At 31.2% G+C, this 69,035-nt stretch overlaps 1 protein-coding gene across 1 annotated transcript; it reads right to left on the minus strand.

Moving 5' to 3' along the window:
- Positions 1-37,640: 37,640 nt before the first annotated feature.
- LOC127240959 (SNF2 domain-containing protein CLASSY 3-like) lies at positions 37,641-59,278 on the minus strand (the record flags this gene model as incomplete). The annotated part of the gene is made up of 13 exons (XM_051259834.1): positions 37,641-37,649; positions 38,063-38,163; positions 39,009-39,090; positions 39,222-39,284; positions 39,375-39,584; positions 40,210-40,272; positions 40,455-40,580; positions 41,180-41,245; positions 41,352-41,438; positions 41,642-41,694; positions 41,920-41,985; positions 42,383-42,677; positions 57,776-59,278. Coding segments are annotated over 13 exons (2,724 nt in total), but the record flags the coding sequence as incomplete, so codon positions are not given.
- Positions 59,279-69,035: the final 9,757 nt, after the last annotated feature.

The raw sequence follows: 69,035 nt of genomic DNA on the forward strand, positions 1-69,035 counted from the left end.
TGATATCCAAAATAAGTAAATGTTTTGTTGCCTACATAATTTGCAAGAAGATTTTAATTTGTTGCAAAATACAATTGCATATGGGTGGGTATTACACCAATAATTTGTCATATTTTACAAGTAGATTACAAGTAGATTTTAATTTGTTGCAAAATACGATTGCATGCATATGGGTGGGTATTACACAATAATGTGTAATAAATTACAAGCAGAAATTTATCAAATAAATAATTCTTGATTAATGCAATTTTGTAATCTCACTCGCATAACCTTATTCAGAAGTAGGTAAGTTTGAAGTATAAATAATAACACAAGACATACTCCATCATGCACAACAGATATATAACTAACGACATATACAATAACCACAACATAATTCATTTACCTAATTAAGTGGCTATGGCAAAGAACACGATGTTTGGTGTGCTTTTACTCATTTTCACAGGTGCATACATACATTTTGCAAAATCTTTAAACATTAATAATGTTGTGGGGATCTGTTACCGTAGTTATTTTATGCCAATCTGTTAGGAGTTTAGCAATATTTCAAATCATGGAATCTTCTAAAATGTATATATATCCCTTCAAAAAAAAATTATCATCTTAATAATTGATTCAAAATTATCTTTTTTCAAATTGGTTCATGTGAGGACCGGAAAAAATCATTTTATAAAGATGATTAATTAATTGACTGTTATGATAATGATGCAATATACTGCAGTGATGGCCGGGAGCGTAATCGAGGAAGTGAGTGGGCAGAAGAAATGCACAGTGGTGCTGAACCATGGTCAGACTGGCTGTGTTATGGGGACATGCCAGGCACAATGCCAAAAACAGTACAACGGCAATGGCTTCTGCACCGTTAACCCCTCCGGTTCTATCTGCACCTGCGTCTACAATTGTTAATTATTATTGTATACATGTTTACGTATTATGCTAGAGCAGATAAGATGCGATCACACACAATAAGTAATAATACCACAACCGTTCATGGTTAATTACAAAATTAAAAATAAAATAAATGTGATTGAAACATAAATTTAGAAATATATATTGTCGGTAAGATACTTGTACTAGAAACTAAGAAAACAATCATTCCATGACACATATATAATCGTACAACTAAGAGGTATTTGTTTATGATGACTTAAAAAACAATCACTCCTTGAAACATATATAAATCATACAACTAAGGTGTATTTGCGTATGATGAATTAAAATTTTTGATAAAAAATTGAATTGCTTGAATTTACAAAATGTTACATAGTTACTTTTATATAACGGAAAATTTAGTCATATTCGTAATCACTCCTACTTATATTTTAAAATTAATATTATTAATTTTCTTGTCATTGTGATTGTACTTAATTGAACTTGTTGTATGGAAAAATATATAATTTTATATTGCAATGAGTGTCCCATGTGTATTATTTGTGGAGAATGACACAAATTGCTTTTTGTGATTAAGGTAGCGACACACAAATAACAATAATATCCACAATATTTTTATTTTATACTTTTTGTTTCAATTAAATGATGGTAAATTTAATTTGTTACAGTAATATTGTTATGAAATTTTTCCGTGCATAATTTAAATTGAGGGACAAATAATAAAAAGTTCTAAAATTTTTAAAATTAGTAGAAACATTACTAATGTATACAATTTTTCTGACTCTTAGAGTTACCAAATAAGTAATAGTAACATTTACAATTTTTTCACTGCCATAGGATCCAATTCACAATTATATAAAGTAACAATAAAAATAATGAAAACATCTATTTTTTACTTTTTAGAAATATTTTAATTGAATGTTTTTAATGTTTAAAATCACGTCAAGAATACTAAATATATGCAACATCTTGATTGCTACTTATATTTCTATGAAACTTTTCAATAACTATTTAACGTCACATTATAAATAATATAATTTTGATTTTATTTTATTTAATTAATGCCTTCTAGTTTAATTTATTGCAAATATTGTGACAAAATATTATTCATTACTATCAGCAGTTCTCATATAAACAAAAGATTTACATATTGTTAGCTCTGAGATTTTCTATGTATTTGTTTAATAAAGGAAAAGATTAAGTTGAAAGATAAAAAATAAACTTGTTGATGGTAATTAAAGAAATCCACAAATTCCATGTGCAATATTGAAAATTGTTAAAATATTAAGAAGCGACTATTATTGTTCTGAATTTATTAATTTAGTATACCATTGACAACACGCCGTTGGCTAATAGTCAACAAACGGTATAGCTATGCACAACACATTATTTATATTAATACAATATAATGTCACACGTGAATTAGAAATACATAACAAAGTCTCAAAGAACATACGATACTATTTATTTGACCACACAGTATATATTCATGAAGCATATCTACAAATATAATTAAAACACACTTGTTTTATGTAATACATTTTTGTTAAAAAAAAAAAAAAGTGGTGTTCTCTCTATTTGTTTTACATTTGCATATTGGTGATATCAATATCATGTTGATTCTTCCATACAGTAACCATTCCGTATTAACAAGATAATCTTTATAATATTTTAAATAAAATGTATCAAATTACACTAATTGGTTGAATGAATTAGCAATACATTTATAGTCTCACAGAACACACCATACTATTTATTTGAACACAGAGTATATATTCATTCAAGATATCTATAACTATCAACAAATAAGCACATACTTTTATATAATACAATATGTGTTGTGTTAAATTTAAATGTGTAATTTCTATTTTTTTGCATTTCCTGACTCGAGGAATCAGTACCATGTTGATTACCCCATTCAGTAATCATTCCCTGTTAAGAAAGATAATCTTGATAGTCTTTTAAATAAAAAAGGATAAAATTAAATCAAGTGATCAAATTTCTTGCTAAATATCATAACCAACATATCTTGTTGGATATATATATATATTATTATTATATTACAGTAGAGATAATAAATAAATTAATGGTTGTCAATATTCATGTAGTTAATATATATATATATATATAATGCTTGATAATGGTGGCTAAGTAATAGTAAGGATTATGGTAAGTATTGTGTGATGCAACAGGGGAAGAGGTTCTTAATGAATCACAATGTTCATACATTTGTTCTTAATGAAGAAGGTTTTGTCCGGGGAGCCTCTGATGTAATCTCTGTTGAACAAGAGGTTCAAAACCTTTTTTCATCCCAAGCTCGAAAAATTTGTTTCAAAACATATAATGTCTTCCGTAATATTCAAACATGGTTCAAATGGAAACTGATAGTCAGAAATAGCCTGCGTTAAATGTTTATATTATTTGTAATATTTGGTTGATTTTAATCGAATTTTACCTGATTTGTGTATATATTGTTTATTTATGATTTGTAGGAGAAAAATAATAAAATTAGTATAATTAGAAAAAAAAGAGAACAAAAAGGCCCAATGCGTTGAGAAATTAATTAAAAGGCTCAAAGCCTAATTGTTACAAAATAATGGCAACAATAAAAGAAAATTAAAGGGTGGAGGTGCCATTTTTTCATGCCGCAAAGGAGGAGAATATAGTGCAAAACAGTCCCAAGGAGAAGTCACGCAACGAAAAGAAGTAGAAAGATTCTCTTAATGAGATTTCAAGCTATTCCCTGTCAATCCGATCAATCTCAGGCGATGTTTATTTTAGTTATCTTTGTTCCCATGAATAGCGAGTAGATTACTTTTCTAATTTAGACGTGAAAGAAACAACTTGGTATAAATTTGTGAAATTAGACTTTGTTTTGATTTTATGAGTTTATGCTAACCTAATGAGGATAGTATATATATATATATATATTTTTTTAATCAACAACAAAACAAACTATGTAATACATTTTAATACTTAATAATATAAACAAAAATGTAATATTAGGTGGCATAGGAGAGAGCAAAACCAAAATTGAAAAATCAATTTTCTTCTGCAGACTTTGCAAACCCCACTCTTATGGCTAAGTGAACCGGAGCCGTTATGGGGTAGAGGGATTACATATATAACCCAATTGTTGTTACTTTTGTAAGGCTGTATTTGTATGACACAAGCAACAATAAAGCTTTCATTAATGAATTAAAACACAACATAAAATTTTGAATAGTATGATAAAAAATAACACGTGTTGATAGTTATATATGAAGCAACACAATAACAAAAAAATAAAATTAGATGAATAGAATGCTCATTGATACAACAAAAACGATTTTCCTCATAATAACTATTTAACTAGTTTTAAAGTGGCATGACAACTAAATTATTATAAAAACATATTGAAAACTTTTCAGTGAAAAATAATATTAACTCAATCAAACACCTTCAGTATCTGAACTACTACAAATGCAAAACCACAAATGTAAATCTAACAGTAAAATTTATCGTACTTTAATTTTTAAGCAATCAATTAAAGCCTTTAGCTCACGTAAAGGAACAACTTCTTGATGCAAATGTTTATGCACCTTGAGTATTGTATTGCCATTGTAGTGGCCAGTTTTCACACGATATCTTCACGTTACCGGTTCACATGTTAGGCAATATATGTTCAAATAAATCTCATGGGTTGGACACAGTATAAAAAAATTCCTTTTCAAAAAGCGAGTGACTCACTCCCAATCTATACCTTGAATTTCATCGTCAACCTACGATATCAACTCATCAGAAAATCTTTAGAGCTAAAAAAGTTGTATTATTAAAACAAATATACATTTTTCATTATCCTTACACTAACAATGTATGTTGCTTCTGATGTAAATGAAGAATACATATATATAGCTATGTTATACCTTCTCCACAATATCGAATGACGAAGAACTCATCTTTTAAGCACTATGGTGGATTTTCTTTGAAATGTGCTGCTTTGAATAAACTGAATGGTCATTATAGGTATTTATAATAATGAGATGAAAAAACTCATAAATATCTACAGATTTACTTTTATTAAGAGTAATCAGTAAGTCTTATATAAAATGAGTAAACAATTTAAATAGCGGTCATCTTTTTCAAATCATACATAATGAAAATACTGTATAATAGAATTAAATAATTTTAATTCTATTTTCAGAAGAATTTGGAATTTTAATTTTTTTTCCTTTTAATAAATTGCAATTGTTTGCAAAATTTGACATTCAAAATAAACACCTTATTTAATTGTCATTGACAATTAAGTAGTCATTAAAATATTGGAGATTTGACGTTCGCATCATTCCCACCTTCTTGAAAAGCTTTCTTGTTCTCCCGAACAAGATATTCACTAGCTGCATAAAATAGACTTAAGTCATAAATGTTAAAGGTAGCATGAACTTGGTACTTATTTGAGAGTTCAAGTTTATAGGTATTGTCATTAATGCATTCCAATACTGAAAATGGTCCATCAAGGGAGTAAGTTTTGACTTTTGAAATTCTGAAAATCTTTTATTCCTTAAGTGTAGCCAAACCCAATCTCTTGTCTTGAATACAATCTTCTTGCGCCCATGGTTAGCTTGTTTTGCATAACTGTCAGCTGCCTTTTCAAGGTTATCCCGAACTTGCTAGTGGAGTTGTTGGAAAAATTCAACATTTTTCTTGCAATCAAAACTAGAATGCTCATTGCGTGAAAATGACATAAGATTAAGAATAATTCGTAGAGATATGAATCATATGATTATAAATTCAGCATAAGGTAAACATGCTTCCTAACTTCAAATTCTCATTAACTACGGTACGTAACAAGCTACCCAAAGTTCTATTAAAAACTTCAGTATTCTCCAAAACTAGCTTATAAAATCGAGAATTCCTATAAGAAAAAATGGATCACGGAACACAATGCAATTTAAGAACCACTTTGAAAAATAATGAAATGACATATGGAGCATTTGTGGTTTTTATGAATAGAATAAAATGTGCCAATTTTTAAAATCAGTCAACCACAACAAATATTGAATCTTTGCCAGACCTACTCCTACGCATACCTAATGTGAAATCTATAGATATATTAACCAAAGGGGATTCAAGAATAGGTAGAGCACTATACAAACAAAGTGGATGAACAATAAACTTCGAAGGGAGGAATGTTGTACACGACGAATAGGAGCTTCAACTTCAGCTTTTGTTCGTGGCAAGAAAAAAAAAACGTTCCTGCAGGTGTTCCATAAAAACCCAAAATGACTTTTCCAAATCAATGATTCACCGAAGGAACATTTAGGCATGCATAATTTATTTTCTCGCAAAAATACCCATCATGTACATGATACTTTTCAAATACATGTGAATTAAATTTAGCAAATATATCGAAGAAATCAAGGTCAGTTTCATATAATTCTTTCAAATAAGAAAAACCGAGTATTAAGCAATCGTAATTTATGAATTTGAAGTATTAAAATTTGAAATTAAAATATGAAATATCAAAAATAAATTTGAAAGTGAAAGTAAATTGATATCATTAAATGGTGTAAATAAAAAAAATATTATATTATAATAAAACATATGAGTTATTTATTATTAACTCTATCTTTGTAACGGTGGGCCTTGAAAATTGATATTTTTAATGGTTAATATTGAAAAATGTATTTTAAAAATAATATCTCTTTAATTACTATATAAATTACAATATATGTGATCTTTTAGAAATTTAAGATGAGACCTATTTATATTAGTTATATAATAATAATAATATATGTATCTTATATTACAACAAAAAATATATAAAAAACGACAATGTTTACATTGGGCTCTGGACGAGCTTCTCTCTCTCCCGAGCCAAGGCCGGCCGTGCCCATAACATAAATAGCTTAAAATATGTTATACAATTGGATATAATAGCTTAAAAAATAAATATGCATACGTTTGTTTGTTATAATAAAATTTTGTAGGATTTCATATTTCTTAAAGAAATATTGGTCCATCTTCGATTTGTGGGATACCATCGTCAAAATGCTTCAAAACTATAACATATTTATTAATCATGATTAACTTTGTTAATTTAAGTTATAACCATATTCAAATAAATTCACAATCTCCTGTATATAATATTACCAGTTATATATATACTTGATTCATTATGATCGTCGCAGTAGTAACCTAGATTCTGAGTATAAGATATATTCAATAGACTGTGTGGTAGGAGATCAAGAGGATGCCGGTGGGTTGCTTGTTGGTGTTGATTATAGCTATGCATGGGTGCATGCGTTCATCATTGCTTTCAAATAAAAATGTATTGGAGACATGACAATCTTATTAGAATTGATATATATATATATATATCATTACAGTGAATGGAACATGTTATTATTGTAATACTTTTTGTTGATTGAGCAATTATCAATTAGTTTACTATTTATTTTAAGTAATTAGTTAACAATAACAGTGACAATAGTGATTAGGAGGAGGGTGATTAAAAACTTTGCAGAAACCTCCTTTGCCACAAGAACTGTCCAAACACATCTGGTTGCATTTCGGATTATCTTCTGATGGGTCGCAACGATCGCTATGATTGTCATTACAGCATTGCAGCTTCCCATTCACCATATTAGTATCATTATTACATAACGTCGTCACCATTATGAAAACAATATAACATAATAATACAATAAAATACAACAATACAATGCAAAGCATTAGTCTAACCGTGACAATTAACATATGTTTATATTGAAAAATTACAATATTAAATTAAACACAAATTAACCTGTAGAGAACACGAAAAGTAGTGCAGCTGCAAGCTAGAACAAAGCCATAATCTTAGCCATGCTCCTTAATTATCTAATCAATTGATGTTTTTCTTATTCCACTACAAAAAAATATTATATTTGTAACGGAATTCCGTTCCTAAAGTTCACGTAGCTAACGTAATTCCATCTCAAATTCCGTCTCTAATATCATTAGTAACGGAAAAAGTAGATTTAACAACGAAAAAATCTTGTTACAAAATTGTTATTTTGTTTAGTGTTCTTGCAACGATTTTGATGAGATGATGGAATAAATTGCTCTATTTATAAAAACATAGGTAATGCTTTCTTTTAGTAATCTGATGAAATCCTTTATATTTTTATATGCCAAAAAATAGCATTACATAAATATATATTTCAATTCAATTCATGTATAATAGCATGGCGTTACACCTTAGTTAATAATATTACCCAAACCAAATTTGCATTTATATCTTTTATTTTCATTCTCTTTTGGTTATACCATAATATAATAATCACTACAAAAAAATAGTATATTTGTATCGGAATTCCGTCCCTAAAGATCACGTAGCTAACGTAATTCCATCATTAATTCCGTCTCTAATATCATTAGTAACGGAAAAAGTAGATTTAAAGACAAAAAAATCTCGTTACAAAAATGATATTTTCTTGTAGAACTACTTCATTGTATTTCATGACATATTAATAGAATTTTATCAATAACTTGTTGGCTCATGCTTTATCTGAACCTTCAAATGTGATTAGCAATATCCCAAGCAGCTTTGAGAAATGATTACAAAAAATTATGGATTTACTACAATTTTCTTTTTTGCTACAAAATATTATAGAATAACAAAAACTTGTCATTTAACTATGAAATATAAGTTTGTAGCTAAAAATAACTTATTTTATACGTCTTATAATTTCGTAGCAAATTTCCACTTAATGACAACATCTAAGAAAAATTTTGCAGGTAAAACTCAGATTAACAATTTTAATTTACAGTTTTTTTATTATATATTGTCATCAATCACTTTTAGAATTCGAATTAGTTTAACATGATAAACTCAATAAAAACTAAAATAATATATATTGTTACTAAAAACTAATAAATTAATTGTAACAATATATTCATAAGAAATAATAATATTAGTTATAATATATAATTATATTAATTATAATATTAGTTACTAATATGCTTGCTTGAGTTATATAGAGATATATATATATATATATATTATTGTTGTTCACAGCTTTAGGGTATATGTACGGAACTCTTTAATATCCATTTCATTATATAATTATTTACAGCAATACCAAAACTATCACGACCTATTAATTAGAGATAATATTTATTATACTTTGTGCAAAAAGTAATGTATACCTTCTATGTGGATAAGAAAGTATTAGTTTGAAACTTAATCATAATCTTTACTGATACACCCACATAGCAATACATTATTGTTGTTGTTGTTTATTAATATGATTTTTTAAAAGTTTAAAATAATTTATTTTTAAAAAATTAAGATTGGTTGAATAAATAAATAATATATTAGGTTGTAACTGTAATAATTTTTTATTGTTGACTTTATATGATTGGCTGGTAATCTTACTAATATACATTGATTTTATGTATTTGTAGAGAGAATGTATGATTTTGATCCACAGTGTGTGTATTATGTAATACGAAAGTGCACACTGGTTAAACTCTCGGCCGAACCTAATACCTTGCAAACCAGGTCTGATGGGAACGTCACACTAAGCGAACCATGTGTGGCAGGTGACCTGAGGCGTCGGGGGTTTGAATCCATGGCCTCACGGTCACAAGTCCAAACCGTACACCACCAGGCCATCCCTTACGGGACAACTTTTTTAATCCTACGGATTAGAGCTAACGAAAGGGCATTGTAGGAGTTCTATGTTAGTGTCACGAACAACTTGATTTCGAATTTTAAAACACTATTGTGTGAAAAATGAATAAAATAAGAAAAAAAGTTAAAAGAGAAAAAGTTAAATATACATACCTTTTGTTTGTTATAATACAATTTTGTAGGATTTCATATTCCAAAAAGAAATATTGATCCATCTTTGGTTTGTAGGATAACATTGTCAAATTGCTTCAAAAGTATCTTAACATATTTATTAATCATAATTAAGTTTTTTAGTTTATGTTATAACCATATTCAAATGAATTCAAAATATCCATTATATATAATTACCATTTATATATATACTTGTTGATCCATTATGGTCATTGTATTAGTAACCTAGATTATGAGAATAAATGATGCTTGGGTCATTTGTTGATAATCTTTAGGATGTAGAACTCCGTAGTGTCGACTCAAGTAGGATTTATTTGATAGACTTTTGTGCGGTATGAGATCAAGAGGATGTCCGTAAGTTGCTTGTTTGTGATGATTATACTTTTGCATGGATGCATGTGCATCATCGCTTTCAAATAAAAATGTATCGGAGGCGAAGACAATCTTATTAAAATTGATACATATATATATCATTACAGTGAATGGTATGTTATTACTATAATACTTACTGTTGATTGAGCAATTATAAATTAGTTAACTATGTATTTTAAGTAATTAGTTAACAGTAACAGTGACAATAGTGATTTGGAGGAGGGCGATTAAAAACTTTGCAGAAACCTCCTTTGCCACAAGAACTATCCAAACACATCTGGTTGCATTTCGGATCATCTTGTGACGGGTCGCAACGATCGATATGATTGTCATTACAGCATTGCAGCTTCCCATTCACCATATTAGTATAATTATTACCTGAAATCGTCACCATTGTGAACACAATATAACATAATAATACAATAAAGTACAACAATACAATGCAATCGTGACAATTATACATATATTTACATTGAAAACTACTAAATTAAAGTAAACACAAATTAACCTGTAGAGTACACGAAAAGTAGTGCAGCCGCAAGCAAGAACAAAGCCCTAATCTTAGCCATACTCCTTAATTATCTAATCAATTGATGTTTTTCTTCTTTGTCTTGCAACGATTTTGATGAGATGACGCAATAAATTGGTCTATTTATAACAGCATAGGTAATGCTTTCTTTTGGTAACTTGATGAAATCCTTTATATTTTTATATACCAAATAATAGCATTACATAAATATATATTTCAATTGCGATGCTCTCTTTTAGTAACTTGATGAAATCTTTAATATTTTTATATGCCAAATAACAGTATTACATAAATATATATTTCAATTGCAATGCTCTCTTTTAGTAACTTGATGAAATTTTTAATATTTTTATATGCCAAATAATAGCATTACATAAATATATATTTCAATTGCCATGCTTTCTTTTAGTAACTTGACGAAATCTTTAATATTTTTATATGCCAACTAATAGCATTACATAAATATATATTTCAATTGCGATGCTTTCTTTTAGTAACTTGACGAAATCTTTAATATTTTTATATGCCAAATAATAGCATTACATAAATATATATTTCAATTGTGATACTTTCTTTTACTAACTTGACGAAATCTTTAATATTTTTATATGACAAATAACAGCATTACATAAATATATATTTCAATTGCGATGCTTTCTTTTAGTAACTTGACGAAATCTTTAATATTTTTATATACCAAATAATAGCATTACATAAATATATATTTCAATTGTGATGCTTTCTTTTAGTAACTTGATGAAATCTTTAATCTTTTTTTGTTCATTCGAGGTAATTTAAGGCCCCAAAAATCATACACACTAAAACAATATACACTCATTTCCGGACTCTGGAATTACACAAAACTTACACCGTTAATTCGAAACGACCAAACAAACGAACTAATGATATTTTTTTATCCATCCAAAATTGTTTAGAGCCTTACAAACCGTAAAGGCTAAAAAAATGTAAAATTATTTTGAGTTTGAATTGGAAATAAATTAAACGTTTACCAAACAGTGATATTGTTTTGATCATCGGAGGTCGTTTAGCCCCCTAAAAATTGTAAACACAAAAAAATGTAAATTTACTTTTAGAAGTTAAATTGAACGGAACTTTCACGATGTATCTGAAATGATCAAACAAAACATAAACTCGTTTTTGGACTAGTTATTAGAAGTATTTGTGCGATTCATCAGAAACAACCAAATAGTTCTAGCAATATTTTTTTGTCAATCCGAGGTCATTTTTGGGCCTAAGAATTGTAAATGCTTAAAAAAATATAAATTAGTTTTTAGAAACGAAATTGAACAAAATTCGCTTTGCAACGAGCATATGAACCAATCAGAAAATTTTTTTATTAGTTCCAACTTCATTAGAGCCCAAAAACTGATTTTTTTACTCAAAATTAGATAATTATCAGTCTTACATTTTTGTCGCTATAGCAATATATATTTTTCATGTATACTTTATTTTTTTTTAATTGTCCTCCAGCCAAGTGTAAGTTCATTACAGTGTTGGTGTGAGTGGAATTGGTCATAGGTACGAGATCTTTATTGTAATTTACGGCTAGTTTGGGCAACAATATGAGAATATTAAATTTGATGTATTATTTTAGTTAGAATATGACTCAATCACGTAATTATAACTAGTTCATCTGCTATGAGATAAAACTGATAGAATGGGTTGAGTTCTTGCCATTGAAAATGATTGAATTGGAATTTTTTAAAACCAACTAAAATAATAGGGGCCAAAGGAACCAGTGGATTGCAAAGTATACTGATTTTTGTGGGTCAACCGAATGAGATTGAATGGTTTGTTCGCCAATTAATTATAATCATAATTATTATTATTATATTATAATACTACTATATTTTTGGTATAGTGTATATATTATGTTTTTAATATTATAATATGTAATAATATCTTGTACTCCCTCCGTCCCAAATACCATGTCCACGTTGCCGTTTTTGTCCGTCCCACATACCATGTCACTTTCCTTTTTTTTTTTTAAAAAAAATGATTACACACTTTAATATCATTTTAAATTTTAAATTTTTTTTTAAATTTTAATTAAACTAATTAGTTATCTTAATCTTAATTTATAATTATTTATATTATAGGATAATTATTTTCACTGATACATTCTTAATTACTTACTAATTACACTCCTCCAACAAAAATACAGTGCCTGCTGCACTATGGACACGGTATCTGGGACGGAGGGAGTAATATTTTATATTAGGTTAAACCAATTAATTAGTTTATCAAAATATTTTACATTAGGTTGAACGAATTAACAAACACCGCCGGTGCCAGTAGAGGCGCGGATCCTCCGGGTAACTAGTGGGATCACAGGACTTCACTTTAATATTTTATAAGTAAATATATATATTAGTATTTTTTTATTTTTTTTCAATGTAAATTCCTAAATACTGAATTTTACCCACAAATCTGTTTTTATAATTACTTCAAGGACAATTTTATTTAGATTTATAAAAATAATTATTTATATAGTATATTACTTTGATATTCTATCTAAACCTAATTCATTTTACTCTATTTTCATTTTCGATTTTTTGTATTCAAAAACATAAATTTGGTGACTTATTCATTTTTCTTTATTTGGATTGTAATTCTGCAACTCACCCTTCTTCCTTTGGATTGTAAATATAAATAAAATGTAGGGAAATCCCAACATTACATCCAATGTGGGATACTTAACACTCTCCTCTCAAGATGATAATCTTGAAAATTCTTACAGGATCCAAACCCAATACGGACACCATGGCTCTGATACCATGTTAAAACGGAGATCCGGGTTCAAACTTAAAACCAATTGGTTATAAGTGGAGTAGCCCTTGACCTCTTATAAAGTAGGGGAATCCCAACATTACATCCAATGTGGGATACTTAACAGTCTGAAACATTAGAGTTTGAGCATAATTGTCACACATAAGATACCATTGTACTTTTCTTTTTTTTTTTTTTTTAATATATTGTTATTTTAATTGAATAAATTGTGCAGCCACTTAAGAAAGTAGTTGGATCCGCCACCCTAGCCGTGCCAGGGCACTTTATCACTCTCTCTCACTCTCTCATTGTGGTTGTCATATTTGCTCTGGTCTCTCGTCGTGTTTCTCATTCAGCTTTCATTTCTCATTGTATAATACTTTTCTTTCTTGTACAAATTTTCAGAGCTTTGTAAGTTCAATTTTTTTATTTATTTGAGAAATATTTTATTTCATCAATTTTGTTAAATAATCATAGATGATATTTAGAAAATATTATTGTGTGAATTTTACTATACAACTATTTCTTAAATATTCTGTAGACATTAAATATTAAAATACTTATAATTTTTAATATTGCCAAAAAAACCTCTTTTACTAGGTGGGAAGGAAAAATTGTTGAGAAGAAGGTGCTACATTTGGTAAAGATGAAACAAAGTTAAAAGGTCTACAAACATCCTACATCAATTTTGCAAGAGTGAAATTAATGGAAATGAATGTTTTGGTAGACATGTTCGTGCTTAATCCTTGAAGTGTAATTTTCATTCTCCCATAAACATTTTGTTTCAAATTTTATCAAGATTATCTTCTTAATAGGGAATGGTGCTGTATGTATGAAAGAAGCAAAACATGATATTGATTTCCCTAATATGCGAATGTAAAACAAATAGAAAGAAACATTTTTTTTTTAACAAAAAAATCTTGTATTACATAAAAGCATGTGTATTTTAATTATAGTTGTAGACATGCTTAATGAATATATACTTGTGGTCAAGTAAATAGGTATCATGTGTTCTTTGAGACTTTGTCATGTATAGCTAATTCACTTGTGACATTGTATTGTATTACAATAAATATTGTGTTGATAGTCATAAATCGCATGTTTTGAATATTTATATTATTTGCGATATTTGGTTGATTTTGATTAGATTTTGTCTGATTTGGGTATATATCATTTATTTATAATTTGCAGGAGAAAAATAATAAAATTGATAGAATTAGAGGAAAAAGAGAAAAAAAATGTCCAAAATCCTATTGTTAAAAAATTAGGGCAAATATAAAGGAAACAAAGAAGGGGGACCACCACTTTTGCCACTTTACATGCCAAGGAGGAGAACGCAATGCAGAACAGTCCGCAGGAGAAATCGCGCAAGGGCAAGTAGGAGAAAGATTCATCCAAGAAGATTTCGAATTCTACCCCTACCAACATCATTCTCAGGCGATGTTTATCTTTGTTTTCTTTGTTCTTCCTCCTATGGTTAGCGAGTGGTTTACTTTTCTACTTTAGGAGTGAAAGAAACAACTTGGTATGGATTTGAGACATTAGACTTGTTTTGATTTATGATATTTTTTGGGTTCCTAAGTATTTCTGTGGTTTCTAATTTCTTTGATTTATAATGTTTTATTTGGCTGGGTATTGTTGCCAAGTATTTCAATTGGATTAAGAATTAATTGCTAAACTAAATTAGGCGTCCGTAATTGCATTTTAATTTGGTTCAAGTAGCAAATAGTGGCAGACACCAATGACGGAACCCTTGCCCCACCCCAACCCTACTTTTATCATATTTTATTAAATCTTTTTATTTTTAAAAGAATACTATATATATATATTATGTATAGAAAATATTTAAAATAAATAAAAATAATAATAAAAACATCAAAGTGTTGATTTTTTTTAATAAGAAAGTGCATTAATTTTTTTTTTTTTTTTCCAAACTATAAGATATCAATATTTACTAATAAAAAAGATTTTTTTTTTGGACTATATTTGATGTAATAATTAATATTTAATATTAGTATGCAAAAAATAAATATAAAATTATTAAGTGGATGATAATAGTATTATTTCACAAATAAAAAATTTATCTTGTAAATTTAAAAATTTTGCCCCCCCCTATTAATATTCTAGTTCCGCCACTGGCAAACACCATTAGGAAATCATAGAATCAATTTTAAACAATTTTGCACATATAATTGTTAAATTGAAATAGGCTCTTCTACATCTAGGCTAGTAAATTCTTTGTGGCGTCACTAGGGTTCTAGTCTAACTAGGGAAGCAGTTAACAGGCGTACCTAGAATGTCGAGAAATTAAGGAAGAATTGGTTATTAGGCGCGTGTCGGTAACTAGAACTAATTTATTTAGAATTAGAAACTAAAAAAATTAAATATTTATCGATGATCAAATCCACTACCCAACTTGTCAATTTTATTCCTATATTGGAAAATTATTTTTATTGAATTTATCTTTTAGTCGTAGAGTTTTTAGTTTGTTGTTTTACTTTTATTTCCTACTTTAAAAATCCCGCATTTTATTATATTTATAAATTAAACAATCGAAAATAAAACCTTTTTAATTCCTTGATGAGACGACCCTACTTGATCTATACTACGTTATTTTTATTACAGAAGTAGGTTTATTTTATTTAAATTTTGTAGCGTGTGACGAACGCCTGTCAAATTTTGGCGCCGTTGCCGGGGAATTCTTATTGGTTTATTTATCTTTGGTTGTTAACTATCATCTAAAAAAAATCTGATTTTTTTCTGGTTTATGTCGAGGTCTGATCGCACAGAAATCTTGAGTTTCGATCCCAAAATTGAGAAAGACTGCGCGTCAATTGAGGAAAAAAACTAGGGAGCACCGCCAAAAAGATTTAGCTTCAGAATCATCTAGCGATTTTAGTTATTACGAGATCTAGCTGGAAGAAGAGATGGATCAAAGGACATTAAGGGAGCTGGCAACTCCTAACTTGACCCAGCAACATATCTTCATAACATACCCAACGGTAGACGGTAACAATGCTTTTGAATTAAAATCAGGACTAATACACTTGTTGTCTTCTTTTCATGGGCTGTTAGGAAAAGAGCCACATAAGCATCTACAAGAATTTGACGTCATATGCATAAGTACATAAGTATGAGGCCACAGGAGTAGTGGAGGGGCCTTGATGAACAAAACTCCTAGAGAGGCGTGGGACTTACTGAACAATATGGCCATGAACTCACAACATTTCATACCAAGAGAAGCAGTAGCAATTAAAGAAGCAAGGGAGGTGAGTTCTATTCAACAACAATTGACTCAACTGACTTCATTTGTTCGACAATTTGTTATAGGGATGGCACAAGCTAAGGCTTGCGGAATCTGCAAAAGTTCAGAATATCCTATGGATATTTGTCCTACTTTGAGTCAAGAAATAGATGTCAGTGCTGCAGGATTCATCCCAAGACCATACAACCACTACTCGAATACCTACAATCCAGGATGAAAAGATCAGGCGAACTTAAAGTATATGGAGATCATTCAAGAGGATTCCCTGCACCTAACCACCCTCCACAACCCCCTCAAACGGTTTTGAGTAATTCCTTAAAGGATATGATGAAAATTATGGCGTCTAACATGTTGCAATTTTAACAGGATACTCGGAATAGCATAAGGAATTTGGAAGAACAAGTAAGTCATATAGCGAATGAGATGTGCGAGATGCCAATCCGAGGAATGTGAGCTCGATTTTTATATAAAATGGAAAAGATTCAGAAGTATCAAAGATTGAAGTTCCAAAAGACAAGAATGAGGAAGACATTGAGAAAGAAATAGAGAAAGCCGCCAATGAAATATCGGACAAGGTAACTTCTGAAACACCTACTAATACTAAAACTAATGTTGCACTGTTTCCTTGCAGGTTGGCAAAACCAATGAAGGATGGCAAAAATAAAGAGATGATGATGATGTTTCGAAAGGTGGAATTGAACATACCCCTAATGGATGCGATCAAGCAAGTGCTAAAGCATGCAAAATTTTTGAAAGATCTTAGTGCGAACAAAAAGAGATTACGAGGAGACGAATGCATTATTGCTGGCGAGAGCGTATATGCCATTTTACAACGTAAGCTTCCTTCTAAATGTGGAGATCCAGGTATGTTCTCGGTTCCTTTTAAGATACGTAAGTTGGGGGATTAAACGAGCAATGTTAGATTTAGGAGCTACAATTAATATGATGCCTAAGTCTATTTATAAATCTTTGAATATTGGACCTTTAAAGAAAACTGGAATTATTATTCAACTAGCCGATAGGACAAATGCTTACTCTGAAGGAATGATTGAAGATGACCTAGTGCAAGTCAACGAATTAATTTTCTGGTTGATTTTTATATGCTTGATATGTATGATGACAATTCTCCAAATCCTGCACCGATTTTACTAGGTAGACCATTTATGTGCATCGCACAAACTAAAATCGATGTGAAACAAGTTATACTTTCTATGGAATTTGATGGTGAGAAAGTGCAATTTAATATGTCTGATTCTATGAAATAGCTTGAAAAATCTAATGCATTGTGCAGTGTGAATGTTATTGACAAACGTATGCAGAAAGTCTTGGGATTGCATGAGAAATCTATCATGGACATAAAATCGAAGTCGCATCCGAATCAGTTAAAACTTGTTCACTTAAATGATGATGTGAATCTTGCAGAGAAATTTTTTGTGAGTAATCATCGTTTTAAACATGGAAGTAAAAGACAAAAACTGAAGTGGGTAAGACGGTCTAAAGTAGTGCTACCTAATGGCTAACATGGTAACTGCGTCTAATCAAAGCCGTTAAAGAGAGGCGCTTCTTGCGAGGCAATCTAAGTTTTCTAGTTTTATTTCTTTTATTCTCTTTAGTTTTTGTTTTATTTTTTTATTTTATTTTTTAACATCGCCTATTTGATTTGGATTCTTTATTTTTTGTAGGAAACTTCTTGGAGAATTTTGAAAAAAAAAAGTCGTTGTCTTTCTTCTTCTTCCTCCCTGTTCAGCTTATTCGACCTCCCTAAGCCATCAATTTTGGTATTGACTAAGAGAGACGCACAATCAAATTGAGGAAGTTTAGAATCCAAAGCAAAAACGTGCAACCGCACCAATCCTACGGACTCCAGGAAAGTTTCTCTCTTATATTACTTTTTTTTTTTTTTTTTTTACATTGAGGACAATGTTTGCTTTAGGTGTGGGGAGAGAGTAATGCAAATTTTTTGGGCAGATTTTTAATTTTGTGCTACTGTTGATGCCTGATTTGCTATCTTTACGCATGTTTTTGAGATTTGTCTAAAGTGAGTCAAAGGTGGTTTGAGTGATAGGTTAGTCTGACATGATTGATGACATTGGATTTGAAATATGTTGAGCCAGGTTCACATTTGAACCCTGTGAGAATTCCAGTCTATATACCAAAAAGCTTACATTAGAAAATAAGCTACATATTATCAAGCTTTAGAAATTCTTTCTTGTGTGATTTGTGGTGCTCAATTAGATAACCTAGAACTTGAGTGATTGTGCATGTTGAACTTGCAACTATTGAGTCTTGTATTTTGAAAATGACAAGGGCATTAGGTAACCCCTTGAACCTTTCCCCTAGTTAGCCCATTTGAGACTTTTTAGCCTAGTTTTCTTCTATATTAACCCGTCTTTTAGCCTCATACACTTTTTTTGATATTATGTCTTCTCCGATTTGAACTCTATGTTAGAAAGAATTACTTTATGTTCACGTTGTGATGCACTTTATTTGTTCGGCACCAGTTAGAAACGAAGTTTGAGTTTATTTTTCGAGTTCTACCCTTACCAACATCATTCTCAAGCGATGTTTATTTTTGTTTTCTTTGTTCTTCCTCCTATGGTTAGCGAGTAGTTTACTTTTCTAATTTATAAGTGAAAGAAACAACTTGGTATGGATCTGAGAGATTAGACTTGTTTTGATTTATGATATTTCTTTGTCTCCTAAGTATTTCTGTGGTTTCTGATTTCTTTGATTTATAATCTTTTATTTGGTTAGGTATTGTAGCCAGGTATTTCAATTGGATTAAAGATTAATTGATAAACTAATTTAGGCGTCCGTAATTGAGTTGTAATTTAGTTCAAGTAGCAAGTAGTGACAGACACCATTAGGAAATCATAGAATCAATTTTAAAGAATTTCGCATAGGTACTTGTTATATTGAATTAGGCTCTTCTAGTTCATAAGGTGATTAGGCTAGTAAATTCTTTGTGGCGTCACTAGGGTTCTAGTCTAACTAGGGAAGCAGTTAACGGTCATACCTAGACTGTCGAGAAATTAAGAAAGAGTTGGTTATTAGGCGTGTGTCGGTAACTAGAACTAATTTATTTAGAATTAGAAACTAATAAATTAAATATTTATCGATGATCAAATCCACTACCCAAGTTGTCAATTTTATTCCTAGACTGAAAAATTATTTTTATTGAATTTATCTTTTAGTCGTAAAGTTTTTAGTTTGTTATTTTACTTTTATTTCCTTCTTCAAAAATCCCCCCTTTTATTATATTTATAAATTAAACAATCGAAAATAAAACATTTTTAATTCCCTGAGGAGACGACTCTACTTCTTCTATACTACATTATTTTTATTGCAGAAGTAGGTTTTTATTTAAATTTTGTAGCGTTTGACAAACGTCTGGCATGTGTTGTGCATAGATATACCGTTTGTTGACTATTAGCACACGACGTGTTGTCAATACTATACTAAATTAATAAGTTCAGAACAGTAATAGTCATTTCTTAATATTGACATGGTTCAATATTGCACATAGCCTTTGTGGATTTCTTTAATTACCATCAACATGTTTATTTTTTGTCTTCCGGCTTAATCTTTTCCTATATTAAACATATAGCATAGAAAATCTCAGAGTTAACAATATGTAAATCTTTTGTTTATACGAGAACTGTTGAGAGTAATGGATAATACTTTGTCACAATATTTGCAATAAATTAAACTAGAACGCATTAATTAATTAAAATAAAATTAAAATTATATTATTTATAATGTGACGTTAAATAGTTATGAAAAAATTTCATAGAAATAAATATATGTAGCAATCAAGATGTTGCAAATATTTTGTATTTATGACATGATTTTAAATATTAAAAACATTCAATTAAAATATTTCTAGAAAGTAAAATATATGGATGTTTTCATCATTTTTATTCTTACTTTATGTAGATGAGAATTAGATCCTATGACAGTGAAAAAATTGTAAATGTTACTATTACTTATTTGATAACTCAAGAGTCAGAAAAATTGTACACCTTATTAACGTTTGTACTAATTTAAAATTTTTTAGAAATTTTTATTATTTGTCCCTCAATTTAAATTATGCATGGAAAAAATTTATAACAATATCACTCTAACAAATTACATTTACCATCATTTAATTGAAACAAAAAGTATAAACTAGAAATATTGTGGATTTTATCGTTATTTGTGTCGCTACTTTAATCAGTCACAAAGAGCAATTTGTGTCATTCTCCACGAATAATACACATGGGACACTCATTGCAAGAAACTATAACTTAACATTGTCACTAAATTGATATAGCTATTAATTGTCGTGGAACTTAATTCGAAATCAAATTTCGGTAGTAATTAATATAATATTATTTATTTTTTCATACAGAAAGTTTAATTAAGTACAATAACAATAACAAGAAAAAAAATAATATTTAATGTAATATAAAAGTAGGAGCAATTATGAATATGTCTAATTTTCCATTATATAATAAGGAACTGTCTAAAATTTTGTAAATTATATTCAAGCAATTCAATTTTCTATCAAAATTTTTAATTCATGATAAACAAATACCCCTTAGTTGTACCATTTATATATGTTTCATGCAGTGATTGTTTTTTTAGTTTTTAGTACAAGTATGTTACCGACAATATATATTTCTAAATTTTTGTTTCAATCGCATTTATTTTATGTTTAATTTTGTAATTAACCATGAGTATTATTACTTATTGTGTGTGATCACATCTTATCTGCTCTAGCATAATATATAAACATGTATACAATAATAATTAACAATTATAGACGCAAGTGCAGATAGAGCCGGAGGGGTTGACGGTGCAGAAACCATTGCCGTTGTACTGCTTTTGGCATTGTGCCTGGCATGTTCCAGTAACACAGCCAGTCTGACCATGGTTCAGCACGGCTGTGCATTTCTTCTGCCCACTCACTTCCTCAATTACGCTCCCGGCCATCACTGCAGAATATTGCATCATAATCATAACAGTCAATCAATTAATCATCTTTATAAAATGATTTTTTCCGGTCCTCACATGAACCAATTTGAAAAAATATCATTTTGAATCAATTATAAAGATAATAAGTTTTTTTTTGAAGAGATATATATACATTTTAGAAGATTCCATGATTCGAAATATTGATAAACTCCTAACAGATTGGTACAAAATAAGTACGATAACAAATTGATTTTAGACAACAGAAGTTATAATTATTATTATTATTTGTATTAGTACATAAAAATTTATAAAAAAAAGTAAAAATTTATTGTTTAATTAAAATCCCTATGCATTAATAAGATTTATTGATCCCCACAACATTCTTAATGTTTAAAGATTTTGCAATATGTATGTATGCACCTGTCAAAATGAGTAAAAGCACACCAAACATCATGTTCTTTGCCATAGCCACTTAATTAGGTAAATGAATGATGTTGTGGTTATTGTATATATAACTGTTGTGCATGATGGAGTATGTCTTGTGTTACTATTTATACTTCAAACTTACCTTCTTCTGAATAAGGTTATGGGAGTGAGATTACAAAATTGTATTAATCAATAATTATTTATTTGGTAAGTCTCTACTTGTAATCTACTTGTAATTTATGACAAATTATTGGTGTAATACCCACCCATATGCAATTGTATTTTGCAACAAATTAAAATCTTCTTGCGAATCATGTAGGCAACAAAACCTTGCCTGATTTTGGAAATCATAAGAAGTTGATAGTATATGATTTATTATTTTTGTAAAATCTTTGTCATTATTGGATTCGGCATCATTTAACTATTTTTCAATAGCATTAATTTGATTAGGGCTGTATTTGTTGTTATTATTTTTATTTTTAGTTCTACTATGCAATATTTATATTTTATTACAAAATATCATATCAAAATAATATTAAACAAAATAATAGAAAAACATACACATACAAGCACACGAAGTATATATAAAAGAGCAGTAGGGCTACAATGAATAATTTCGAAAACTGGGATGTTATGTACAAAAAGAGATGTTAAAGATGACGCTAACTCAAACTCGGATATAGAGAATTAGAAGCTATTTTTTATTTTTTATATTATACTAAAAATCAATTTTACATTCAAAACATCATATCAACACCTATTTATATCACATCATACAACTATTCAAATTCAAAATTTTTACTATCTAAATCCCAACTCAAAATCCAAAACCCCCTAACAAACACACCCTAAGACTAGAAACTTCAGGGTTGCACTTTCTATTTCTTGCTGCAAAAGTTGTGCCCTCTTTATTAAGTGATATACAAATACATCCCTTTCTACCTACTTCTCTCAGCAGTATACAATACATTCCACATTTACTTAATTAACTCACAGACCCCAACCGTTTTACTCTATATCAACACATATGACTTGTATATTATCAATGAGAGGGTATATTTTCTAACTTTTTTTTTTTTTTTTTTTTTTTTTTTTTTTGCATTCTAATGATATATTTAATGGATTTTTTTTCAAAATTTTTTTAATGGTTGTTAATATTTCACAAGATCTTTATTTTTTTTTAGCAGAAATACCTAGAAGGTTTAACACAAAATGGTGACGTTTTGTGCCTATGTTGTAATTTTATGGTATTTGTTTCAATTAAAATTATCATTATTAGAATAACTTCCATAAATACAAGTAGTTGCCTCTGGCACTTGTAAATATTTGTATATAAATAGGTTACGAACTGATGATACGAAGATCATGCAAGGTTTATTCTCCGGAAAAAGCGGTGAGTGTTTTTGGGCCACCTCCTTTAGTGTAAAATCTTCTTCTATCTATGTTGTTATATCGTAAATTTTTGTAACTAAGATGAAAATCATTGGTCTATATGCCTTAAGTATTGGTTAAGTAGCGAATTTAACTCTTTCAACTTTGGTCTACTTGAACATTTAGGTTCATGAAAGTAGATATATATGTTATTAGAAATTTCTTGCATTACTATGCTTTATACTTCAATTTTTGTAAAAAGTATAATTAATTGTTTATTAATCTGCTTTGATCTGTGATAGGAAAACAATTCTAAAGGAAAGAGAAAAGTATCATCATCAAGTGTTGCTCATAGGGGACATCAATTGGGCAAGCTAAACCTGGATCGTTGGAGTAGATGAATTGTGCGCAGTCAGGTAAGAATCTGATGATTCTTACTATCCCAATCATCCAATTTCTCAAGATATGATTAAACAACTTTAGGGATAGGCGTAGCTTCTCCTATAGAAATAGGAACAACGGGAGCGACTATATCTCTTGTAACAATCCACCGTAACTTTCTGCCTATCAAGAAACTTTTCATCAATTGTACCAATAGACTGTAATTATCGTATCGGAACATGAACATCCATATTGTCAATACAAAAAAAAAAAAAAAAAATTGAGAATAGGCAATATCTCAAGCCAAAATTTAAATCAACAAAAGCACAGACAAAACCAAATCGGAACTGGAACAAGAAAATTAGACAATCATGGAATACTGCTCAAACCGAAAAAAGCGAATATACCATCGGGAAGAAAATTAAATTCCAAGCATGCCGGTCAAAAAATCTCCGGAAACTGCCGCCGCACGCACCTCCACGCGCCGACGAGGCATCCGGTGGGTTTCTTTGTCAGGCGCGTCACGGCTACATGCGCCGCCGTTTGGGCTGATTTCCTGGCGGTCGGCTTGTCTCACGGTGGCGCTTCCGGTGCTGGTGGCGGTCACGGTCGGAGGGGATCGGCGAGATGGATCTAAGGCTATTAATGTTTTGGTTGTTTTTGGATTGTACGGGGAGAAATAAGAGCTCTGATACATCGTCATCTATATAGATATTCATATGGGCCGGACTATGTACATAAATATAAATATATATTACAATATATATCAATAAAACTGAAATAGGCTGTTCATAAATCGTAACCAAAACCTTTATTTAGAAGAATTTGTTTTAATTTTCGAATTACTCACGGAATTTAATTCCTTGACTAATTCCGTGAGTAAATTTCAATTTTTGTTTTAGTAATTACTCAAAGTATTGATTTCGTGAGTAATTTTGTGGGTATTCTGCGAGTAATTATTCACAAAATCGATTATAAAGCCAATAAATGTGTTGAGGTTTAGTTATGATTGGAGTTTTATATGTTACGAAGGATTTAATTATAATATGCCTATTAATATAAATTATATTTTATGCAACGTTTTCCCAGTGGCATAAAATTTTAAATAAATTTTTTCATTCATGAATCAAGTTTGTATTATAGATGAGATTATATTAAGACTGAGAAAATTGAAAAATATATTCTTTATATATACTTAATTATTATTTTTGTTTGATATTTATTTTTTATCAAATTATACTCTCCACCTTCCAAAAAAATTGTACTTTTATATCTCCAACACGCATGATTAGCGCGTCCGAGTCAATTGCTCTTTTAGTTTCCAGTGTACTAAGTTCACCTGGCATGGTTTGAGTAATAATTTCAAAATTTGTAATTTCTATCGTATACTTCTTTTTGTTCTTTTATTTATTGAACTTTTTATATTATTTATTTATTTATTTATTGCTATTTCTCTATCACAATTACCTATTTTATTCAAACTTTGTTAATAATTTTAAATTCAACAATTTATAATTTTTTAATTATTTTTCTATTTTTTGTTTGAAAACTTTTTTGCATTAATAGTTAAATAGTTATCTTATTACTAATTAAAATTAAATTGCATAAATCTTTAAAAAATATTATTTATTGAAACTAATATGTGTCATGACTATTTATAATTTTAATATTTAAATTAATTTAAAAATTCTAAAATAAATTTTTAATATTTAAAATTTGAACTTATACATTAAAAATTAATAATAATTTTATAAATAGTGTAATGTTTTTTATTAATTTTTTTGACATATTTTACTTTAAGAAATTATTAATAATAAATAAGAAAAATAGGACGATATTGATAAGTGACCATATGAGTATTAAGACGGCCAAGCTCATATAAGCTGTGCAGTATGAAAAATGTAAATTGAAATTTATTTTTTGAATTTTTTTAATTATAAATTTCAAAATATATATTTGTGATAAATACTCCCTCCAATCATTTTGAAATGATTCATTTCATTTGAGACACATTATTTAAGGTAAAATAATTTAATTAGTTAATAATAGTAAATTATAATATTATTTTATTATATTTTTATATGAATAATATTGTTAATAATTTTAAAATAAGAATTAATATATATAATTTAAATAAATTTGAAATATGTGTTTAAATATTTTAAATATTACCATATTTCAATAAAATATATACAATATGTATATCATTTTATAAAAAATAAAATTTTAAATAATATAAAGACATAAAAAAATTATTTATTTATTTATAATTAAGATAAATAAATTTTATAAAAAGAGAGAGTTTTAAATGCCAATAAATATATATATATGTTTATTGAATAGATATATAAAATTGAAGTATTTTGAGTTGATTTATATTTATAAGTATGTTAATATTTAGTAAATTTTGCTAAAAATAGAAACATGCCAATTGAAGTGAAACAGACAAACACTACCAAAAATTTCTTTATTTGCGTCGGAATTAGCTTAGGAATCAATTCCACCACTATAAAAAAATATATATAATAAATATTAAATCAATTATTATTATGTTTTCTTGCTACAGAATTTCCAAGACTCTTTAAAAATCCGAAACTATATTAACTATGTAATTTATTATATTGATTACTTTCGGAATTTCTAAACCTATTTTGATTAGTCTCAGAAATTCCAAGATTTTTATTAGTCTCGAAAATTCCGAACCTATTTTCATTAGTCTCGGAAATTCCAAAAATTTTAGTCTTGGAAATTTTGAACCTATTTTGTTGTCTCGGAACTTCCGTACCTATTTTAATTAGTTTTGGAAATTTCGGAGCTTTGATTAATATTGGAAATTCCGGACCTATTTTAATTAGCCTCGGATATTTTGAAACTTTTAGCATTGGAAAATCTCAAAATTTTCAAATCTATTTTCATTAGTCTCAGAAATTATGAACCTTTCTAAATCTTGGAAATTCCGAACTTTTTTTTTTTGTCTTGGAATAGTCAACATATCAAATAATTTACATTTCAACTTTTGATTTTATTTAGATATATATGTAATTTCTTTATTGTGTAAAATATATATAATAGGGAATAATCGATTAAATTGTTGCAATATAAAAACAATTACAATAATAAAATTAATAAGTTATTAAATTAGAATTTAAAATAAAATAAATAATAAGGAATTATGTAAAGAATATACAAATGATGAATACATGTAGTATATTATTCTTTGAGAAAATGTGTGTAAGAAAAAAATAAAAAGGACACATCCAAAAGTATTGATGTATTAAATAATAAAATAATATGTAAAATATATTTTTGGCCTGTTTTATTCAATAAAATGTCAATTTTACTTCCTCTATTTTTAAAATATTAATTTGGTCTCGTATTCGTTAAATTAGTTCAATTTTTGTCCTTAATGTTATAATGTTATGTTGCCGATGAATAATAATTTTGATTTTAATTTTATTTAGATATATATATTTATAATTTATTTACTTTGTAAAAATATATAAAATAATAATTGATTAAATTCTTACAATATAAACTAATTTAAATAATATACTTAGTAATTAAAATAAAATTTGAATTTAAAAAAATTGAAAAAAAATTGATGACCTAATTAATTAGGTAATTTAAGTTAAATACTCTTTATATAACAAAAATTATAAAATATAAAATATAAATATACAAAATAATACCATTATATTATAATTATTACTATGTTTTTATACTATTAATAATTATTTATTTTTATTAATATATATTATTAAAAAACTAACATACAAACCCTAATTAAAAAACTAAACATACAAATCCTAATTATAAACAAACAAACTATAATTTCCGCAGCCGCAGCCTCACCAGGTTCTTCCCCCAATTCTTCTTGTTTCCCAAAATTTCCTCCTTTCCCCCTTCTCTTTCCCCCTCCCCCCTTCTAGTGGTCAATGACCAGAGCAGAATAAATAGGAAAATAAGTCAGGTCATAGAGTGAAAGAATGAGGATCATACACAGCCTTTTGTTTTACATCAATCGATATATGTAGAGTTTCATTTTGGAGAATGAAAATAATTACTGTTACATGGAAGATCCAATCATCAATTTCCGAGACAATTTGTTGTCAATAGGAAGCTCTAGGGAAGACAACGGCAAGAACCGTAGGAGTATCAACTTCAGCTTCAAGAAGTCAGGCCGACAACCGAAATTTGAGGCGTGGAAGAAACACTAGGCGCATTGAAGGCAATGGAACTGATGCAGAGGAAAAAAGAAGCTCATCTGCCAATGAAGACTCATCTGCAGATGACCTCCGCCGCCATGCTTATTCCTTTGATTCTAATAAAATTATTGAATCTCTCTAGACCAGAGAATGCTTTTGGTTTTTTGAATGCAAGAGATGTTGTATATCCTAATATATGCTAAGTGGCTGTTCTATATAATTTGGACGATGGAGTTTTTTAATCCAAAACCGCATTATGTGACTTGAAGAAATGATTGGCTGCGTGTCTCTATTCTGATGCTTTTCCTGTTTTGTTGTTTTACATTCTTAACTAAATGTTCCTTTTGGTATGGATTGTTTACTGTTTCCCTGGATGGCATGCCGTGACACAGCAGTGTTCAAGGCATACAATATGACGCTCTAGATGACATCAATGTTGGTGTGAGTGTAACCGGTACATGCCTTTGCCATCGTTGTGAGATAAGGTATATCCAGAAATATGTAGATGGCCATCTTTAACCTAAAACGCCATAGAGTAAATAAAAATCATGAAAGGTGTTCTGAATAGGCACATGTTGGATTCCTTTATTAATTACCTAAGGTCACGTAAATGAATATTTTACTAAAAATTGTAACAAACCATGAAGTTACTGGTAGTGGTGACTGGTGTTAACTATTGTTAAGGGCTGAATTTCAAAAAATGGAGATCAAAGATAACGAAAAAGTTGGCGATTATTTTACGAGAGCGGATTCTCTTGTGAATCAAATGGCATCAATTGGAGAAGTTGAAACCCAACGGATAGTCGAGAAAATCTTGGGCAGCCTACCAGTTAAATTCGACCATGTTGTGGTAGCAATTGAGGAGTCACAAGATCTCTCATCGATGGCGTTAGAAAGTTTGTAAGGAAGATTGGAGGCCCATGAAGTAAGAATACTTCAAAGGAATTCCGAAAGTTCCATTTCTTAAGATCACGCTTTGAAGTCCCAATTTATGGGAGGCCGTAGTTTCTTTCGTGGACACGGACGAGCACAAAATCAAATCGGGGGACGAGGAAGGTGTGGCCAACCACCTACAGAAAATAAAGAGCGGCATGAAGATGAGAAATTATGATTTTTCACCCAACGAAGAAGAGGGCATGGTAAATATAAAGGTACAAAACCTTACGTGGAGTGCTATTATTGTCACAAACCTGGACATAAAATTTTTTATTGTTGGCAAAAATATCCAAGAAAGAGGCGTGAAAATGATTTTGTACATGAGAAAGGAGTCGAAGATACAAAAACCTTGTTGATTGCTTCAAATGGAATTATTGGGAAGTTAATACACAAACCTTGTTGATTGTATATTAAAATAAGTTTGATTTACCATTAAGAATTTAAAAAGGGAAACCACACTGTATATTCACAGAAACTGCCCAGTCACACACAGGTTGTTTAAGGCACAGGCAGATTCAGTTTTCTGCTTACCTTAAACAGAATTTTCAACTAATCACAACTCAGAATTATCAAAATCAACTAATCCGAGAGTCAGTTTCTTTCGAAACCAACTTCTTGGGCAATTAATCAGGTTTCACAACTTATTCAAAACTTGACAACAAATCAGACAACAGCCACAACAAGTCACTTATCAACCAACAAAACAGACACAACACACAACAACACGTTTACTATTGAAATTTACACTTTCTTTTCGTAATCCAAGCAACTCCACCTGTCAAGACCTTGTTCACTACACACTTAACACACAAATTAGTAAAGTTTGGACGGTACAACTAAAACGAAACCATTCAAATCAACCATATGAGGATGATTTCAAATCTTAATCTCCTACAAGGCTTATTTCAGGCCTTTACAATGAGAAACAAACTTTACAGAGGTGAAAAACGTCACTAACAAACCAGGTTTCACATCAGCAGTGTTCTCAACCAAGATTTCGAATAGTTTTGAGTCTATTTACAAAAAAAATTTAGGTTTTTACAATGAGAACAAGTTGTTCAACATTAAAAATTGATGTTAGGCTTTCGAGTAAGCAAAAAACAGGCTTCAAAGCTCTGATACCACTTGCTATTACACATTCAAGATCGACAAGCCTTATATTTACAAGAAACATACAAATCTAGCCAAGAACTTAAAGGATCTTTTATATTACGAAAGCAACTAGCTCGGACTTAGGTTACCCAAACGGAAAAACAACCGAAACACCAACTGCAGTGCACAACACAGACCCACAACAACTGACATCCACAGAAACATAACAATCATGCGAACCAAATCTCGATCTGAGGAAAACATCAACGATCTAAACCTATTCTCTCCCAAACTGACAATATACACCATTCACTGTAAATAAGGCACATATCAAGAAATCAAACCGAAGAACAGTTGTACATTGAAGCCCACGGCCAAATCTTCACTTCACCAGACAGATCACCGGAGAAAATCCAAGGAAGATCGATTGGAGTCACCATCGGGGTGTTAGGGTTTTTAGAGAGATGAATCACGATCAAGAGAGAATGAGTGTGAGAGTTACTCATGAACCGGTCATAGTGCATATATATATATAACTCTGATCCAGATTGGTTCCGCTCACATGGCACGGTTCAGCAATAAACCGGAGGTCTCTCAAAGAACCGGGAATGGTCGCAGTTACAGGATCTGGGTTTTGGGTTGTACGGGTCGAGTTGAGTGCATTACAGGCCTCCCAAGTCATTGGCCAAAAATAACTTCACAATAGCCACGTATGCCAAAGTTAGGACATTCAAAAACAACTTATTTTGCAAGGAAAATAATGACTTTTTTTTTTTTTTTTCTTCTCTCCAATCGCAACATGTATATTGTCCAAATGACCAAAGCAACAATGTAGGGTGAACAAAGTTAAAATTAATAGATGGCACAAAATAGACAATTTGTTCATTATAGCAAGAATATATAACAAAATAATACTCCCTCCGTCCCACGTATCGTGTCTGCTACACTAGAGACACGGTATTTTTGGAAGAGTGTAATTAGTAAATAATTAAGAATATATTAGTAAAAATAACTATCTTATAGTATAAATAATTATAAATTAAGATTGGGATAACTAATTAATTTAATTAAAATTAAAAAATAAATTAAAAAGTTTAAAATAAGATTAAAGTGTGTAATATTTTTTTAAAAAAAAAGTGACATGGAATGTGGGACGGATAAAAACATGATACGTGGGATGGAGGGAGTATATAATACACCAACCCCCACTTACAATCATAGAGAAGATAGTATAATCGTATTTTACAAGTCATGCAATCCACAAATAATAATAATAGATTCTTGCCATTACAAGGTAAAGTAAATCTACTACAATAATAAAGTGCTTTGATGTCTCAGAATTGGTGTTAGAAGTCAAAAGATTATTTATATGATATTATTTAATAATGATAGGTGATTTAAATATTTAAAAATAAATAATAAATACAAACAACCTTTTAGTTGATTTTCTCTTATTTTATTTTTTTCAGATATTTCTAAATATAAGGGGTATTTGAACCAAATTTTCTAAATATTTAAATTAAATATGTGCACTAATAATATTTTTATTAAATCTACAGAGGTAGCCAACTATGAATTATCCAAATACTACATAATAAAAAATATAAAACTAAAATAATTAGAGAGGATACAACACCTTGGGCTCTCAGCCCACTGCCACTTGTTTTCATTGACAGAGGCGGAGAGAGAGTCCCAAGATAGGAATTTATTATTATCTAGAACCTTCCGGGGTATATTGGTGAATTCGTTCAAAATTTTGGAGAAGATTCTAGACTAAAGAATACGCTGAAATTCTTCTAGAACATGGCGGAATATTTCGGAAGACTATGGAACATTATAGATAGTTGTACATAATGCATAACTAGTTGTACATTCTTGGATGTTCTAGAATATTGTCGATAGAGTGCTTGACCTATAAAACGACCTCCACCCTCGTTTGTACATTCAACCAAGTTTACTAGCAATAAAAAATTTCTTTCTGATCCACTTTCTCTCAATAAAATTTCTAAGTTTTTGGGGATGTTTAACTAAGTTGAAAATCTGCGTTTCTTAGCCAACGAACTGAGTTACTAAGGCAAATTTCTCAACATTCACCATTGTATGTGTCATAAAAACCAGACAGGAGAAATCTCTCAACGGAAGCGATGACCTTACTGTTTCTGGTTTCCTGAACAGAAATGGAACAAGATTAGCAAAGCTTTTCCTCACACAAACCTATTCACTTTTTTCCTTCAATTCAGCTACAGCTTATCCCGGACAGAACTACTGCAACAACACAAGCTTGGCTATCACTACAAGAAAATAACATGTAACGAAATTTTTTCGTCCTTAAAGCCTATGAAAAGACCATGCTATCAAATATAAAACTCATTTATCGACTCGATCCTTATGATATAAAAAAATTCGAGGACATAAAATAAGGTCCTTTGTCAATTAAAAAATTTCACGGTACCCTACATTATCTAAAATGTGTCGGATATGAGAATGTTTAAGATTCGATATCCAATGATTTTTTAATAAATATACTATTATTGGACTCTCACCAATGTTGGATAATATGGAGCATGTGCTTGAGGGCTTATATTTAAATTACCATAGCTTTTATGTGCCACACTATATCTTTAAAAACATGCCGTTCCTGAATTTCAAGGAGCCTCAGGCGAAAGAAAAAAAAATGGTCCTCTTTATTTATATATTTTTTATAAATAATTAAAAATATATATTTTTTTAATATTTTATATTTTATTTATTTATTTAGAAATATCTAATTATTAATCTTAATATTCATTACTATTATACACACATTTACTATTATGTTCCCAAAAGGCCCTTAAAACTTTTTAACCTTGGACGTATTCCTTGAAAGTAATGTTTAACAGTGTACACCTTTAGTTCAAAACTTCTAGTAAACTCAAATAACTTTAAAAGTATCTCAACATTCTATATGGTTTGTATTCAATAATCATTTAAAAAAAATTTATTGAAAAATAAAAATTTTATTCAAAAAGTAAAAAAAGTAAAAAAGTATATAATTGAGGTATTTTTGAAAATTTAATTACAAATTAAAGAGAATGAAAAGACCGGGTAATAAAGTAAGTGATATTTATTAAAAATAAATGTTGAATAAATTGATAATTAAATATTGATTTTTTTTACTTTTCCAAATATAGTAATAAATTAAATTTAAGGGGCCGAAAAATTTGGCAAGACAAATTTGGTGGACCGGGGGTAATACAGTGTACATTTCAAATACTTCTATAAATGTAATGTGATCCAAATAATGGCATAAATTGGAAATAATATATTGCAAATTCAATGATGCAAATTCAAATACTTTAAGAATACGTTTCTATTTTATTTCGAATCCTCCAAGGATGTGGTCATGAAACCAGATCTGTGTGAGGAAAAGCTTTGCTAATCTTGTTCCATTTCTGTTCATGAAACCAGAAACCCTAAGGTCGTCGCTAACGCCGTTGAAAGAATTCTCCTGTCTAGTTTTTATGACACATACATTGGTGAACGTTGAGAAATTTGCTCTCTATGAGGACCTCAAGCAAGCCGTAGCATCAAATGTTCCGACAGCCAAAAAATTGGCAGCACATGTGAAGCGTGTTCGAGAAGATGAGGTTATGGAAAAGGGGTACAAGGAAACCCTTTATATATTCCATGTTACGAAAAAAGGGTTTCGATTTGATGACAATGGAAGAGGTGGATCCAGCAGCAAGAAAGGACTTGGTGGAGACTGCAGTCATGAAGCTGCTAGTATTTGGATTCTGATGATTGTTTTCAGGGGACCCCATCCTGAGCAGCCGACGAATCAGGAAGAACATAGCCATGTCTGTAAGTGTAATGCTCATTGTTCCGGGAAAGGTATATAAGGAACATGTGGTGAATCACAACACTGAGAAAGAAAGGGAACTTAGCGTCGCAAGGAGCCAGAGATAAACTTTGTATTGCAAGTGAACTTGGTTAAATGTACATATGAGGGTGGATGTCATTTTATAGGTCAACCACTCCATCGATAGTATTCTAGAACATCCGAGAATGTACAGCTAGTTATGCATTTTGTACAACTATCTATAATGTTCCATAGTCTTCTGAAGTATATTCCGAAGCATATTCCAAAGTATATTCCGCCATGTTCTAGAAGGATTCCCGAATATTCTTAGTCTAGAGCCTTCTTCAAAATTTGAGTGAATTCACATGTATGCCCCCAGAAGGTTCTAGATAACCATAAACTGCCATCTCGGACCGCCTCCGTCCATGACAACCGGTGCGTAGCTAGTGGGCCAAGAGCCTAAGGGTATTGGGCCCTCCCTAATTATTTTAGTTTTGTATGTTTATTATATAGTATTTGTATAATTTTTAAAATTTAATGTGTTTGTTTGTGGGTTTTAAGTTTTTGGTTTGGATTTTTGAATACTAAAAAGTTGAATTTGAATAGTTATTTGATGTAATATAAACTGAGGTTGATGTGATATTTTGAATGTAAAATAAATTTGTAGTATAATATAAAAAAAGAAAAATAATTGTTTGATGTGATATTTTTTGGAATGAAAAAAATTTGAATAGTAAAAAGTGTGCTAAAACCCACAAAAAACACAACCTAAGTAATTGGTTACCTCTATAGATTTAATAAAAATATTATTATTGCATATATTTAATTTAAACACTAAAAAAATTTGGTTCAAACACTCCAAATATTTAAAAATGTTTGAAAAAATAAATGGTGGAGATCGTGTTCTGAATTAAAAAATTCAGTCCCTATGGATAATAATTAAAAATCTGTTTATTCTAACTATATTAATATAATTATATAAATTAATATAAAAAACTTTTTAAAGCATTCAACACCTATGCTGAATTGTTTTTCAGCATATGATCCATGGCCACAAAATAAAATGAGAGAAAACCAAGAAAAAAATTGTTTGTAATTTTTTTAAATATTTAATTATATTATATAATTTTAAATTTATTATATATTATATATAAAACAAAATTTCAGCCCCACCAAATATTTTTTTTTTTTTTGACTCCACCTTTGATGACAACCCAGCTTCAGCTAACCAACCATTTGACTTGAATGCTCGGAAGAAGTAGTGTCTCTAATAAGAAGTACGGTGGAGAGTGATTTGTCATCTACTATTTAACTCACCTATCGTTATTTAAAAATATCTTAAATATAATTATTCAACTCCTAACACCAATTCAGAGACGTTAAAGTACATTATTCAACAATTGTAACATATTTAGTTTCCATATGAATGGCAAGAATCCATTATTACTATTTGTGGATTGCATGACTGGTAAAATATGATTATGCTATCTTCTCTGTGATTGTACTGTCCATAAGCTTTGATTTCTACTTGTTTTGGTAGTCTTTTAAATCTTATGTGATACTATATACGATGGCGATTACTAATTTAATATGAATTATTGGATTAGCTCCGTGAGCATCTAACGGATGAGAAATTAACAAAGATAATATAGGCAAGTTAACATTATTTGTAGTGTACTACTACTGTGTTGATACGACATTGCTATTGATGTACGTGTTTAGTTGATGTTTTTAGAGTGACGGACAAACATAATATGTAATGTGTTATAAAAAATATTAATATCATGTTGATTGATATATACTAATGTATTGGCCGGATGTTGTCAAAATATTTTATCAAATAAATTATATGATTGACTACTTACAATATCAAAGCGACATGTGCATACACTTATATATATATATGTGTTGACTTGATGTTTTTATAGTGATAACCAAACAAAATATATGCCGGTCATTAAAATATTAAATTGTATTGAGTGATACATATAGCTAGCCTTATATTTTTAAGGTGAAGACGATTGGAATCCCAACCGATGTGATTCACTTTCCGAATGTACTACATTCATACATTCACTCATTGCATTGCATAGATGTAGTTAATTCATGCTCATTCATTGCTTTTCTTACTTGAATAGTTCGATAATTTATTTTAATTTTTTATGCATTCAAATATAATTTTGAACAAAATTTTATTTTTGTATTTTTTGTTACGCATATATGTCGTAACAAAAGTTCTTTGAAAGAATTTTACTTTTGTTTTGTATTTTTTGTTACTAACATATGTCGTAACAAAAATTTCTCTGACAGATTTATACTTTTGTTCCGCATTTTTTGTTACGGATATATATCACAAAAATATGATTTGATTCTTTTGTTACATACAAAAAAATGTAACAAATACAATTAGCAAAGGCTTATTTAAGACATTGACCGTCATTTATTTGTTACAATTTTTTCCCCAACAAAGACTTTTTGTACCACAATTTTTAGTAGCGGTTAATCTGTAACAAAGTACACAAAAGGTTATTTGACACGAAAATTAGATTTTTGTTTTTTGGCCGCTAAAAAAAATCAACTTTTTGGTAGTGAATTAAAGAAGCCTAAATGAAAATGATTGGTATAAATATGTATTATTATGATATTTTGAATATAAAATTAAATTTTACTTTAATATAAATAGATGTTTTATTTGATATTTTTTAAGAAAAAAAATTAAAATAGTAAAACCAAGTACAAAATCTTAAGTAAAGACAATCGTCGAGATACCTCTCGAATTGAAGAACTCATTTCAATAACTTAGAATTAATATACAAAAAAAAATCCCAATAAAATAATTTAAGATGGAAAACTAAAATGATGAGTTGATATGATGATATATATATCGTACATAACGAGAATTGTATACAATATCTAAACTGTATGGATTTTTTTTTTTTTTTTCCTTTCTATGTGTATATTTAATAAATAAATTTATTTTTATGAAAATCAAAGCAACTAAAATAGATATGACAAATGTTAAAATTAAATGATGAGTTTATAATAAATTGTTTGTTGCATTATGAAATACTTGTCTTAATTTTAAAATTCAGAATTTTTTTTGTAGTCAATCTCTTTTTCTATATATATATATATATATATTATAGATTTTTAAAATATTACAATGCTTAATTCTTAAAATTTAATATTCATGAAGAAATACATTTTTTAAAAAATGACTATTTTGAGGTGAATTGAATCCGCTACAAATACTCGTTCTTTGTGGCAAAAAGTTATTTGTGACGGTTTTGTTGCAGATTTTGGTCTGTACGTTTACTCAAGTAACAAAAAGTTTGTATCGTCATAGATGTTGTAACGAAAGACGAGTGGTCAACACCTGTGTGAGGACTTTTTGTTATAATTTTGTTTACGCGACAAAAAGTCGAATTCTTTTCATAACAATTCATTTCCGTAACAAATAATGTGGTACAAACATTTTCTGGCAGGTACAATATATTTTTACATTGGTTTTTCTTACAGTTATTTGTTCATGAAAAAAATTGAAAGTCTGTTTGTAACGAGCGTAACAAATAATATGTTGCGAATATTTTCTGATATTAAAAAAAGATATTTTTGTAACGATTTCAGTAACAAATTATTTTTACAAAAAATTGATCATATGTTTGTTAAAATATCATTTTGTTACGACCTGAATAGACAATTGTAACAATTTTTGTAATAAACATATATTTTCTGACAATAAACGTACAACCTTTTTCTTCCTATATTCCCTACAAAATCCATCATAAAATCTATAATCTAAGGAATCCTAGAAAATTACACTTACAATTGTCCCAATTACGAACATAAGGACTACCTAAAAGGCAAACAAGCCAAAATTATATACTTATTGCGCAAAATGGTCTAGTAAGCGCTAGAGATGTCATAATGATACGCAAGCCTTGTTCAAAATAGAGTAAAAACAAGTAAAGCATCAGTCCAGGTTCAACACATAAACATGGGGTGTGGATGGTTGTGAAATGTCAAAAGTACGGAGGAGGAACTCGTGTGTGGCGCTGCAATGAATAAGTAGGATATATAAGTATTTAATTTTGAAATGAATAAATTACTAGAAAAAATAAACCTTCAGATATAAATTATATACATCTTTGTATGTCCACTCGATGGGATCGACATTGATTACCTCACCGAGGGTACGTGCTCTAGCAATTGTTGGCAGAATAATTGAGGTATCCGGAACCGTGGTAACCCTTGTAAAGACTTCAACTATTGCTAGCATATCACCTACATATATAGATAAAAAAGAAAAAAGAAAAAAAAACATATAATTTTGAATGTAATATATCATTTCAAGAAACAATTTACAAATAAAAAATAATAATAAGAGAAACCATTGATAGTATTTCACACATAACAAAGATGGTTGTATATGTTTCACAAATACCGGCAAAGGAGAAGAATTTTTCTTGACTTAACAAGTACTACAGATCAATAGTACGAAAGCATATACAACTACACGCTATACCAAAAAAAATTCATCAAATTTATATACATATCATCTACTAAATATGAATATAATTAACAATGTAATAAAACCGGAATAAAGCATTGCATTGTCCAATGGCAGTGATCAATCCTAAGCCTTTTTAAGAATAAATTATCTAGTAATAATCCAAGACTCACCTAAGTTTCAACTCTTTAGAATAATAATATTGAAATCACGACACATTTATGGAATATGCACAATTTAAATGAACATGCATTTACGAACACGTGCAATATCAATGACACCCAAGATCCACCAACAAGACTATTTAGGAAACACTATACAAAAACTAAAAGCACGGCATATAGGAGCACCAAATAACACTGCATTACGTGTAACATCCAAACACAGCCTATTGAACGAAAAAAATTCTCAATGAAACAAATTACGAACACAAAATTAAAACAATCCTAGAAAGCAAGCATGAATCAAACACACGAAACAAATGGTGACAAAATAAATTTAAGGCAGTAGATAAATATGTGTCAAGCCTCACAATTATATAAACAACCAAGTACACATTAAATATTATGCAAACACTTAAAAATTCATACCTATAATGTATTACTTTACCATAACAAACCTGGAAGAGGGGAGGACAACATGATCCCCTTAGCAACATTTTCTTCTAAGCCACGGGACATCAAAAGAACACGAGACCCGACCTACATCAAGTCTTTGCAACTATCAAGAACATTCTTATAGGCTAACAAAGTATAAGCAAAGTATAATGCTAATTTACTGAATTCAGATATTATGTTAATTAAAACCCCATTATATTTTTATGTTAACTAACCGTCAGTGGTTCGTGGACCTTGGTACCCGGTGTCTTTAACGCTCTTTGGGTGCGGATAGTTCCCTACAATGCATGGAGCAATTAATTGAGTCGCTAGTAGATTGGCGGGATACATGCCATATAATTTACATAGAGATATTGTTCCTTCCTTACCGGGGCTTGTACTGATTCTCCACCGGGAGAGTTCATCCAAGTAGACAACTCTGTATGCATGTTTCTAACCTCAACTATGACAGTCCTCAACTCAACTAGGCCCTTCTTACGTTCCTCTACAAGCTTTTGTACATCTTGACTATCGGTAATGGTCATTGATTGACTGTATGGGTGGGCAGAGCTGGCTGCATTGTCAATAGAGCTCAACCACTATAATTGTCAGATTGTCATGAACTTCAATTAACTCATTTAAAGACAATAAATGAGGAATGCATTGCATACATAAGTTATTAGTGAAAAGCAGACAATTAGTTCAAAATTCTGAAGATCATTCAACTAAAATTATTTTGAATCAAATTTGAATGTTTTCTAGCATTCTATCACATCCAAACATTCTAAGATTTTAACAAAGATGAATTGGTTGTGAAAAAATTATTAATCTCTAAAATGAATGTTATTTTAGCATACAGGTGTACTTTATTCTCATTATATAAATATAGATAAAGAGCATAAAACTTTCAAAAACACAAAAAAGATTTGAATCCATCCAGACAAAATCTAACATCTTAGAAATCATATTTTCAAATCCAAACACAAATTTAAACTTCAATTAATGCCGAAAACATAAAAGCTAATATCTCATCATTCAAAAAACAGAATAATAACTTTGAACTAATTCACAAAAAATACAGCATTGATTCCATTCTAGCCTTATTGGTATGAGAATAGCATCAAATTCAAGGATACTTATATATTTTGTTTACAGAGTCTTTCGTTTTCGGTAAGAAATGATAAATGACCAATTTTGAGTTTGTAACCCTAGATAAATACTCACCTCATCACTCCATGCCTGAGCTTTTAAGTTTTGAACAATCTGTGGCCACCATAACAACGTAACCTGCAAGTCGACATTCTGATTATTCAGTTTCCAATGGAAGATTAGTAATATGTATAGTCCACAGTCAACATACAACGGATATCAAAAGTTTATCAAAATTGGGAGATTTTCCTAATTAAACTGAACCATGAAAGAAACAGACGTAACACTATAAGCTCATCATAATAAACACTATAGCTTACTTTTTCCTTTGTAGTACCTTTAACCACTTCAATCAACGGCGGCCAGCACCTAGAAGTAGCCAAGAACTCAACAGCAGGCTCGTAGTAGGACAGGAGCCATACACAAAGGCAGGTTTCGTAGAGAAGCTGTTCTCAATATATGTGAAATGTTATCAAGTCACAGGAAGAAGATATACTCCAAAAAAGAGCAAGCTACTCAACTTTACGTGTAGAATGGAATGAATTACAGTGTGGTTGTTTTGTGAGATAATTTGAATGAATATTTTTTTTACGTAAGATATGGAGAATTGTGTAGTGAATATATAGAACAATCTTATTACAACAGAACAGTAACATGAAATATATACGACACAATCTTTAAGAAAAACTGTTGTCTATACTCTCAATATATTGGCCAATAAACAACAAAATAATGTAATAATTAAGTTATCTAATGTACATCCGGACAAAATGTGATTTAACTTAATTAAAACTATCGGTTCATTAGTATGGTCCCCATTATAGTACTCAAAGATTCAATCATTTCACATGAAAGTACTAAAATGCCGATTTTTTATTTTAGCATATTAATATATAAATTAAGTTGACCCTTATGAGTATTTTACTCTTTTCATGCTTACAAACTATCTACTATATATAAAATACTATAATTCCTTAATCAACATGCAAATAGTACAAATAGTTAATGTATCTACTGTTAGTAAATGGAGGGAGTATAACTTTACCTGCGATTCTATATTGTCGAGCATGCCGCCTTGAGCATCGACCAGCACAGCCAAGTCGATGAAGACCTGTGTTCAACAATGAAAGAAGGCAGAAAAGATAACTGCAATTTTCGGGTTTCCTGATCACAGAGGACTAACTATATATGAGAGTGGAGATAATTCCTAGCTGTACATGAATCTGTGCACTAGCAATAGGCTTCATAAATGATTTAATAAAGTTGTCGCTAATGTCATAAAAATTGAACTTCTTACAGAGAAACTAACAAAATGAAAATGAAAATATTCTAATCAGTTGATTGACAAACCTCTGGTTAATTTCAAATTTTAATTTCATCGATAGTCATGTATGCTTTACTTTATACATCCTATTAATAAAAGATGACGGCACAAATCTAGCATGGTTTCAAGTGTAGAGCAATGAAGTAAAAGAAAAATAGAAAAAATTAGGAAATATGGCTACACCTGCCCTCGGCCTTGTTCTCGAATAGCATTCTGGAAAATCTGCTCGCTATCGCCTGTTTTGATTAATTTATCAATTGTCTGTGGACTTATTATAGATAAGAATATTAATTATCCATGTATAGAAATAATTATTAGCTAAAACTTAAAAGGGAGATTGATATTCACCTCCTCAGCAGCTCGATTGCCCGCCATTGAATACAAAACAAGGAATATGTCAAATGATTAAGAGCAAAACAGCAGGTGCTCAATGAAGCCTTTTTGAAATATAATGTTAATACCTGTAAATGCACGCCTCTGGAAAACCTCACTATACTCTTGCTGTATATTCCCTCTTAAGGTCTGGTCTACAAATGAAAAGGGACATGAGAAATGTAGGAGATAATTAATTTGCATCCCCATTGTAGCAAAGCAAACAGCTAATCTACCTGAAAATGATCAAACATCCTGTCTTTGAACTTCTTCTTTAAAGCCCTGCATTCAAATGCATAAATTATTTTTACCAGATATATATGGAGAATAAAATGGGTACCAATGGTGCACAGATTGGATCATTGGGATTTTTTTAAGGTTGATCAGATTATTTAATAATTTGAATCAAGTTGTTAGGACAAAAAAAAATAAAATAAAAAACAATTCACAAACAAAAATGATCAATCAACTCATCAATCAATCTGTTTCCTTAAAAAAAATAAAAAAAAAAAAAAAAAAAAAACTTTCTCAATGCGTACCTCTATACTCAACCTCTACCGTGCAAGCACTGGCTCAAGTCGGCATTCTTGGGCTGGTGGATGATCTTCTCAAATATATCTTTAGTCTTCGCATGCTGAACCATCTCTTGAAGAATCTTGTCCTTGATCTTTGGCATTGGCTGCTTTGATATATCCTTCTCGTTCGAAGAAGAGCAGAAGACTAATTCTGATAGCCGCTCTTTCTCAGCTTGCCGGCAATATTTGTCCGCCTCAAGTGTTCCAGCAGTCATTAGATGGTAGGTATGGACAAACTTCTTTTGCCCAATCCTATAAGCCCGAGAAATCGCCTGCTGTTCGACTGAAGGATTCCAGACGACGTCCAACAGAATGACCCTGGGAAATCTATAGACATGTCGGACTTTGCAAGCAGGCCGCCGATTGCAATAATTTCTAATGGAAGCCCTTTAAACCTCTCCACAATCTTTCTTCCAAACTTACCCAATTTTGGGTATGGGAAATCTTCATTTGCGAAGATCGTCTAACAAAATAAATTCCAACTTTCATTCTTATCTAGAAAAGTCATCGGATAAAAGTTGTGAGAGCTCAAAGACCCAGCCACATTTGCAAGTTGAATAGTCATCATAACCCGACTTCTATTATTGTTATCAGGAAAACACATTCGTAAATCATCCCAAGCTTGCTCACTCCACACATCATCCATAACAATCAAATACGGTCTATTAAATAATTCTTTGTACAAAGCATCCCTTAATCTACCAGAATTTCCATCATGTGTTGTAACTTTTCCATCATTTAAAAGACCCGATAAGATGCCCTGAACAGTATACTCTTGTGATATTGTTAGCCAAATGCGTCTATCAATGCAATCAGAAATATGTTGTCTATCGAAAACAGCTTTAGCTAGAGTACTCTTACCAATACCGCCCATCCCCACAATAGGGATAATTTGGAGTGTCGGCTCATCTCTAGTCAGCAAATCCACAATTGCATCGACATGGCCATCAAATCCTACAATTGTATTCTTGCCATGGGATAGAGTAGTCAATGAAGTTACCTCAACCGAAGTGCCACCAAGCTCAAAAACTTTTGGTTGTTTTCCAAATTGAAAATCTTTCGGCGCATCTTCCTCCACGAACAACTCTTTCGTAATGAAGTCAAACTTTTGGATCACTCCATCGATATCTTCATTGAAAGCTGAAAGGCCCAAATCAGCTTTTACTCCCTCGGATTGGAGCTGAAGTTGATTCACTACACGAAAATCAAATAATTCTTCTGCTTCAAAGGCAACCTTAGGTATTTGCCTCCACAAACCATCGATTCTTTCGCCTTCTTTTTCTGAGTGAACTTCAACAAATTTCAACAAAGAGTTGACAATTTCCTGGAATGTTTCGATCTTTTTTATGTCCACGCGAAGATGACGAAGCTTGGCTCGGTAATGAATGTTATCAATGACATGAGTAAGAGAAACCAAATGTACAATAGAAAATATGTGTTCGAATAATTATTTGAATCCATGCTCAACAGTGAAAATTTATTTATTTATTTATTTCAGTTTCATAATCTTTTGAGATGGACAATGTACAACTCTATGGTGGATTCCTTTTGACTTTCGAGAATCAAATGCAAAACAATCTTCAATGCCTAAACCATCAAAACGAAAACATAGTGAAGAAGGAGGCCTTACCAGTCCAAAATTAATACCACCATTTCCCAATGCAACTAACAATATCAACTCAACATCGATAGTATGCCAAAATGGCTTTCAAAGCTTATGATAAAGACATTGTTATTATTTGAGAAATGTGCAATACATCAAGGTTATAGCAATTAATTAAATCGATACTCCATAGAATGTGATGTCTTGGCTTGCCGGTATTCACTGTGGACATGATGTCCTCCTGGTTCGCAAGCATCTTCGTTGTCCTTCAAGTGGATGAAGCGAGACAGATTGATTGTTCAAAACACTACAAAAAGAGTATCTACTTAGCTATAATATTTTTAACTACGAAATATTTTGTAGTTAAAACGTGTCATTTAGCTAAAAAAATTAATTTCATCACTAAAAATAAATTATGTACTACAAAATTAATTTGGTCGCTTAAATTTTTTTGCTAGAAAATTATATCCTCATAGCAAAAAGATTTTAGCTACAAAATTATTTTCATAGCGAAAATCACTTGGCTAAAAAAATTATACATATTTGGTCTTTTGTTATGTGTTCTAATTTTATAGAAAAAGAGTTTTAGCTACGAAATCATATTTTCGTAGCTATATCTCTTTTCTTAACTTTCATTATAAAAAACTTTTTTTTTTTTTTTTTTTTATGAAAGTCATGTTTGTCACCAAAACCTTTACTAACACGGTATAGGCGACAAAATGAGTTTCGTCGCAAAAATATTTTTACTATGAATTATTATATTTTGCTACGAAATTTTTTTGTAGCTAAATTTCAAATTTTTTGTAGTACTACCACAAAAGTGCTCATTTATCTCGAAAAATTGTCTCGGAAAAAAATTCTGAGAAAATCTTCTGTCACGAAACCTTTGTTCGAGACAAATTAGTGTGTCAACTATGATTTGAGACATTACCGCGATAAATTCTCTCAATCATAATCTCAAAATTTGTTTCGTAACAATTTATTGTTGCATATTTGTCTCGAAACACCACTGCGAGTAAACATTGTCTCAAAATAAATCACAAAAAATATTTTGAAAGTATGAATTGTAAACAAGTTACGAAAAATATTCCAAGACCATAAATTGTCTCAAAATAAATATAAAAAAAATAGTTCGAAAGTAAAAATCATCTTAAAATAATAAGTAACAAAAAATATTTTGAGAGTTTGAATTATCTCAACACCGAGTCACGAAATATGTTTCAAGAGTAAAAATTATCTTAAAATAAAAAACATAAAATATTTTGAAAGCTTGAATTATTTTGAAATAAGTCATAAAAAAATATTTCAAATATATGAATTAACTTTAAATAAGTGACTAAAATATTTACTTTTCGATCATTGTTAACCGGAAGTATAATCAATAATTTTTATTAACATTATAATTATTTTTTAATTAAATCTATTTATCTATAATAAAAAATTAAATTAAAATATAATCAAAACAATAACAAATATCTTATAATAAATATGAAAATATAAAAACTACAACTTTGACTAAAAAACTTCCCACTAATCTAATTTTTTGCTCCACAATCATAATTTCTTTCGTCCACATTCACATTTACTAACTCACATTGACATTTACCTACCTATTTATTTTCCACAATTATAAAATAGAACTTCTCCTCTGTTGGTAAGTTTGCATTGTATTTTGTTCTTTAATTTGTATATAATCATTTGTTTAGATGTTTTGTTTTTATTAATGTCTCCTTAAATTGTTTAGATAGTTTTTTAATTAGTTAGATAGGTATGTTTATCTTATTTGGATAGAAATTTGTGCAATTCTATATGTAATTTTTTATTTTCTACTTCTAAAAGAATAGCTGTTTGAAAACATATGACAATAATGTGTGATTTCTTGTGCAAATATTGTTTGAACGCACCTCTATCGCTATCAGACTAGTGGAAGCAAAGAAAGAATATGAAAAAATATCAGCATGGATCTCGGTAGCTCTATCAATTTTAGGTAAGAAAATTAGTAGGACAAATTATATTTCTTATTGGAGGAGATGTAGCTTTGATGAGAACTAAGGATTGAAGAACTTCACTCTGGATGGGGACATAATTTTCAGCCTTTTTTTTATATATGTATTATCATGAAAATTGTAGTTTGATTATAGTGTGCTTATGTGAAATACGATGTGATAATTTGTGATAGTAATTTTCTTTTAATCGATAATATGCACAAATTTTTAGTAGAAGTGTCATATAAAAAGGCCAACAAATATATTAATTAATTATATTGTATAAAATATAATCTTGCATTTTGTTAGAATTATTTTAAACGAAATAGTATAAAGTTTTGAATATTTTTACAGTTGTTTGATACAAATTATAGCCTAAAAAAGTATCACATTTGTTTGAGAGAAAAATATAATCTCGGATATTGTCAAGGACATTCGAGACAATATATTGTCTCGGATATTGTCCCGGATTTTCGAGATATATAACAATTGTTGAGACAAAATATACTTTCTTGGACATTGTCATGGTTCTTCGAGATAAAATATAGTCTCGACAAAGTTTGCGAGTATTTTCGAGACAATATATTGTCACAATATTTTCTCAGTCAATCTAACAAGAAAATTTGTCTCGGCTTTCTATTAACTATAATACTATAGAGTGCATGAAGTTAAGGCGATTCTGTGCATTTCGAACATGTTTAGTGCTAAATTTACATTATTTTAGAATTAAACTATTTAATATATTCTAAACTTCATTTTTAAAAATTAAAATTTCATTCCTTATTTTCAGTACTCAACTACTATTAAATGTAGGTGTATAAGTGTAATAAAAAGCTTAGTGTTATTATTGAATCTCCTTCCAAATGCCTGATCAGGTGCATTTAGCGTGTAGACTATGTAGGAGTAAACTTCCGAAAAACAATGAAGATATTTGGTATTGCAACATTTCTTGCAAGGTGATGTTATTCTATCGATCTTGTTAGCGCTATCTCTTTGAGATGAATTCAAAGTCATTTCTATAGTCATTAAATTTCTTTTTATATAATGCTAGTTGTTCTAATGCAAAACTTAATTACCACAGATAGAACAATATTTTGAAAAAGAAAAATCACAAACTTGTTAGTTCAATTGTATATAAAATGCACATAGGTTTCACCAATACATGCAAAATACACACTTGATCATACTTGCCTTTGTATCTATTCCATTGTATGGTTACTAACATTTGTGCATTTTTACTTATTTGGACTACATTTAATTTTAAAGTAAGTGTTTGATTAATTATTGAATCCATGCTCAATTGTTGAAGTTTTTAAAATTTGAATATTTTAGTTTCATAATCTTTTGAGGAGGGACAGTGTACAAATGCTTGTGCATGGAATTCAAGAATCGACTGTGGAGCAATCTTCAAGGTCTAAAACATCAAAACAAATGTGTAGTCGAAAAGGAGTGTGTCTCATGATCGTCCATGTCTCATGATTGACAAGACAAATCGTGTGCGTATTTGTTTTTGCATTATGTATGTACATGTTAGGATTTTAATAGAATTTTAAAATGAAAAGGCACACCATAACTCAAATTCAGTATAATAATAAAACAAGTAAATTTATTTTCTTGTAAAGTGAAAAGAAAATGACACCAATTAATAAACTTAAAAATAACAACTCAAATTCAATATAATAATAAAACAAGTAAAATCAGTTTTCCTTATAAAGTGAAAAGATGACACCAATTAATAAAGTTAAAAACAACACATATTTTAATATCATGAAGCACATAATTAACACAAAATCAGCACAACGATAAAAACAAACTGAATTATTTTTCCCTTTTAAAATGAAAACATGATTGCAATTCACAAAATTAAAAGTAGTACTACATAGTTGAAAACGAAAAATACATAACTAACCCAAAGTCGGAACAATTAAAAAAAATCAATGAAAATATTGTTTCTAAATATCCAAATTCATTTAGAAAAAATATTTAGTACTATAACTGTCACCTATATAAATATGATCATATCTAACACATCATTTTACACTTTCATCTTAGATTTTCATGTAATGGACTTTTTGTTTCTTAATTCTAATTTATTGAAATGATTATTTGATTCTAAGAGGTATGCAATGATTTTACTTGATTATGCTGTCATGTTCATATTAATTTATTCTAATTGAACAAAATTGAGGATTTAAGTTTGTATTAATTTGCATGATATAATGATATTGTCTTTAATTTTGTTTAGAATTGTTGAAAAATGGAGTTCGAGCAAATCTCCTTTGAATACTAAAAAATGGCCAGCTCTCTGAAGCTTCATAAATTTATAGTAATAACAACACTGTTCACGATATAAATGCATGAACACCAAAGGAATAAATTTGACAAGTATTTGTTGACTCGGTTCACTTATAAACCAATCTACATTTGGGGATGTCAATCCATAAGTGAATTCACTATGATCAATACTGACTATAGTACAAAACAACCACAAACTCTTTCAACATATTTCTTCCATAATGACTAACCTTGAAACTGGCTGTCACAAGTTCGTACTGACACCAAATTTTTACAATAGCCACTGAGTAATGCAGATTAAGAATTGGTCGTCTCCTCCGGTTGGACCTCCAAAAACTCTTTCCTCCGGCGACTCTTCTAGTGAATTTTTGTGTAAAACACAATTTCAAAATATGAAGATGGTGAAGGAATAAGCGAAAGGTCGATTGAATATTTTTCTCTCTAAAAACCAACTCTCAAATGTGCTCTATCTACAACAAAACTATCCCAAGCTGAATATTCAAACACCACGTTGAACAAGAAAACTAAACCAAATTAATTTCATTTACACTGATATGGACTTGGACGTTTCTCTATTAGTCTGACAGTATGTTGACTATCCTTATTCATCCAATTTGTCTTTTGTGTATATGTAAAGATGAGAGAAAATAGACAAAGACAAACACACTGCAATTTGTGTCTGTATGCAACAGACACAGTCAACTTTGTTATATTTGAATTCTGATGACAGCCATTGCAGATGAAAATTTTGCCTATATGCCAAAATAGGAAATAAGATTGTGCCTGTGTGTGCAACAGACATAGTCAGCTTTGCTGTATTTGAATTATGATGGCAATCATTGGAGGGATGGAAATTTTTTCTATATGCCAAAATAGAAAATGAGAGCTATTTTCATTCAACAATAATTTCTAATATATGGTCTAAGCTAATTATAAGAATGCTTCAAAAGATAATGAAATAACGAACCAATAGCTTTAAGCTAGATTCTTTTTGTTGGTACATCGCATTAATTAATTATTATGTTATATTTTCGTTCTACCAACAATATAAATGTGTTGTCAATCTTCAAATATATATATATATTCCTTTCGTTCGGAAAAATTATATGATTATTTTTAGTTTTTTTCTTTTTTTTTTTTGTCGTCATCTAAATTTATTTCATGACATGTATCAAACAATAACAATTTCTTCACCCTAAACTTTGAAAGCCATTTAGGCATGCCATCATTGTTTTGTTCGACTATGTTGTTACCCTTCAAAAAATAAAAAATAAAAAGCATTCAAGTAAAAATAAAATAAAAGTCGTCAATATTTTTCTTATGTTTAAAGAAAATATCAACATTTTCATGAAAATGTCGTAATAAAGATTTTTATCATATGAATATATTATAATTATAAATTTTTTTTTTTTTTCTGAACATGAAAGTATGAACTGGCAACACATTTACACCACCACACTACAAAAAAATGAGTATTTCCAGCCGAACTGAATCCGCTACAAATACTCATTTTTTGTGGCAAAAAACTATTTATGGCGGCTTTGTTACAAATTTTGATCGGTATGTTTACTCGAGTAACAAAAAGTCTGTGTCGCCATAAATGTTGTAACAAAAGACGAGTGGTCAACGCCTATGGGAGGACTTTTTGTTACAATTTTTTTACGCGACAAAAATTTGAATTCTTTTTTATTCATTGTCGTAACAAATAATGTGGCACAAACATATTTTGAGAGTTACAATATATTTTTGTATCATTTTTTGTTACAGTTACATGTTCGTGACAAAAATTAAAAGTTTGATTGTAACGAAGCGTAGTCGTAACAAATAATACGTTGCGAATGTTTTATGACATGAAAAAAATATTGTAACAGTTTCTGTAACAAATATTTGTTACAAAACATTGATCACCTATTCGTTATAATAAAATTTTGTTACGTCCTAAAGAGACAATTGTAACGATTTTCGTGACAACATATATTTTATGACAATAAACTTACAACCTTTTTCTTCCCATGTTCCCTACGAAATTCATCATAAAACCTATAATCTAAGGAGTCCATAGAAAATTACACTAATAATCGTGCCAACTACGAACAGAAGGATTACATAAAAGACAAACAAGCCAAAATTATGTACTTATTGTGCAAAATAATCTAGTAAGCCTAAAGACGTCATAATTATACGCAAGCCTTGTTCAATCCAATATAGTAAAAACAAGTAAGGCATTAGTCCAGGTTCAACACATGAACGTGGGGTGTGGATGCTCATGGAACGTCAAAAGTACGGCATAAAACTCAGGTGTGGCGCTGCAATGAATAAGTAGGTTATATAAGTATTTAATTGCAAAATAAATAAATTACTACAAAAAAAAACCTTCAAATATAAATTACATACATCTTTGTATGTCCACTTTATGAGATCAACATTGACTAACTCACTGAGGGTAAGTGCTCCAGCAATTGTTGGCAGAATAGTTGAGGTCTCTGGAACCGTTGTAGCCATTACAAAGACTTTAACTATTACTAGCATATCAACTACATATATAAATTTAAAAAAAACCATATAATTATGAATGCAATATATCATTTCAACAAACAAGTTACAAATAAAAAATAATAATAAGAGAAACCATCGATAGTATTTCACACATAACAAAGATGGTCGCATATGTTTCACAAATTCCGGCAAATGAGAAGAATTTTTCTTGACTTAACAAGTACTACAGGTCAATAATATGAAAGAATATACAACTGCACCTATACCAAAAAAATCCCATCAAATTTATGTCCATATCATCTAGTAAATATGCATATAATTAACAATGTAACAAATCCGGAATAAAGCATTGCATTGTCCAACGGCAGTAATCAACCCTAACCTTTTTTAAGAATAAATTATTTACTAATAACCCAAGACGCACCTAAGTCTCAACTCTTTAGAATAATAATATTGAAATCATGACACATTTATGGAATATGCACAATTTAAATGAGAACGCATTCACGAATACACATAATATCAATGACACCCAGATTCCACCAACAAGACTGCTTAGGAAACACTATACAACAACCAAAAGCACGGCATGTAGGATGCACCAAATAACAGTGCATTACATTTAATATCCAAACACAGCCTTTTACTAAACCGATAAATTCTCAATGAAACGAATTACAAAAAAAAGAACAAAACAAAAAAAAATCTTAGAAAGCAAGCAGAATTCAAATGGACGAAACAAAGGGTAACAAAATAAGTTTAAATGCAATAGATAACTATGTGTCAGGCCCCACAATTATACTAACAACAAGTTCGCATTAAAATTCATACCTATCTTGTAGTAAATTACGATAACAAACCTGGAAGAGGGGCGGACAATATGATCCTTCAGCAACAAGTTCTTCCAAGTCACGGAACATCAAAAGAAAACGAGACCCGACCTATATCAACGTGTTTGCAACTATCAAGAACATTCTTATAGGCTAACAAGGTATAAGCAAAATATTATGCTAATTTACTGAATGTAGATATTATGGTAAAACCCTAATATATATCTATGTTAACTAACCATTAGTGGTTCGTGAACCTCGGTACCCGATGTCTCTAACCCTCTTTGGCTGTGGCTAGTTCCCTACAATGCATGGAGCAGTTAATTGAGTCACTAGTAAATTGGCGGGATACATTCCATATAATTTACCTAGAGATATTGTTGCTTCCTTACTGGGACTCGTACTGATGCTCCACCGGGAGAGTTAATCCAAGTAGACAACTCGGCATGCATGTTTCTAACCTCAACCATGACATCCCTCAACTCAACAAGGCCCTTCTTACACTCCTCTGCAAGCTTTTGTACATCTTGACTATTGGTAATGCCCGTTGATTGATTATGTAGGTGGGCAGAGCTAGCCGCACTATCAATAGAGCTCAACTACTTTAATTGTCAAATTGCCATGAACTTTAATAAACCCCTTTAAAGACAATAAATGATAAAGGTATTGCTTACATAAGTTATTAGTGAAAAGCTGACAATTAGTTCAATATTTTGAAGATCATTCAACTAAAATTATTTTGAACGAAATCTGATTGTTTTCCGGCATTCTATCACATCTAGACATTCTAAGATTTTCACAAAGAGGAATTCATTGTGAAAAAATTACTAATCTCTAAAATGAATGTTATTTTAGCAAACAGGTGCACTTTATTCTCACCATATAAATATAGATAAAGAGCATAAACTTTGTGTTGATGTATTTTTTCAACAATAAAAAGGTAAAATCCGAAAATAGGAAATTATCTTCGAATTTGATATATTTAGGGCCTGAGATTAGGAATCTCTAAACACTGTAGGATACATAAATAAAATAGAAAAATAAAACTACCGACTGGAAAATAAAGTGGTGATCCCCAAAAGCAATTCTTTGAATTTGATGTCGATTGAAGATGCCTTTCCAGAATACATCCAAATCCTTAAATAGTCCTTCAAAAAATGTTTCAGAACCGTCGCTAGCAACCGCCGTAAACCGCCCACAATAAAACGTTTTGAAACGTCGTCTGGGCAGTTACGGCAACCGTCCACAACGTCCACCTCTGTCGACACGTGTCTTACACCATCTCGCCAAACGCTTCTACAAATTCCAGAACTCAACTGGCCCGACCGACCATTCCAGAGACTAACTGGTCACTAGATCAAACGACTTATTGGTCGCCCCATCAAGCGACCAACATCTGATCTCTCCAGGCGATTCAATGGTCGCCCCAACCAAGCGACTTGTTGGTCCGACCGCAGACCTTCCGACTTGTTTGTTCCTGCCGCAAACCTCACGACTAGCAGACCATCCGACTTGTTGGTCCAGCCGCAAACCTTCCGACCTGTAGACCATCCGACCTGCAGACTTTCCAACCTATGGACCATCCGACCCGCTAACCAACCGACCTGCCCATCCGACCGCGGACCTTCCGACCTGCCTATCCGACCGAGGACCAACCGACCGAGGGCCAACCGACCTGAGCGCAAATTTTTCTCCTTTTCCACCCGACTTCGTGTCTAACTTCCTTTAAGATTCTGCTATCCTTATTATTATTATTATTATTATTATTATTATTATTATTATTATTTGTGTATAACAACTTGCCTCCTCCGCAAGACTCCTAAGCTTCATTTCTCATGATGTTTAGGAGTTAGCAGGCCGTCATCCGAGGCCACGTCAGCCTCAGATCCGACCTCCATCTTTTGAGGCTACATTGGACCCGACCTCCATTTATCTCGGACTGGTGCTGACCTCCACGTTGGTCGATCTTGCACTACCATTTCTTCAGCACCTCCCCCCTGACAGAAGTCATGATCGTTTTCTCTTAAAAAAGATTCTAACCTCCCTGCCTTGGATGCTAAACTGGCCAGATCTTGAACGTCGTGGGCCGTTAAAGCCTCTCGCAGTTGTGTATGCATATTTTGGACCACCAAATTAGTCATCTCGCTCTCCTCAATGATTGTCGGGCAACGTCCCTTTATTAATTGCATCCGCTCTATGAATTGGTAGGCAGTTTCCTCCGTTATTTGCCTAATCTCCAGAAGGTCTGTGAGCGAGACTGTTGGAAGAGGAATAAAGAACCTTGCATGAAAGGCCGCTTCCAAACCTTCCCTACCACCTGGACAAATACAAACCTTCCCAGGAGGTTTGTATTTGTCCAGGTGGTAGATCGACAAACCACGAAAAAGCTGTTCTGGTAAGAGGCAAACCAAATAGTTGCAGTTTATAAAAAGAGTTATTACCGACCTCTCCTAACTGTGCTGTGAACCGACCCACATGCTCTATGGTGGAGGATCCGTCTTCTCCTAAGAAAACATGAAATTTTGGCGGTCGATAATTCCTCAGAAGAGGATACTCATTGATGATTCTCTCTGGAAATGGCCTTTGATACGCCGGTCGGTTCACCGTTTGTGGGTTCATTCCGAAATACACCCGCAAAACTTGAGCGATATCCTCTGGATCTATCCTGGGTGGAACAAAATCTTCCCTAGAGAAGGCTGGCTCGGCTGGAATGGGATTATGAATCTGATATCCCAATCTTTCTTCTCTGGGGACAGTTGGCTCGTCTGGAATGGGATTATGAGCCTGTCCCCTCAATCTCTCATTTGGCTGGGTATGATCAACCCTCGGTTCCAAATGAACATTATTTGGAAAAGTTAGAGGAGTCTTCCCCATATCTGTTCGGTTGAAAGTTGTGACGCTTGGAAATGTACTGTCAACGTATGTTGGCCCTGCAAACGTTGATCTTGGAAATGTCTCCTGAAAACGAGAAGGTGACACGGCTGGAGGCATGTTTGAATGCAGGGTGAATCTAGAGAACGCCTGATCCAACATGTTCTGCATTAGATTTTGTTGTTCACGCAACATGTTCTGCATAATCAAAGTTTGTTGATTGTTCAATTGTTGAACATAAGACAACCAATCGGTAGGTGGTTGGGGAATCTCCCCTGGATTTGGCATGACAGGTGGTGAAATATTTTCCCCACCGGTGCCGATGATGATTGAGGTTGTGAGCCTGCCATACTGATTTTTCTGATGATTCGGCCGGACCTCAGTCGTATGAAATTCTCTGTTGATGTAGGATCAGCAATCTTGCCTTTCTCCCACTGTGGTCGCCAATTTGTTGATGTATTTTTCAACAATAAAAAAGTAAAATTCGAAAATAGGAAATTATCTTCGAATTTGATATATTTAGCGCCTGAGATTAGGAATCTCTATACACTGTAGGATACAAAAATAAAATAGGAAAATAAAACTACAGACTGGAAAATAAAGTGGTGATCCCCAGAAGCAATTCTTTGAATTTGATGTCGATTGAAGATGCATTTCCAGAATACATCCAAATCCTTAAAGTCCTTCAAAAAATGTTTCAAAATCGTCGCCAGCAACCGCCGTCAACCGCCCACAATAAAACATTTTGAAAGGTCGTCTGGGCAGTTACGGCAACCGTCCACAAGGTCCTCATCTGTCGACACGTGTCTTACACCGTCTCGCCAAATGCTTCTACAAATTCCAGAGCTCAACTGGCCCGATCGACCATTCCAGAGACTAACTGTTCACTAGATCAAACGACTTATTGGTCGCCCCATCAAGCGACCAACATCTGATCTCTCCAGACGATTCAATGGTCGCCCCAAGCAAGCGACTTGTTGGTCCGATCGCAGACCTTCCAACTTGTTAGTTCCAGCCGCAAACCTCCCGACTTGCAGACCATCCGACTTGTTGGTCCAGCCGCAAACCTTCCGACCTGTAGACCATCCGACCTGCAGACTTTCCGACCTATGGACCATCCGACCCGCTAACTAACCGACCTGCCCATCCGACCGCGACCTTCCGACCTGCCTATCCGACCGAGGACCAACCGACCTGCTTATCCGACTGCGGACCAAGCGACCGGACCAACCGACCGAGGGCCAACCGACCTGCTTATCCGACTGCGGACCAACCGACCTGCTTATCCGACTGCGGACCAACCGACCGGACCAACCGACCTGAGCGCAAATTTTTCTCCTTTTCCACCCGACTTCGTGTCTAATTCCCTTTAAGATCCTGCTATCCTTATTTTTATTATTATTTGTGTATAACACTTTCAAAAACACATAAAAGATTTGAATCCATCTAGACATAAAATCTGACATCTTAGAAATCATCTTTTCAAATCCAAACACATAATTCGAAAAACACAATAACAACTTTGAACTAATTCACAAAAAATACAGCATTGATTCCATTCTAGCCTTATTGGTATGAGAATAGCATCAAATTGAAGGATACTTATATATTTTGTTTACAAGGCCTCTTCTTTTTCAGTAAGAAATGATAAATGACCAATTTTGAGTTTGTAACCCTAGATAAATACTCACCGCGTCACTCCATGCCTGAGCTTTTAAGTTCTGAACAATCTGTGGCCACCCTAACAATGTAACCTGCAAGTCGACATTCAGATTATTCAGTTCTCAATGGAAGATTAGTAATATGTATAGTCTACAGTCAACATGCAGCGGATATCAAAAGTCTATCAAAATTGGGAGATTTTCTTAATTAAACTGAACCATAAAAGAAACAGCCATAACACTATAAGCTCACCATAATAAACACTATAGCTTACGTTTTCCTTTGTGGAACCTTTAACCACTTCAATCAACAGCGGCAAGCACCTAGAAGTAGCCAAGTACTCAACAACAGGCTCGTAGTTGGACAGGAGCCATACACAAAGGCAGTTTTCCTAGAGAAGCTGTTCTCAATATATGTGAAATGTTATCAAGTCACCGGAAGAAGATATTACTCCAACAAATTTCCAAACCTCTTTTTAATTTCATCGATACTCATGCATGATTTACTTTATACATCCTACTAATAAAAGATGATGGCACAAATCGAGCATGGTTTCAAATGTAGAGCAAAGAAGTAAAAGAAAAATAGAAAAGATTAGGACATATGGCTACACCTGCTCTCGGCCTTGCTCTCGAATAGAATTCTGTAAAATCTGCTCACTATAGCCTGTTTCGATTAATTTATCAATTGTCTGTGGACATATAGATAAGAATATTAATTATCCATGTATAGAAATAATTATTAGCTAAAACTTAAAAGTGAGATTGAATTCACCTCCTCCTCAGCTCGATTGCCCGCCATTGAATACAAAACAAGGAATATGTCAAATCATTAAGACCAAAAGTGCAGGTTCTCAATGCAGCATTTTCGAAATATAATGTTAATACCTGTGAATACACGCCTCGAGAACCTCATGATACTCTTGCTGTATATTATCTCTTAAGGTCTGGTCTACAAATGAAAAGGGAATTGAGAAATGTAGGAGAAAATTAAATCGCATCCCCATTGTAGCGAAGCAAACAGCTAATCTACCTGAAAATGATCAGACATGCATTCTGTCTTTGAACTTCTTCTTTATAGCCCTGCATTCAAATACATAAATTATTTTATCAAATATATATGGAGAAAAAATGGGTACCAATGGTGCACAGATTGGATCATTAGCATTTTTCTTAAGGTTGATCAGATTATTTAATAATATGAATCAAGTTGTTAGGACAAAAAAAAATAAAATAAAAAAACAATTCACAAACAAAAATGATCAATCGACTCATCAATCAATCTGTTTCCTTAAAAAAAAAAAATTTAACTCAATACGTACCTTTATACAAAACCTCTACCATGCAAGGACTGGCTCAAGTCAGCATTCTTGGGCTGGTGGATGATCTTCTCTAATATATCTTTCGTCTTTGCATGCTGGACCATCTCTTGAAGAATCTTGTCCTCGATCGCCGGCATTGGCTGCTTTGATATATCCTTCTCGTTCGAAGAAGAGCAGAAATCTAATTCTGATAGCCACTCTTTCTCAGCTTGCCGGCAATATTTGTATTTCTCAGCTTTCCAGCAGTCATTAGATGGTAGGTATGGACAAACTTCTTTTGCCCAATCCTATAAGCCCGAGAAATCGCTTGCTGTTCAACTGAAGGATTCCAGACGACGTCCAGCAGAATGACCCTGGAAGCCCCGACCAGACTTATGCCCTCAGAGCAGCACCTCGTCGACGCCAGCAAGATCTTCGAATCATTTTCTGGATCATTGAATGCGTCGATCACTCTCTGGCGTTGCTTCTTCGGTAGCTTTCCTTCCAGCCTCAGAATTTCCTTCCTGGCGTTCCACTGGAAGGTCGCAGCCAGATGGTCTTTGATCAGCTCCAAGGGCGTAAGGTTCTGGCAGAAGATAAGTACTTTTTCTTTCAGCATCATACAGAGGCGGACAAACTCGAGGATGAACTTTGTTTTCACTCCTTCAAAAGGATTGAATTTCGATGCCTCGACTGCTTGCATATCAATTCCATCCGTGGGCACTTGCGACTTGCATTTTCGGATGAGGTAAGGATGAATAGATACCAAAGAAAATCCATGTTCGTTCGTAATTATTCTCTTTAACCGTTCCCCTTCCAATATGTCGATCAGCTTCTTTTGCAGTCCGGTCGGTTTAAGGAGGATGACAGAGTCTCTTAATCCGGGGAGATTCTTTTGCAGGATAGTTCCCTTGTGCACGTGCACAAACGGCGACATGGAGACTTTAAGCCTCTCCACTGCACAATTGACTGCTTCAGGAAGCAAAGCAGGCCGAGAGCTATGGGTTTTCTTATCTGAATGCAGAATCTCAGCAAATGTCCGATCCTGCATAATCTCTTCTGCCGCTGTCGGCCTTACGATGTTGACGGTGTTGAACAGCTCTGTGAAGTTGTTTTGGAACGGCGTCCCTGACAATATGATACGCTTGTCTGTCTTGACCTGAACCAGTGAAGCCCAAATCTTACTCCTCTCATTACAAGAAGTATGGCCTTCATCGAGAATCACTAGTCCAGGCATCTCAAGAAGTGTCGACCTCAGAAATCCCACCTCGCCTGCATTTGCTTCCTCGTCCTTCTGCTCCGTTAGCTTCTCAAACAGATTGTAGCTCGTCCCCAAAAGGCCTCCCCCCCTCTTCCATGAATATATATTTATCATTCTGATTGCCTCTGTATCCCGACATCTGATCTTTGCCCTATTAAAGAGATGGTCCGCAGCCGCCCTCTCGTCGCCAGTGAATGCCGGATTGTTCAGGTTGTGGAAATGAAAACTGGCATTCCACCTTCTTAACTCGGCTTCCCAGGTACCAAGTATTGTGGCTGGGACGATGATCATCGGCAGGCAGTTTGGAAACATCTTTAGATATGTCTCGAGGAACACAAGGGTCAGACGTGTCTTTCCGGTCCCTGGTGCATGAGAAATGATGCATCCGCCCACTCCAGGTAGATTTGAGTTCCTTAAGTCGACAATATCAGTACTGCCTGCCAAGTTCCTCCAGAGGAACTCAAATCCTTCTTGTTGGTGCTCGTACAGAGTTTCTCGTACACCAGCCTTGATGCTCCAAACCGAGCCTCTAATCCGGCAGCTTACTTCAGCTGCATCCGCTACTGGGGGAGTAATGGCGCCGAGATCCAGACGCTCCCCTTTCTTCTGCTTCTTCTTCTTTCCCGGCGCACGATGTGTTTTGATTGCCTGCAAGAGGAAGAAAAAGAAGCTGTATAAACGGCTACCCCCGCACAAAATTTAAACCAACCTGAAATTGCACTGACCTACTTTCAGATAACAAATTAGTGCAGAATTAGGGAGAATAGATAACTTAAGAAAGCAATCGATATATACTTACTCAGGGAGGAATTACATCCCTTGGATGAATCGCTACATGTTGACAGTAGATACAATAAAGTCCTTGATCATCTGCTAATGTCAATTCATGAAGCCCTCGAGCACATCTGCGCTCTTGGGTGTCTTCTCCTCCTCATCCACTGGAACCACCTGCAAGTCATGTACAGATTGTTAGTTAGTATATCGCTTTCTGAATATTAATAATAAAAATAGTGGTAAATTAGTTCTCAATCCGTGTCGAATCTGTTCTTGTCTATTGTTTGAATATATATATATAGATATTAATATGCACAAGTGTTGAATTTGATTGACTTACTTCATGGCTGGTAGTTGTTCCCATTTCCTCCACAGCCAAGTCAAAGTTCATGTCATCAAACAAGTCCTCCATTTCCTTAGCTACCTCAGCTTCTCGCTGTTCCTCTTCAGTCAGGGGCACGACATCCTCTTCAAACCTGAACTTCTTCGGAAGAGCAGGGTAGTCTTCAGCTTCACTGGTATGCAATGTCCCAGACGGTGGTCGGAAAATGGATTCTTCTAGGAACTTGGAGATGTCGAATCGTTTTGGCTTCATCTTCTTCGCTTTGGCCCCCGTCATGAACTTCGTCATCTCCTCAAGCCAATAGGGCATGTCATCTCCATTACGGCTGTTCCTGCTAGTCCGTGGAGCTTTGCCACGCTGTGCTTTTGACACTGAGACTGCACCCCCCCTGCTCCAATCTGTGTTCTTCGATCTCACAGATTTCCGACAGCCTCCTCTGCTTCATCTTCCTATGAGGAGAGTTCACTGCAGCCTTCCGTTTTGGAGTTCCGATTCTGTGCTGCACTGGCAAACTGTCCTCTACATTGTTGACTCTCTTAGCATTGTTCACTTTTCGTCTCTTCCTCAGAGTGAAGTCTTCATCCGAAGACAGTTCACACAGCTCACCCACAACAGAAATTGACGACTGGTGTGTATTGATTCTCCTTGTTGATCTAACCTGACGTCCAATGCCATCATCAGCAATGCCTACTTCTTCAGTGGAATCCATCAAATTGGAGAGCCCCTGAGTTTCCCTTGAGTCGCCCTCCAATGCCTACTGCTGCTGCTGCTGCTGCTGATAGTATCCCCTGAGTCGCCCTCCAAATTGTCTATTTCATGGCGTTCTTCAAGGGGAACTATCGTATTGGAGAGGCTGTCAGCATTGTCTTCGGTGGAGAGGCAGTCTAGTTCAGGGACTGTACACTCATCCCCAAAAATTCGAGCGTAAGTTTGAGCTCGACTCCTCAAATGCTCCAAAATTTCTTCCAACTCTTCTTTAGAAGGCTGCATTTTGCACTTTCCCATCCCTGAAAAAAGAAATGCAAATATTAGACTGCCTTATTTTCAAATGTTAGAATTTTCTTAAGTCAGCCATTACCTTCTAGATCATCCATCACTTCAAAGCTATCGAAACAAGCTTTGTGCACCTACAAAAGTAAAAGGCAACTGCTGGTAAGATGATGATTGTAGTTCTTGAAATGCAAGCAGTATAGCTTCAAGATCGATATACTTACTCACGATCTCAAAACCTGGCATGCATCAAGCTCCATGTGACCACAGGACGTACAAATCAATCCTTGGCAACCCCTATAGGACAGGTTATGGTTCCCGTCGGTGCATCCATCAACCTGCAAACCATAGAAATTCAATTTGAGTATAGAAGAAAAGATTACGAGTGCATATTTAGTGCAGATATTGTTCACGGGAGGCCTTCAATAATGAATGGGAAAATAGAATCATTGGCACCTTATAGTCAAATCCGGTTGTAGTGGGAAGATCATCGCCCGTTTCAGGTTGGTCATCACTTCCAGTCGTGTCAAGAACATGACCCCTCTCCGTTTCAGAATCTGCAACAATGTTGGAGAAATCATAACGTTACATTTTTTTCCCATGAAGTTTTTACCGATAAAAATGAAAGAAAAAGGGCAAATATTAATACATCACCACTTCCAAATAGATGCTCGATCGTTGCAGATATCTTATTTCGTAATTCTTCAGTGATCACAATAGCTCCATCGTTCATTCTCATTGTTGATTCGGAGCTCATTATGTCATCTGAGTGATGGTTGCATGAATATAATTAGTAATAATGATGTAATGAAACTTAAGCTAACACTTCAAAAAGAAAGAAAAAGGGGGGGGGGGGGGGGAGCAAATATTAATATTTCGTAATTCTTCAGTGATCACAATAGCTCCATCGTGCATTCTAAAACATCACCATGTCCAAATAGATGCTCGATCGTTGCAGATATCTTATTTCTGCATTCTTCAGTGATCACAATATCTCCATCGGCCATAGATCTTCTCCTTCTCTGTTGTTTATCCGTGCCATTATAAGATGATTCGCTTTGACCATCATTTACCAATGATGCTCTTCCCTCTTCTTTGGACTGAGTTCACAAGAACTTGTTTTTAAACTTCTTTAAAAAAGTCTCGTAATAGTGGATTTATATGTAAATTTATAAGGTGTTGATGCTTTCTTCTAATTTTCAATGTGGGACTTGGATTTGTACCAACACTAGTAACACTTTAATCTTTATACAAGACACAAGTCCTCTTTTTGTAACATTATTTAAAAACTAATCAGTAACTTAATAGTTTTTAATCACACCAAACAATCAACAACAAAATTCTTAAAAATACATAAAATGTTCTCTCTCTTTTTATTCTTTTCTACAACCAACACATATGTTAGAAGAATGAAGTTCTTTAGAAAAAATAATTCCCATTTGTAAAGAATATATTTAAAATGTTCAAATGTTCAAATGTGTATCATATATGAGAGTAGGGTTCCCCTAAAACAGAAAGAACCTAATTGTATATATATGATCTTATTATATGACATTTTTTGAACAAATAATAATAATAATTAATTTTTTTTTTTTTTTTAATTTAACGATTAAGCAAAATGAATCAAAATGCAATGATACTTATTAATAAAGCCAACCTAAATTCATCAAAAGCAATACTAATTTAAGAAACTGTAAAGAAAAATGACAGAAATTTGTTGTGTCTTTCTGTTGCCTTCAAACCTGCGTCAAGATCAATACTGCAACAAACGACAATAAAAATTCATAAAATATTTTCTTTATTTCCACGATCTCATTGATTTGACTTTTTTGTTAAATCTCTAGTGTACCAAAAATCAAAAACCTTATGGATATCATGAAACTAGATCTAATTGAAGCATAGCAAAAAGTAATTGAATAACAACAACAACAAAAATGTTTCAATGAAAAACAAAAAATAATCTAAAAATAAATTGTAAAAATAATCACCTTAAATTATATCATACTATCCAAGATATAGACGTAGAATTTGAAATATCATGATACGCACTCAATAATAGATTTAAGAAACATAAAAAGTCTGTTTTATAGAGAAAAAAATAAAATAGAGACTTCATGTTAAATAAAAACGGACATTTAAAAAAATTATATGACCGGAAAAGAGAAAAATATACTCATTAAGTATATAAAATTTCAATACTATCCTTATTTACTTGTGGCTTCAAATATAATTGTAAAATTATTTTACTCTCGAAACCATATAGATCTAAAACATGAATATAAAACCATCACAAGTAAACACACCCGAAAATTCATCTATCAAATATAAATAGTTTGCTATTTTAACAAAATTTCATAAATACATCAAAACAATATGTAATTATGGTCAAGCGTCGTCTTTCTATGTAGAAACTCCCTCATACTTAGCAATAGTGACATTTTCAAAAAGATATTATACCTCTCGAATAAAGATTAAGGTTTCCTTAAACCCTTCTTCTCGGTTCTAATTTCAGAAATTGGGACCAATTTTTCATAAGCAAAGAAATCAAACATAAAGATGATCTTTCAAGACATATCACCAAAATAAATACAGAAAACTTGTCATTGTTTTATAACCGATGAACATATGTTTCAATTCATAAGTGATTGCAAAGTCAAGAAAAAAAAAAAAAACAAAGAAGCTATCTTTATTATACGAAATGATTGAAATCAAGAGAGCAATATTGTGTTTGTTTTATTTTTGGGTTATTTTTCTAGATATTAAATAAGTTTTTCCTCTAGAAAACATCATCATCGAATACTATTTTATTTTTTCTTAAATATCAAATCTAATACTTATTTTCAATTTAAATTTCATTAATATTATTAAAGTAGAAAAAAATACCTCAAAAGGCAAATAAATACACCACAACTATTGATTTGTTGTAATAAATTTAATGATACTTATTACATAAGTCATCTCTTAATGATATTTTTTTATTATCACCATCTCATAATTATTAGGTAAATTAGTTTTTTCAAACTTAGAAAAAAGAAAGCAGTGTATGATAAATGTACCAATTATCAAAAGCAAATGCATGGTCACTATTTTAAGAAATTGCAAAGAAAAATAAATATACCAAACTAAATACTTACAGTTTTGTAAATTTTGGAATTCTTCGACTTTCAAATTTGCTTCAAGAAAACTGCGTACATGTAATAAATTTCACAAACGCTATATTTATATAAAATGAGAACAACAATTCATGAAATCCTTCATTTTTACGATCTTGTTTCTTATAAAGAATTTTCCATCTTCACCAATTTTGTTTTAAATTTGGCAAATGATTTTGAGTTTTAGTCCAACTTGAAGTGTATTGAAATAATCTTAAATGTATATATACAAAAGGAAAAACTAGATCTAATACAATAAAAGTAGATAAATAACAACATCAAAAAGAGAAAAGGAGAACATATATAAATATATATTAAAAATGAAACATCATCTTGAGAATGCTCCAAATAATCGATGCAAAATGGGAATCTTTGAATTATTGACTACTTATTTATCGATTTAAGAAACAGGAACAAAGTTTTTTTTATAATTTTAAATTAAATTATGAATAACACACAACAAAATCATCTTATAGAGAACAAGAGAAATAGTTTTAGATTTTTGTTATATCTCAAGTATACCGAAATAACATCAAGTATATCAAAAAACTAGATCCTTAAAACTAAATGAATAACAATTAAAAATGTATCAAAAGAGAAGAAGAGACAAAATATTAAAATATATAGAGTGAAAAAGAAACATCGACTTAAATATATATCGACTCTTTAAATAATATGTTTTTATAATGTGAAAACTTTGAATTCTTGACTACTCAATTAAGATTTTAGAACCCTACACATCAATAATTAGGCTACACAATTCTACAAAGAGAACCAAAAAATACTATATAGTTTTGTCCAGCCTCGATTATATCAAAAATTTATATCAACTTGAATCGTAGTTAAAAACTGAATGACCAACAATATCAACAATGAAGCAAAGAGGAATAAGAATGCATATAAGACTAGATCAAAAGAGAAATATAACTTGTGTTTAGATGTCACTCTCCAAATAATGGATGTGAAATGTAAAATCTCAAGTATATCGAAACTTAGATCCAATTGAATCATAGCGAAAAATAAATTTATTCCAATACCAACAATATGTTGAATTCTTCACTACTCAATTATTCAAAATAATTTTTAGTTTTTCTCCATCCTCGACTATATATCGAAAACTCAGATCTAGTTGAATTGTAGCTGAAAATTGAATGAATAACAATATAAACAATGTATTGAATCAAAGGAGAAATAACAATGCATATAAGAATAGATCGAATAAGAAACATAACCTTATATTTTGATGTCACTCTCCAAATAATGGATGTAAAATGTGAAATCTCCAAATTCTCGACTACTCAATTCCCCAAAATAATTTTGAGTTTTGTCCAAAATCGAGTAAATTGGAAACATCTCAAGTATATCGAAACTTAGATCCAATTGAATTGTAGCTAAAAACTAAATTGATACCAATATCAACAATGTATTGAACTCTCGACTACTCAATTCTTCGAAATAATTTTGCGTTTTTCTCCAACCTCAAGTATATCGAAAACTCAGATCTCTAAATCCCTAAATTCTCCACTACTCAATTCTCCGAAATAATTTTTTGTTTTGTCCAACCTCGAGTAAATTGCAAAAATATCAAGCATATCCAAACTTAGATCCAATTGAATCATAGCGATAAACTAAATTAATACCAATATCAACAATTTATTGAATTCTTGACTACTCAATTCTTCGAAATGATTTTGAGTTTTACTCCATCCTCGAGTACATCGAAAACTCAGATCTAGTTAAATGGTAGATAAAATTGAATGAATAACAATATCAAAAATGAATTGAATTCTCGACTACTCCATGCTCCAAAATAATTTCAAGTTTTTGTCCAGCCTCGACCATATCGATAATTTACATCCATTAGAATCGTAGTTAAAAACTGAACGAACAACAATATCAGCAATGAATCAAAGGAGAAATAAGAATGCATATAGAAATAGATAGAAAAAGAAACATAACCTTGTGTTTTGATGTCACTCTCCAAATCATAGATGTAAAATGTTAAATCTTAGAATTCACGACTACTCACTTCTCCGAATTAGTTTTGATTTTTGTCCAACCTCGAGTAAATTGAAAAACTTTCAAGCATATCGAGCCTTTAGATCCAATTGAATCAAAGCGAAAAAATATATTAATACCAATATCAACAATGCATTGGATTCTCAACTACGCAATTCTTCGAAATAATTTTGAGTTTTTCTCCATCCTCGAGTATATCGAAAACTCAGATCTACTTGAATTATAGCTAAAAATTGAATGAATAACACTATCAACTACTGAATTCTTCAAAATAATTTTGAATTTTTGTCCAACCTTGTGTATATCAAAGAAATCTCGAGAACATCTAAAACTTAGATCCATATTAATCGTAACTAAAAATTGAATTAACAACAATATCAACAATGTCTCAAAGGAGAAATAAGAACACATATAAGAATAGATTGTAAAAGAAAATATAACCTTGTGTTTCGATGCCACTCTTTAAATAATGTATCTGACATCTCTGATTACTCAATTCTGTAGAGAAAAGAAATATATATGATATCACTTTGTTATAAATCATGAATGGAATTCCACAACCATATTACCAAAATGTGAAAATAATGTTGAGTTTTTACAAACCTCGAGTGTATCGAAAGAACCTCGAGTGTTTCAAAAAACTAAATCCTATCTAACTGTAACTAAAGCTAAATGAGTAATAACATCAACAATATATCAAGAGAGAAAATGAAAAAGAATATACTCCCTTCGTCCGCCTCTAAAGGTTACATTTACCTTTTGCATCATTGTACTTAATATTAAAAATATCCTTATATTTGTATAATTTTTGTACAAATGTTCTTCTATTAGAATTATAAGACACTAATGGAAGTATTTTCGCAATTTTTTCTTAATTTGTACTACATTTTGACATAATAATTAATACTCAAATATCAATACGCAAAAATAAATAGAACCCTTAGAGCCGAACTGAGGTAATATATGAGAATAGAATATGAAAGTAAGGTGGCCTTGAGTTCCGATTCGGCTCTCCAAATAATAGATGTAGAATGTGATATCTCTTGATTCTTAACTACCTCATTCTAGATTTGAGATATGTGCATGGTTTGCTTTATATTAAGAAATAAAAAAAATATATTATAAATTTATCTTAGATTATGACTATTATACAATTGAATTTTCTAAGGGATAATGATAAGAGAAAGAATATTGAGATTTTTTTCGAACCTAGATTTTGTCATTGAACCAAACCTCAAGTACATCAAAAAAGTAGGTTCACTCAAATGTAGTTAAAACCAAACATAATAGCATCAACAATCTATCGAAAGAGAAAAGTGGTGAAAATGATAGTGGATGAAAAATGAGACATCACCTTGATTTTAAATACGACTTTCCAAAAACTAAGGTAGAATTTCAAGTCTTTGAACTCTCAACTATTCAATTCAAAATTTGAGAAATATGCAAGTTCACTTTTGGTAGCCAGCAAAAATAAGTATGAGCAGGGGCGGACTTACACATTTATTAATTTTTTAAAAATATATATAATATATAAAAATCTTTGAAACTAATAACAAAATAATAGAAATACAAATTTCAAGTGAAGTTTTTTAATAAGTAACTATATTAGTTTTTATTTTTAAAAATTATAAAAAATAAATATTTTCAATATATATAGTCATTGATATACTTTTAGTTTGTTATTTTGTAATAAAATAAAAATAAAATTATTACCCCCCTCGTCTAAATTTAATCTTGGGTCCGCCTCTGAGTAACATATGACTAATTGATCATACTAGAGATAAAAAAGAAATTATTTTGATAATTCTATAGAAATTTCATTATTACCATTTTATGTTCAAGGTCGATATTATTTATTCAATTGATCTTGCCACGAACATTAAACAAATCCAAAATATCCAAAATGGCTAATTAAAAATAATGGATTAGTAAGGGTTTGTTTACTTATCTTTTTGGAACTTATTCAAAACTTTTTAAGGTACTCTTATTAAAAAGAATATATATATATCATAATCAATCTATATTTTTCATTCAAAATATTACATGCACTAAGTATTTTCATCTCAAAATATGAAATTTAAAACATCACAACAAAATTCAAAACACACTTAAAATAGTCCATTTATCAATAATTAATTTGCTATCTTTAAAAAATATACCTTATGAAAAATAAAATTTAAATTTGATATTAATAGAAAATAGAGATGATGAATTTGCCGTTTTTAACATAAAATATGTATACTAAAAATAGCATAGCTTAAAAGTAGATAGAAAAGAAAGTGTCTCTTATATTTCTTGCATTCTATACTTATTTATTATTAATTTGAGTTCATAATTTTTCATATTTGTGATTTATGTAAATCAGTAGTAATTCATAATTTTCATGACTAAGATTATAAACTATTACAGCTTATTAAATTAGAATACAAACATATAAAATTATAAAAATTATCATAAGACATAAATATATAAGTATATATTTCATGGGCTTAATCTATCAATACAATATATATATTATTACAATAATATATATTACTAGCACCTACCTAAAATTTATATATTTATGTGTGAAAAAAAAATATTTATTTAAAATTTTATATCTTTTATATGGAAAATTGCAAAAAAATATTATGTGACTATATTCAATTATCACTTTTGTCTTTTAATTATATTTTAACAACATATATCATGCACATGTCACAATTTGATTGTTTCTGTACATTGACAGCACATGAATTTCTATCACACTCACAAGTGCCACTGTCACTTGTACTTCATGACCCTTAACAAAATATATCTTCACAAATGCCACTGTCACTTGTACTTCATGACCCTTAACAAAATATATCTTAGGCATATCACAATTTTGGTAAACATATCTCATAAATATTTTATATTATACAATATTGTGATACGTCTCATTCAATGATAGTAACGCATGAATTTGGCACATTGTGAAACTCATGCGCAAGCCATAGTATTGAAATAGTGAAATTCTGGCACGTCCAGGATATATTTTGTTAGGCTTAGAATTTAGACACATATATGG

Source organism: Andrographis paniculata, unplaced genomic scaffold (genome assembly GCF_009805555.1).
Source record: "Andrographis paniculata isolate CXL003 unplaced genomic scaffold, ASM980555v1 Contig80END, whole genome shotgun sequence".
In the NCBI taxonomy this organism is placed as follows: domain Eukaryota; kingdom Viridiplantae; phylum Streptophyta; class Magnoliopsida; order Lamiales; family Acanthaceae; genus Andrographis; species Andrographis paniculata.